This window comes from Acomys russatus, chromosome 11, assembly GCF_903995435.1.
Source record: "Acomys russatus chromosome 11, mAcoRus1.1, whole genome shotgun sequence".
NCBI lineage: Eukaryota > Metazoa > Chordata > Mammalia > Rodentia > Muridae > Acomys > Acomys russatus.
In genome coordinates this window covers 27422383-27494471 of record NC_067147.1, presented here as the reverse complement: position 1 = coordinate 27494471, position 72089 = coordinate 27422383, and the positions used below count along the sequence as shown (strand labels likewise).

The following is a 72089-nucleotide window of genomic DNA, read 5'->3' as shown; positions in this document are numbered from 1 at the left end:
AAGGTCACTCCAAATAAAGGCACTCTGCTAGGAATATATTTCTGTGTGGATGCTACATTTAATTATCTGCTATGATTTAACCTAATATAGCAAGATAGTAAGATGGAAGAATATGCTGCTGCTTATTCTTTAAAGTTAAAATTAAAATAATAGTAGCTTTATGGTGTGTACATACTTTAAATAGATTACCATGTCTATCTTAATCTTGGAGTCAGAAGAGTCACTAGTCTTGGTGTCTGTATTTAAAGTCTTGTAATTATTGAAAGGCATGGACACTGGATTGTGTGCTCTCTGTGGCGTCCACATTTCATGACTATGCCCAAGCATGGCGTGTCAGCCTCGGCACATGAAGATATCAACATGGTTTTAGAAACGTGGTACTTAGTATTGTGATAAGAGAGACACTGGAATATCTAAGAGGGAAAAGCCTGCCTGGTTCGAGTCCTTTAGAAACTTACCATAAAAGTCTAAGCCTTATCCAGTTGTGGTAATACATATGTACAGTCCCCACACATGGGGACCCAAGGCAGGGAAAACAGACATTTCAGACTAGTCTGGTTACACAGACATCCTACGTAACCCTGAGACTACAGACTAAGACCCTGTTCAAAAACAAAAATGAGCAAACATCGAGCTTTTAAGTACCCTGAACCTCTCTCTAACCTACTGACCAGTGGTTTGAGTATTTATTCAATACAGGTTTCCACAATCATCATACTGGCCTACACAGTCTACTCCATAGCCAAGCTATGCCAGCAGCACGCTCAGAATTGTGAGCTAACATATTTCTTTTCCATATAAACTTAACCCATCTCATGTATTTTGTCAAAGAAATCCTTTAATATTCTTTGTCTTTTCCTTACTGCATATATGTTTCAAATAACCCTCCTTTTTTTTCCTGAGGATTTTTTATTCAATGGGTATACATTTTCATTTAAATTGAAGAGTTGTGTGACAATATTTCTATGAAAATATGGACAAACATCTCTTTACATCCAGATAGCAAACCAACCAGAGATCAAAGTAAGAATATCATCCAAGTCAAACCAAGTGAACCAATGAGTTTCAGTGGGGTTATATACAGGAATATGCATGATGGGTTACTGACAGGAGACAGCTACATTCTCCAAAAGCCTACCCCAGCATGAATAACAGCTGAAAACTTGGAGCACACCGCACAACTTGCAGGCAACTCCACACATTAGATAATATCTCTTTCAAGCAATTCAAGATGGCTGAGCCTAATCCAGATAAGTCTGTTGGTCACCATCTCTTCCAAGTAGCCCAGTTGGTCTCTATCTCTTCCAAGTCACTCTGGTAGCCTCTGTCTTTTCCAAGCAGCTCACCTAATCTGAGGTTCTTCTCAGAGTCTCTTGTCTGAAAATGTCTCTTGGCAGTCTTACCACTTACACACTCTTGGAGTAGGAAGGGGCTAATAACACTGATCAGTTTCAGGTACTTCCTGAAGTTTGTGTGCTGCTTACTTCCTGAGCTTAATTATATAGCTTCTGCAATGGATGGAAAGTTTCACCTCCCGTTAGAACATCCCCCATTTGAACAGGCTTCCATCCAAAGTGAAGGTTATTTTTTCAGAGGAAATTGCTACATAATAGAAAATTCTACAGTGCTACACAACTTAATAGTATCATATTGTGTACTTCAAAACTGAAGGATCCCAGGTGTTCATCAACAGAACCAAGAAACATTTAGAGATGTTGGTGACTGTAGTGGTGGTTTAAGGATTCTTGGAGGTACACAAATCATAAACCTATGCCTATGAAAGAATTCAGTTCTTTGTGTATTTATAATAGCTCAATAAAGTAGTCTTTTAATAGATTAAAATTTTCTAGGACAATTAAATATTCCACCATTTCCTGGAAGAGTTTGGGTAGCTAGAGTCAAAAGGTGTTTTTCCAACATGCAAGACTCCTACCACTGCGTGGAATTCCAAGTCACTCATGTATTTTACGCTACGAGTTTCATCCCATGCTCACACAGATATCACATAGGTTGTACTATGTGAGCTTTCTCTTTTTAAAGTCACTGCTGTATTTTTTTCTTTCATCTAAACTCATTAAATATATGGGACATGCACTGGAATAATGCAAAAAACATCCAAAAGGAAACATTCTTATCCTCTTTCATTTTCTCAGCCACTGAGAAGAAAAGAAAGATTTTTTTAACTACATACTTTCATCTCATCTTCAAATTTTGTCTTCCCCTCCTATGAACACAGATATCTGATGGGGAAAAGTGGCTGACAGAGGCTCTAGCTCAGCCTCGGCTCCACACTTCTTCCCTGTGAAAATATTACTGAAAGACATGACTCATTACCACTGATGCCAGTGCTAAGACAGACCATCTTCTGACAATGCTGGGCAGGATTCTTTGTGCTGGAAGCATTCAGCATCTGTAGAGTAGAGGCCAGCAGTCAATGGAGGATACTGAGGGCCAAACTGAGAAACCAGGAGTGTACATCTTTGTAAGGTCCATTTCATTTTGATTAGTGTGTATAAGGTGTGTACTGGCTAGTTTTATGTCAACTTGATACAAGCTAGAGTCATCAGAGAGGAGGGAGCCTCAATTGAGGAAATACCTCTTCCATAAAATCCAGCTGTAGGCAAACCTGTAGGACATTTTTTTTTTTTTTTTTTTAACTAATGAGTTATGGGGAAGAGGCAAGCTCATTTTGAGTAATGCCAACCCTGGAATGGTGGTCTTGGATTTTAAAAGAAAGCAGGCTGAGTAAGCTATGGAAGGCAAGCCAGTAAACAACACTCCTTCATGGCTTTTGAATCAGTTCCTGCCTATAGGTCCCTGCCCTGCTCTAGTTCCTGTCCTGACTTCCTTTGATGATGAACTATGATGTGTAAATATAAGTGAAATAACCCACACACACGTCAACTTTCTTTAGTCATGATGTTTTATGATAGCAATAGTAGCCCTATCTAAGACATGGAGAGAGGGTATGTGCACATGTGTACAGGTGTCAGCAGAGGCCCAAAAAAGACAGTATGCCCATTGAGAGTACTGGGAACCAAACTCAGGTCATCTGGAAGGGTAATATATACTCTTAATTGTTGTGTCATCTCGTCATCTGGAAGGGTAATATATACTCTTAATTGTTGTGTCATCTCTCCAGACCCATTGATATGTAAAATAAGACTATAAAAATTAGACGAGAGATATCAGGTAAATATAAATTGACATTTCATCCCACCTCATTTGGGACAACAGTCATTAAGGAAACAAATGTTGATTAGGATGTGGGCCTAAGGGAACCATTCTGTGTTGCTGGTGGGAATGTGGGAATGTGGGAACGTAAACTAGTCTAGCCACTATGGAAATAAGAAAGCATGTTCCTCAAAAGACTAAAGGTATATGTAACATATCCCAGTGCCTCCTGCCAGTATTTGCTGAAAGGCTCTAAGTCAACATATCACAGAGGCACATGCTGATCAGTGTTTACCACAGCATTCACAACTATTAGGCTATGGCAGGCACCTAAGAGCCCAACTATGGAGGAGTGGGTAAAGAAAATACAGTACACATACACAATGGAGTTTTTCAGCCTTTAAGCCTTTATGTTATTTGCACAAGAGAGGGTACATCTACAGATAATCATATTCATTGAGTTAAATTTCAGGAAGACAGATATGGTTTTTTTCTAATGTTACTCTAGATTTTATATCTTTACATAAAACCAAGACTGTGTATTTGACACAGAAGTAGGAATGAAACTGTCTATGGTGATGAAGAGGACTGATTCTGGGAGGTCCGGAAGGAATACACTCAATTGGTAGTATATAGTTGTATAGCCATGTGCATGTATAAGACAGTACCACACACAATGGACATATGCAGTGCTGGGCAAGGAAGAGATGAAAGCAGGATGTACCTGTCAGATGTTGCTACATCATGAGAGGAGGATGGGGTAGAACAGAAGTGCCAACAATACCCTGCTGTTCACTCACAATGAGAAATAAACAATGGCAAAGGGAACCAAACTAAAACTGCATAGGTGACTCAGGTTTGGTGATGTATAACAGCAACACCGACAGGATGGACAGTGAACAAATTAGATTATTTCACCATATAATGTTTAACAATAATGCTTAAAGAGCACATCTGCAAAATTATAGAGTAAGTATGTTACTAAACTCCAAAACAACTAGGAACAAGGTGTTCTTTCTCTGGGAAGACATCGGAATTGTGCAAAGGCAAGACTGGACCAGTTAGTGTTTCCTTCAGACGTTCTATTTTGTTTTGTGTGTGTGTCAGTTCATGTACTGTCTAACGAGGCCCGAGAAGGCATTGGATTCCCTACATGTACAGCTGTTCGTGAGCCACTATGTGGGTGGTAAGAATTGAACCAGGGTCTTCTGGAAGAGCAGCCTGTGCTCTTAAACACTGAGCCACCTCCCCATCCTCCTCCATTTCATTTTAATATTTGGTTAAACAAATAGCTTAAGCTTTAAAGGGATTATTGTAGTGAATACTTTTCTTCACCTAGTGGTCTGAGGCAGGACAGTTACCAGAAGGTTACAGCAAGCCTCAGCAATGGTATGAAATTCTGCCTCAAAATTATTGTTATTGTTGTTGTTGTTGTTGTTGTTATTATTATTATTATTATTATTATTATTTATTAAATGCAAAACAAGGTCTTTTCCCCTATGGATGACTGAATATATACTTTTCCTATATTTTACTTTAATTACAACTAAAACTCATAAATATTATATATATAAAAGAAAAACAAGCAAAAACAAACAAATAGAAAACTTCTGGGAAGTAGAAAGAGCAGCTTGACTATACAACTTAGGACTTAGGATCATTCCTGTATGCAGGCTCCTGGTTGGTTTGTTTTTGTTTCATGTGTCATAGTCTTAGAGCTGAAGAAGAATCAATGGGGGAATCCCAATGAGTTCCAGTCAAAGAACCAACACAGGGTGCCATACCGAGACAAAAAGGTTACAGCTGTCATACTTAACCAAGCAACACAGAAAACACTGCATCCCATCCCAAGACTGCCCACCCACAGTGTCCATTCCCACCCCGGTAGCAAAACACCCCTTCTAGCTGACACACTCATACACACACACACACACACACACACACACACACACACACACACACGCACACGTCCGCGTACTTCTTACACATATACGCACGGACACACTGCCTATGCACTCTTGCACACATACGTGTGCACACACACATACATGCACAGGTTACACACACATACAGATACACACTGTTAACACACATGCACACAGATACACACTGCTTACACATACACACACACACACTGCCTATACACTCTCACACACATACATCTACATACACACACCCATTCATGCACAGGTTACACACCAATGCATACATGCAGATACACACTGCTTACACACACACACACCACTACTGCTGCTGCTGCTGCTGCTATTTCTCTTTTATGAATGCACCAGTACTGCATAAAGGTAACCAAGGACTGCATAAAACTATCAATTTTAAATCCTCCTACATTAAGTATAAATCAAGAGCAAGCCACTGTCAGAACACTAAGTACTACAGTGTGAAGAGGCTCATGAACTTAGCATGTCTTGTCTTTCATTGCTGATTCTGCTGGATTTGACTATTCTTATATTTTTTGTGTGTGTTTAGATCAGACTCCAGTTCACAGAAAATTACCTAGCAGAATTTAAAGGACTTTTCCCCTCTTCCCCTAACATCTTGATGTTTTTTCCTTTTTGAGTCTCTACAATAATAAATACCATGAACATTGTTTTACTAAAAATTAACACACAGAGAGAGAGACGCGCACACACAATAAGAAGTTGAAATTTTAAGCAAAATCTAATTACGAAGAAGAGGGGGTTGAGATCATTTCTGATCTTTCTTTTCATTTAAAGGGCCTCAACACACATTACCAATTCAAATTAATTTGATTTTCTTTTACACTCGTGTGCATGTGCGTGTGCATGTGTGTGCGTGTGTGTGTATGCGTGTGTGTACAGAGGCACACTTATGCAGTGGTATACCCGTGGAGGTCAGGGAACAACCTTTCTGGAATTGAATCTCTTCTCCCACTTTAGGTTCCAGAGATCAAATTCAGGTGGCCAGAGTCTTTACGCCCCTGAGCCAACTTGCTTTCCCAGAGTCTCACATTTTTAATGTACTAATTAAAAAAGGCAAACATAGTTTATAGTAGTTGGATGGCCCAAATCAATTCTCTTTGATATTACACTCTCTAACCTTTTACCTAGTGATCCAAAGATGCTGGTTCTTAAATTACTATAAATGTGTTTTTCTCCTTGTGGGTGGCTTGGCTAAGATAAGGTTATAGAAAGAGAGGCTGTCTTCTTGTGACCAGATTATGGGGAATTGTTATCACAATCAGATGGCCAAATCTCAGCTCACATTTAAAAACCAGCCTCAGGTGTAACGAATAGATGAAATTTCAGACAACTGCTTCAAATAAAATTACAATTGATACCGGAAAGCTATTTTCTTCAAGATACTGATAAGAAATAAAGGCTGGCTCCTAATGTTCTATACATCTCAGCATTCAAGAAAATAGGATTAAAAAGGCCAAGCATAGTCATTTTTAATTCAATACATGATGGGAGACATATGACAGGTGTGAGTTATAACATTCAGACTGTGGTTTCGTAACAGAGGTAAACAACCCATTAAAAATAGAGTGGCTCTCCTGGGCTCCTCCTCACACTGAGAGCAGCACTCCACTGCCCTGGGTGTTTGTTTGGTCTTGAACCAAGCACTACTATTAATAAGATCTCTCAAACCAAAATAAAATGTTCACCAAATAGAGCAGGTCCCCACCTACCATCTTCCTCCAGTGAACCCCTGCTTGTGTTTGCTTAGAATCCCTTCATATTTAAGGAAATCTGTTTTTGGTTCTGTGGCTTGAGTGTGAGGTATTTTTTTTCAGGAGTGGACAAATGAGTAAATAGAGGCATACTTCTTTTAAATAGAATGTCCACAAATAGCATTGAGCAACAACTTCTAGACTGACAATCTTGTGACCCAGATGATCTGCAAATTGCTGCTGCTGTTCGTTCTGTCTTTATCAGGCAAACCTCCCACATCACTCCCTCCTAGGTGTCCCTGACCCGCGGGTTCAGTTATTCGTGGAGTGGCAAGGAGGGTCGCGACCTGTGAATAAAGAATGGACGAAAGAAAGGCACAAGCCCAGGAAAACTTTGCTTATCGAGGGCCGTTTATTGTAAGGGGGTATCCAAATTTATAGTAAGCTTCTGAAAGGGCAGGGGGTGGGAAGGAATGCAGTGGAAGGTTACAAAATCTTCTGGGCCAGGCCCAAGGACAGCAGGTGTGGGGTGGGGCGATTATACAGAAGTTGCGATACACCGAATGTTCTCTTTCTCAAGGTCAGGCTGGATCTTTGTGGTTGCCAGGCAGAATAATTATCTCAAGTATGCAGACAGCTGTGGCTTTCAGCCAGCAGGGCCTCTCAGCCACTGGGGCAGGTCAGGCAAGGTCCTATGACTCCTGACACCTGGGAAGAAACCAGCCGTCATGGATGCTTCGTATGATGGAAGTATGTCCAAAGGCTTTGCTCAAGGGTACTTTTCAGGGAAGCTTTAACTGACCTCGTGGAAAGTCCTGATTCACTTCAGTAGTTCTGGACAGTTTTGTTTAAAGTCAAGAAAGTTAGTGAAGGACTGTTGCAATTGTTCAGTGCTTAAATACAATGGCTGCTCTTCTAGAGGACCTCAGGTCAATTCCCAGCACCTACCTGGTGGCTCACAACTGTCTGTGACCCCAATACTAGGTAGGAGTTCTGACATCTTCTTCTGGCTTCCAGGGACTCTACAAGCACATGGTGCACAAACATACATCTGCATATACCCATACACATAAAATAATAAACAAGCAAAAAAAATTTAAAAAGCAAGAATTACAAGTAGGAAAAGTAGTAAAATATGTTATTTGGATAAGGCTCCATTTCCAAAATGTTGGGACTATATGAATCCAGCTGCCATATACTCACTTCAGTCATGAAATCATGAGAATCTTAAACTTTATTATTAATAGTGTCAATGTGTGTGCATGAGCATGTGTGTGCCACATAGGTATGCATGTCCCACAGTGCATGCGTGGAATCAGAGCACAACTTTCAAGAGTCTGTTCTATCTTTCTATTGTAGACTCCAGGGATTGCACTCAGGCTATGAGGCTTGCATACCAAGTGCTTCTACCAGCTGGGCCGTCTGACGGCACCTTCAAGCTATTCTTTAAAAGACAGCTTTTATTTCCTTTCCAGCAATTATGAACAATACTTATGACAGAGCTGTTGCTAATAACGTGGAGAAATTAGACCATCTGAAGAGCAAAGACTGAAAAGCTGCACAAAGCAACAGGAAGTCTGGAGACAGCAATGGCAAAAGCAATGGCAAAAGCCAGTCCCCATCTTCAGCATCTTACACCTGTGATATTGTGACTGTAAGTGATCTTGAATTCCATCAGAAGCTACAGATGTGTGTAATTTCACTAAGAGGTAGCATAGCTAAGCTACAGCACCATGTCAGTCAGCTCTCAACCATGCAATCTCCATGGCTTCTGGCCCTTTCCAAGTTCTTGATAGCTGAAGTTTTCATATGCCTGACATGTTTCTGGGACTAGGGCATAAAATTTTAATATTTCTTCACAGTTAGGGTTTCCTGCAAAATTCCTACTGTGTTTTAAAGAACATACTTGAAATTCAAAAAGATTATTTGCCGGGTAGTGAAGGGCACCTTAATTTAACTGGAGGCCTCAAGTTCTAGAAGACTAGCCTGGAACTGCAGAGACACCTGAGATATTTGCTTTGTCTTTCTCTGCAGATACATACTCTATACAGGGTAAAGTCCCTTTCTTTGCCCCAGGAAAAATTTATTTTCTTTTTAAACTCTTCCTTTCTCAAAATATAAGGAAACACGTCTTTCCGAAAACAGTTGCAGATTCACTGTCTGTGGGATTTCTCGCCTGCAGGACTATCTTCCTCTCTTCCCAGTCCTACACATGTGTATACCTCATTTCATCACCATGGACCAGCGGTCAACCTTCCTAATGCCATGGCCATTTAATGCAGTTTCTCTACCTCATTTCATCACCGTGGACCAGTGGTCAACCTTCCTAATGCCATGGCCATTTAATGCAGTTTCTCTACCTCATTTCATCACCGTGGACCAGTGGTCAACCTTCCTAATGCCATGGCCATTTAATGCAGTTTCTCTACCTCATTTCATCACCGTGGACCAGTGGTCAACCTTCCTAATGCCATGACCATTTAATACAGTTTCTCATGTTGTAGTGACCTCAACCATCAAATTATTTTGTTAGAACTCCATAGCTACAGTTTGCTACTGTTAGGAATTGTAAATATCTGATGTGCAGGATATCTGATATGCGACCCCTGTGAAAGGGTCGTTTGACAGTCCCCTGTCCCCCTCACCCCCTGAACCCCACCAGGGGTCAAAGTCCACAGGTTGAGAACTACTGTCAAAGACAACAACTGATTGGAAGAGAAGAACAGCAATGAAGTTACCACTGTAGGCACTAACAAACCAGACCCTTTCCAGAAACTTCCTCTCCTCTTTCAGGATGCTGCAGACTAGACAACAGAGCTATCAAATGATTGATTTTTCACCATAGTATGCTTACTACAACTAATATTTTAAAATTTTTGTTATACCCACTCCAACTCCTCCCTCCTACCCCTCCCAGGCATCCCCAGTATGTTCCTCTCTCTTGTGTAGGTTTTGTGCAAGTAGCCACTGTTGCTGTGTCATGTTCAGAAGAAAGAATTTCACAGCTCTTACATTCTTTCTGACCCTTCTCCCAAAGCATTCCCTGAGCGTGGTGGTAAGGTATTAAAGTTGTCCCGTTTAAGATGAAGTATTCAATTGTCAGTTATTCTCAGCACTATAGTCATGTATAGTCTCTGTATTAACTGCTAGCCACCGCTTCTCTAGACAAAGTTGAGGAGAGAACTAGTCTACAGATATAAAAATAAACATTTAGAAAGCAGCTTGACAACATATCCATTTAGCAAAACAGCATTAGTCTCTCTCTCTCTCTCTCTCTGTCTCTCTCCCCCACCCCCCCCCCACTGCCCCCACCCCCCCAATTGGAGATCAGGATGTAGCTCTCAGCTGCTTCCCCATCACCTTGCCTGCCTATCATGATGCTAATGGAGTAAGCCTCTAAAACTGTAAGCAAGCCCACAATTAAAAGCTTTCTTTTAGAATAGTTGTTTTGGTCATGGTGTATCTTCACAGCAATAAAGTGGTAACTAAGACAGACTTTTATCACAGCAATGGAAAAGTAACTAATACATCTGCCAGTGAACTGCATAGCACTTTCTAGCATGATGAAAACTAGCCAGCAGAGAGGAAGTTTTCAGATCAACTACATACTGATTCCTCTCTGTCCTGCAGCTTATGTAGGTGGTTTCTTCAGCAGTGATATCTTAGCATCTAGGAAGTGCCCTTTCTTCAGGTGGGAGCACTGAGGCATAGAGACATGAAGTAACTTACCCAAAGCTACTCAATTAGTAAATAACAAAGGAAATATCTGCACAGGAGGATCAGACCTTAATGCCGTGCTCTATATCACACTATCTCTGACCAGTGACTTTTTCTCCTAATGTCTGCAATCCTCACAGAAGCTTTCCTGCAGCTATAAATCTCTAATTTACTCATCTCCAAGTACTGCCTCTTCACACTGAAAAAATTGTATAAACAAAATATCCTTGTATCTAGTTATCATGGGTTCTCAAATAAGTACACATATCCACACAAACGAAAAATACGTAATATTCAATAAATGTACTCATTTCTCAAAATCACTTTGCCCAGGCTAGTCCCTTGTAGGCCTTGAGTGTTCAAGTCCTGGTGGCAACAGATGAACTGAACCTGAGGGTTCCCTGCTTTGAGACAAAATTCTCTCTGATGTTTAAAACAGCTGTAAGTATTTTCACTGTAAAAGAATCTTTGTTTTCCCACTCAGCTCTGCTTGTGAAGAAATCTTAGTACATCTAGTCAGGGGACTGAGAGGAAACAGACAGGACAGGGACAGGGAGTAAAATAAAGTGTATGCCTACAGAAGAACAAACTCTGTAAAGAGAAACCAACAAAGGCTGCTCCTCAGTCTGAGAATAACTAGGCGCCATCATCCCCCTATGGTTAGAGAGGGTACTTGGAGCCCAGAAAGGAAAGTGCAAGTTCACACAGGAGACTGCCCCTCGGTGTTGATGACCTCCTTGAGAAGATTATGATCATTCCATGGGACCCAGAAAAAAACTAATCCTGAGGAATAAGTTCGAAAATGTCTTCCATTTTCATGAGCATGGCTCCTCAGACCCATGAAACCAGAGCAGGCAGAGGTGCCTGTGGTTTCTCCATAAAAGGCAGCCTCTGACCAAGCAAGAAGTCACAGTGGAGACGCAGAACCTGAGAAGTCTGTTGTAAACGTCTCATGGGCTTTCCCCCTTCCCAGTTAAACATGTCTATTGGCAAGGTCCCTTTTCAGCTCAGCTTAGGTAGCCATGTTGCTAAGACCACACGGGGGCAATTTCTCTGACATTTCTAAGAATGTTACAATCATCACAGCAAACTACCTGTTCCTCTGACTCTCTCAAACTTTCTGCTGCCTCTTCTGCAGAGGTACTTGAATCTTAGATGCAAGAGTTGTGTTAGGGATATCAGCTGGGATTGGTTTTTGTTTTCTAGAAAGATCACCATCTGTTGTAAAGATGAGGGGTGAGAACCACATTTGCCTGTGGGAATAAGGATAAATATTTAGGGTATAATTAGGGAGTATGCTGCTTACTAAGGTGGGGGTTGTAAGTTAGCCACCAAGATCCAGGACTTCACTAGCCTCAGGTAATTAGGTAGGTTTCCAGTTTCAGGCATGATTTTATTCTTCTTGAGTCCAATTAGAGAGCTGTTGGTTGCCAGCAACATACGTGTACTACTAAGGCATACTTAGTGTTATTGTGGTATGATGGTCATTGTGGTTCGTAGGCATCACAGCTGGGCAGGACTGTTGTTTGCTTCCTTCCTTTGGAAGCTTATATGTCACCTTCTGGTACCATAAATGCTAATCCTCAGTGACGAAGGTTTCCAGTCATTTGGAGATAGTCTCTGGAGACTGACTATTCATTGGCAAAAGAAACTTTTTTTTCTGAAAGAGAAGCTTCCTCATCTATAAGCTACATGCTTTAAGGAGCAAGATGTACTGAAGCCATGTTTACTCTGCTATCAACAACAGCAAAGTTATCATAGATGTGGAGTCATTTCTCTGTGCCCAAAAATCCCTAATCTACCAACTGAAGCCAGTCCAGGGGATGCTGGTTGTACTGGGAGAGATCATGTAAGATAGAGGTGACATTAGAGGAGCATGGGTCAAGGCCAAACAGCTTCACAGAGAGTGGGCCTGGGTTCCAGATAAGACCTGGTTGGCTAGAGCACTCTTTTTTTTTATTCAGAATTTTATTTTTTTTAATTTTTTATTAATTTATTCTTGTTACATCTCAATGGTTATCCCATCCCTTATATCCTCCCATTCTTCCCTCCCTCCCATTTTCCCCTTATTTCCCTCCCCTATGACTGTTCCTGAGGGGGACTTCCTCCCCCTTGATATGCTCATAGGGTATCAAGTCTCTTCTTGGTAACCTGCTATCCTTCCTCTGAGTGCCACCAGGTCTCCCCCTCCAGGCGACATGGTCAAATATTAAGGATAGAGAAAATTGGAGTTTACAGAGCTCCATTCCTGTCAGAGTTTACATTTGAAGACACTGCCTATGAAACTAGTAAACCTAGTTGCTCTTTATCCATCATTAGTATGTGTAACAAAGAAAGCTCGTGAACACTAATGATGTGACAGTGTATTACAGCAAAGTTCTTTGTACCCCACACACACACACAAAGTCTCTTGTCCAGAAAGAAGCTAGTGTGACTGTTTTAGATTTTGTTGTTTGTTTTTCTGGGTTTCCCTCCATCTACCTATAATTCCCAGTTGATTTCCCACTTTAGTTACAATAAAATCCAGAACTTAGAAACATGACAAAATACTTTCAGATTTTCCCACCTGGGCACCATAGCTAATTTGTTTATCATAAAATCTGTACAATAAGTCACATTCAGTATCTTCTTAAAATTCTTAAATTAAAGCAGATGTTTAATATATAATCACATAAAATAGCAAATACTACAGTGAATAACAAATGAAAATAATAAGTGTTTTGTGTTTTCCATTTAAATATGTGCATGTGTTTATAATTTAAAAACTTCTTATATTGAGCCTTTGTTCAAAACATTTTAGATTCTCTGTGACCTCCACCCTACTTCCTGATTTCACACTCACCCCTGTCCTTTGGCATGCTAAGCTCTAGCCAGCTGCTAACCTTGTGTCCTTGTACCCTGACAAGTGACATTTCCCACAGAAATAATACACACACACACAAAAAAAAAAAAAAAAAAAAAAAAAAATCTACCCTCAGACATCTAAGAAGGTGAAATGTCAATTTCTTCAGGTTCAAATGTCACATTGCCAGAAAGAATGCCCCTGGCCTTATAATACAGGAGACACCATTGTCACTCCCTTGGCTTTTACCCTAACTTTTTTTTTCTCCAAAGCATTTATCAAATGAAATGACACACATTTGTTTGTTGTTTTCTTACCCCACCATTAGACTGTGAATTCAATGAGAACTTATGCTTCATTTTACTTTCTGCTAGATGTACCTTGGTCCCAGCAGGCCAAGAACAATGCTTACCACTATGTGTTTGGGGTTGAAAACACTGCTGCAATGCATGAAATAGGAAATAGCGTGCTTAAGTAAGACTCTTAATAAATCCTGGAGTGGAGCCGCATTTAGAGCTGAGTGTTTCAAGGCCTCCCACTTGCTGTACTATGTCTGGATGTGGGTCTGTGCATTTGTTCCCATCCGCTGCAGGAGGAAGTTTCTCTAATGTTAGCTGAGCAAGGTACTAATCTATGAGTTTAGCAGAATATCATTATGGATCATTTTATCCTGCATTTTTTTCTCTTTTTAGACCAGTACTATTGGGTTTTACTCTAGGTCCCTGTGATACAGCTCCCCTTTAACTGCAAACACTCCTGCACGCACACAAGCCTCTCCTTCATGATTGCTGTCTGCACTCTGACTACTGATGGCATCAAAAGATGTTTCCAGCTAGGTGAAGCTTCAACCAGGTGGCTCGTTACACAGAGAAGAGTTCAGGGGGAGTTCATGTCTTGCCTTGACAAAGGTTTGAAGGGGTTCCTGAGGCAAGATTGTCCACCATTAAGTCCTACTTTAAAGGCCACTGTTGGCAAAGCCTCCCCTATAATCTACATGAGTCTTTAGATGTTTAAAATCCTGTGACTTAATAATTCTTACACTCATTCAGGCATGGTGGCTCACACCTGAAATTCTGTAGCTCTTGAGAAATAAAGGCTAAAGGGTCATGAGTTCAAGGTCATACTCCTTTGGCCACACAGTGGGTTCAAGACCAGGGTAGGATGTATGAGACCCCATCTCAGAAGAATTCCCCAGCTATATTAAGGTTTGTTATTGCACCAAACTCAATCTTAATTCCTAACATTTTTTTTTACTTTATAAATCTAGTTAAGTGTTTTAATTAAATGTACGCCAATTTTTAATATCATCCCAAATATAGCTATTTTATAGTATATGCAATTCATTTCAAATTTTAAAAGAGAAAAAGATGATTTTTTTTCCAAAGGCACTACCTCATGCTGGTTTATTAGCAAGGCAGTACATCAAAACCAATTGCTTTCAAAACAAATAAGTTGGACCTCTTCAATTACAAGTGTTCTGGCTCAGGTTTTCCATCCCACTTTCCCAGGACTAACTCTCCCAAGGCTCCATTTTCTTTTTAAAGAAAGAAAACAATGACTATCATTTCCCAAATAGCAAGGCTCAGGGATATCAGAGAGTAACAGAGAGGGCTGGCTCAGATGAGAAGATTCATCAATAATTGCAGAGCCTTAAAGCATAGAAAGACATTAGAGAATACAGTGATTTATTTATTTATGTTTATGGTAACTATTTATGTGTAAAATATTAGTGATCTATTTTTTGTCAATCACAGCTCTTAATACTGAAACAAAATGCTGAAGAGAGGCAACCTATTATTGTACAAGTAAAAGAATTATAAATGTATCAACTCATAAATCAGCTAATTATAAGTGATCTTATTAATGATTAATTATCCCATGCAAAAAAAATCAAATGTCATAGGTCTTAGGTAGTAAAGGAGCATCTGGAGATGTGAGTGGGTAGGGCCGAAGTTGACTGAGTAAACTGAGTCAAGTTGTCTGAGTACAGGGACTTTCTGAGTAGCAATGATTTGCTTGAGTGATGAAAAGAACCAACCCTGCAAAGGAAAACATCCCCCAGAAAGAAGAGCAAAGACTCTAACGTAGGAAGACACTTGTAGAGTTTGGGATAAAGAAAAGCCAGGATGGCCAGAAGAGATGGAGCCAGGAGAAGAGCTGAAGGTAGTGATGTCACAGAACTAGTAGGTTTCAGATGAAATATGTGTTAGGTTTAGAAGGATAGAGAGATTATTCTGATTTAAAAACTTGCTGTACAGTCATGAGGACTGGAGTTTGAATTACAGCATGTGTGTAACAAGTCATAAACCAGGTAAACACTTATTACTCCAGCTCCAAAAGATCTGACGCCCTCTTCTGATCTCCCCACATGCACAGTCACATACATGTGTGTCATGTACTCAAGCAGACACACAAACACACACACACAAATAATATATATTTTTTAAAAATAAAAATATATGTACTAGGTTAAAATAAGTATTGTTCATAATGTAAAAAAGAAAGTATATTGCTGAAATAATTCTTAGAAGACATTGTCTTTGGTGTTATAAAATAATAATAACAACAACAACAACAACAACAACAACAACAACAATAATAATAATAATAATAATAATAATCACTTGGTGGAACCAACATTGCTCCAATACTCAAACCACTGACACACAGCACGAGAGACAAATAAAGGAAGAGAGAAAAAAAAGTAGAAGCTACAGGCCAGAATCTCTCAAGCCTCTGAATGTGAAACTTCTTGATAAAATATCCACAAGGTAAGTCCAGCCGTACATCAAAAAGAACGTCAGAGAGAATGCAGTGGGATTAACCCAGAAATTCAAGAAACATTCAACACATGCAAATTAATATGTGTAGTACGTAAGTAAAATGAAGGATAAAGCCACATTTTTCTCAGTAGTTGCATTAAGATGCATCCAAGAAATATAACAAAGGTAAAACATGAGGAGGGTAGCTTCTTTTTTTTTTAATAAAAATTTAAATATTGTCTTTATTAAGTGGTGCTTATTATCAATATGCCCCTTAGATATGCCAATATTAGCAGCCTCAGACATAGACTTTGAGGCCGCCTCCCACATTTATTAAATCATCATTTTCCATTTACCAAAACCACAGCTGATTAGTATAGTACACAAATACAAAAGTAAAACTGAAAATCAATAGTAATGATTATTCTTGGCTTTATCATTAAGGCTTTTATATCAGTTTATGTCTATGCTGTTCACGCTGGACTTGAACTCACTATGTAGCGCATCCTGACCTAGTTTGCCCACCCCTTTTTCTGAACTCTGCAATTACAGAAGGTAGTTTCTTGTGGGCTGGAGGATTTTATGCTGTTAGTATGTCCATGGTACCCAACGCAGTCTACTCATTCAGTTCAATCCCCACCAAAATGTCAATGGCATTCTTTACACAACTAGAAAAGACCATCCTAACATTCCTTCTAAAATATTTTACTTAATATTCATACATGAGTAGGCGTTGATGAAAGCCGGTCCCTGTTAACTCCCTTCCAATTCTTTTCCCATCCCTCCCCCCATCGCTTGTGCCTCCAACTTCATGTGCTTTCTCTTTCTCTGCTTTTTTTTTCCCCTACCCATTTCTCCCCCTCCCTCTCTTTAATACCCACTGAGTCCACTTAGTGCTGCCTGTCTGAGCATGGATGTGGTACCATCTACTGGAATGTTGGCAGCCTCTGAGAGGCTGTATCCCTGAAGAAAACAGACTCTCCCTCCCCTACAAGCCATCAACTTCCCATAGCCCCTCTGAGCAGTGTGCCCTTCATGAGCCCCTCTCTGCTCCATCTGGGACTTTGGTGTTACTCACACAGTCACATCCACTGTGAGTGCATGTCTGTGACAGCCTTGTCATGCCCAGCAAATACTGTGTTGCTGCAAATATCTACTCGTTCTGACTCTTAGATTCTCTCTGTGCCCTCTTCCACATTGGTCCGTGAACCTTCAGGTGGAGTATTGTGCAGATGTCCCAGTAGTGGTCAGGAAATTAGAGATGATGCAGCAACGTTTCTATGGAGCTGTAAAAGACTCATTTTGTGCAAACCTGAGCACAAAAGCAATGTTAGAGATGTCACAGGACCCACAATCAAAACACACTGCAATCATAATAACAAAAGTACACGCACACACACACACACACACAAATAATATATATTTTAAAAATAAAAATATATGTATAATTTTTCTCTCCTAAATCTGACACACTGATGAATAGAACAGGATGGAAAACCAAGAAATAATACATATATTTATAGCCAATTAACTTTCATCAATGATATTAAATTTTAAGGGAAATGACAGCTTTTCAACAAATGCTTCTGTGTAAACTGGATAGCCAAAATGCAAAAACATCAAACTAGACCCATCTCTGACAAGTCTCACACACACACACACACACACACACACACGTACACACACACAAAATGCCTCTAATACCTAAATAGGAAACTATTAGGAGAGAACATATAAAAAACACTTCAAGATGTTGCCATGATCCTTGAATAAGACAACAAAAGCAATATTAGACAAGTAGGGTTTGTCTAGTGAGAAACTTTCACACAGCAAAGGAAACATCAGAGCAAAAAGACTGCACACCAGCAGAAAACATTCAGAAAAGATTCATCCAAAAAAGATGCTAATATTCCAACTACATAAGATATTCAAAAGAAAGTTGAAAATGGGCTGATCTGAATAGACATTTTCAAAAATGAAGATATTCAAATGACCAAAAGATCAGAAAATAAAATTCAAAACCAAAGTGTCATCTGACCCATAGGATACTGTTCTGCTTTGAGCATAATTTCGCAAAAGCTCCTGTGTTGAAGGTATGGCTTCATCAATTGGGAGCAACAGATCCAGGCAATTACAAACTGAAGCCATGAACCAAAATGATCCTTTCTCCCTTTAACCTGCTTAGCTTAAATATGGCATAGTAACAAGGTCTGGTTTACACAGATTGCTGTTGTTAAAATGATTTTTTTAAAAAAAATATTGGAGATGAAACAGAGCATGAGGAACACAAGTCAACTGGTAGTCAGATGTGCATCAAGGGTGACCTAGTAACCCCTCTGCTAGGTACAGTCACAAGCAATGTCTGGGAAGTTGCATCCTTATGTGTTTACTGTAGCACTAGTTACCAAGGTACAGAGTCAATAATGGTGTCCTATGGCAGGTGAATGAGTATGGAAAAATATGTGTGCACACAATGGGACATTAGTCAGCCTGGTTTGGGTGGTGGTGGTGGTGGTGGGTTGAGTTTTTTTGTTTGCTTGCTTGGTTGGGTTGGGTTGGGTTTTGTTTTGTTTTGTGGAGACATTAGCAAAATGAAAGACAATATTTAAAGAAATGTCAACCCCAGAAACTTTTGTACAGCACATCTTCTTTTATATGTGAAAACAAAAAAGTTGGTTTCATGGGAGAGGTAGAGTGTTGATGATGATTGGAAGCTGGAGATGATAGAGGAAGGTGAGCTAGAAGGAGGCTGCACACAGAAGATCAGAACAGTGTAAGGAATAGTTTCTGGTGCTGTATAGTGAAATGATCACAGATTGCCAAATTTTATTGTATTTTTCAAAATAACTAGGAGATAGATGTTGGAAATTTCCTAACACACACACACACACACACACACACACACACACAAAATAGGTGTTTGAGGACATATAAATGCCAATTGTAATAATTTTATCATTACACATTATACACATCAATGTGCACAATTGTGACATGTCAATTGTTTAAATTCCTCTTTCAGAAGAAGAAAATTACTCATCCTACATTCTGGGAATGCGGAAGATATCATTTTATCCTTACTAAAAGAAGAGGAAAGAAAAACAGCCAATTTGAGCTGGGTGTGTTGATACAGGCCTACAATCCCACCACTTGGAAGGCTGAGGAAGGAGACCTCCAAAGTAAGCTTGCTAGCTAGACAAGGCAAACAGGTGGAGTTTGGGCTCAGTGAGAGACCCTGCCTCAGAAAATAAAGTGGAGAGCAATCAAGGAAGGTTCCCGGTGTCAACTTTTGGCCTCCACATGTATCCCATGCACAAAGGTATTCATGGGCATGCAAACATTCACACATACATACACAGGACACACTCATACACATGTAAAAAATGTGGTGAGAGATAATGCAGAAAATTGCAAACAGAGGCTACAGTTTCAGTAGTAATAAGGCATAAAGCTGAGTTCATAATGGCACAACATATTGATGTGCTGATTAATGCACCAAAATGTAAGTGTTGTGAGAGTGCATGCAACAATGCATAAATATCAACACACACTAAGCAAAAGCTATTCAGCTACTCAACAATGCAGGGCTGAACCATAAAACAAAGTGTTTGTTTTTCATTCAGTGACTGTAGAATAGAGTGTAAAATGTGGAGCAGGAGGTTATTTTGTGTTTTGTTTATAGAGACTCTTTTCAATCCTGTTTCCAGGCACTGCCTAGACCTTTTTTATACTCTGCCAACATCAAGAAGGTATAGAAATTTTCTATTTAAAAATGTCTCTAAGTGGTTATTAAATACCACAATTTTAACTAATAGCAGTTAATTGGCTAATCTCATACAGACGTTTTTATCACCAAGAAAGACTGGTTTGTTTTTTTTGACAGTGCCTAAAGAGTTTCTAGCAAGTGTTTTTTGTTTGTTTGTTAGTTTGTTTGAGAGTGAGCTTGCTTTCCTTGTTTCCTTTTTCTTTCTTTCTTTTTTTTCTAGTAGTGAGAATTGAACCTAGGGTTTCATGTAAGCTTGTGTAGCACTGAGCTATATTGCCAGTCCTCTCTTTATAATTTATTTTGATACATGATCTTGTTATGATGCCCAGGCTGGTCCTGAACTCACTCTGCAATCCAAGAAGGCATTGACCTTGTAACTCTCCTTCCTTAATTTCCTGTGTAACTGTTGCTACAGGCCTAAGATACCAGACAGATTCTTGGCTATGGCACTGTGGTTTCCTTGCACTTGAGCCAGCAATGGTTCCTCACTCTAAAACAGCACCCCAGAACTACTCCTGTGTCTCTTTACTTTCTCTTCTTTCCTCCTTCTATGCTCTGGTTTTGACATTACAACAATTCACTTAGTATCTTTATTTCCTGCTCCTTTCTGCTGTGACACAGTACAATTCTCACAAAGACATGGATTTTTGTCCACTGTCCATCCTCTTAGAAAGCATCGAATGCACGGCATGGACCTGAGAAAAAGCTTGTTCAGTGAATGAACTGCCTTCTGATTTGAAAGTCATTATCCACTCTCCTGGTTCTGACCCAGTTCTAACACACTTTTGAGCTTCTCAATTAATGCTGAATCTTAAGGTGATGTGATAGGTTTTATTTGGCCCAAGAAAAACTCAAAATCCCGAAGAAAATAAAGCTCAGCAGGTTTCACTTTTCCACTTAAGAGCACCAAGCACACCACCTAATAAAGCAGCCTTTCTGTTATTACAAACAGTTGTGCACTGGAACATCTGCTGAACACGAAGGCTGGCTGTCTCCACCACCAACAAAGCCCTGGCTTCCTCACGTGGACCGTGAGCACTTGGAGGAGGTGCTCTGTTTGTGTTCTGGTTCTCAGCTGCGGGCTTGGGCTGAGCGCAGAACTTCAGTTGCCAAGTAAGCAGTGCCACTGTGTTTAGAATTTAAACACTAGCCTACAAAATTAGGGGATTTGGTTCTGCAACCTTACCTGGCTCAGTGTTCTTGAGATGTTCTGTGGTTTCTAAATGTCAGAAATGTGTACAAAATGATTATCTCAAATGCCTTCACAGAGATGAGAAGTTACAGCCAGTTAAATTTATAGTCTCTTTAAGTGCAATATTTATATTATTCTCCAGTTTATTTCCCTGTTCATTTGTATTAAAGGCCCTGAGATGCCAAACAACTCCTGGCATGTTTCAACATGTTTTTAGCCCACTTAGAAACTACAAACAATCATGTTAATTTTGTGTCAAATTCTTTTGTTTATTTATTTATACATTTAACCTTTGGGAAGTTTTCAAGGAACTCCCTCCTAGAGTCACATTACAGATGTTGATTCCAGTGTGTGACTGTTCCAGCTATATATAGTTCGGTGATGGCCTGTATCCATAAGGCAAGACAGGAAATCCAACTCGACTGTCCAGGAGAATTTAGATGACATTCTCTGAAAAAGACTTTAGCAAGGCACATGTCTTGGATTTTCACAGTTCATTAGAAAGAGCCTCTTTCATTAAAATATTACTTCAGATGGTTAAGTCGCATTTCAGAAAGACATTTTCCAATGTGAACAACAGTCTCTTCAAGTTGCTAGGCGCTTGGCAGACTCTCTGCAGAGAGGACACCGTGCCAATTAGATGAGCACCATCCCGCTGTTATTTCACAATGTCCTACTAAATAATTTTGCTGTGCTAAGAAAAAGAACATTTAAAAGGCTCACTGTGTACAAGGAGGAAGACTGGATGTCTTACATTCCTAAATCAGGGAATAAGCAATGTTGACTTTTTAAGAAACTAAAACTTAGTTTATATCTAAATCTTCCTGGCTTTCATGCTGATGGTTCCATGGAAGAGATGAAGCTTTACAAATCAACACAATGTGGCCTGTCCCTCATTACTATGTGGCTATTCCTTCCAGGGCAATATAACTTCATCTAGGAACTGCGACACATCTCTAAAGGTCAATAACTGATTAAATTTATTTTCAAAGAATAAAAATTTAAAATTAAAAAAATTTTTGAAAAATAATAAAAATAAAAATATCTGAAGCATGAGCCACATGGAACAACTTTCTAGGCTACTTCAACCCAAATATATTTATTAAAAGTTAGTGTTTTAGATAGGTTTCTACTGATGTGATAAAACACCATGACCAAAAGTAATTTGGAGAGGAAAGGTGCTTATTTGGCTTCTGTATCCTGGGTCATATACAGTTCATTGAGAGAAGCCAAGGCAGGCACTCAAGCAGGGCAGGAACCTGGGGACAGGAGCTGATGCAGAGACTGTGGAGGAGTACTGCTTACTGACTTGTTTAGCCTACAATCTTACACAGCCCAGGACCACCAGGCCAGGGGTAGCACCACCCACAATGGGCTGGGCCCTTCTACGTCAATCACTGATTATGAAAATGCCCTACAGGCTTGCCTATAGCAGGATCTTACAGAGACATTTTCTCAGCTGGGAGTCCCTCTTCCCAAATGACTGTAGCATGTGTTAAGTTGACAGGAAACTACCCAACTTGGTTGTCACATTTGAAATAGGAGTCTACTTACTAGACTCTATTACATGCAAGTAAAATTCTTATTTTTTACATTGGCTTGAACCCTATACCTATCTATGAACCGACAACTATGAAATTTTAGGTGGAAATCCTACAGGAGCAAAAGAGAATAGGCGAACCAACCTAAGAGAGAGAGAAAAAGAAAAACATAAAGACAAAGGAAAAAAGAAAAGGTAGCATCTGTTGTTACCATCTTAGAAATCCAAAATGGCAGCTGCTCAGAATTCCTAGGAAGCAACACTCCAAACTGACCCAGGAACACAAAGTCCCCAATGTCTGACCTATCCGTGCCTGAAAAGTTCAGTCTATAGGAAATGCTTGAAGAGGGGTTAGTAGCTAAAATACAGAAAGCCACAGGAACAAAACATTAACTCTGAGAAGAACAGAGAGGTAGGGGTGGGGGTAGGGGTGGGGATACAGCTGGTAACCATTCCTGACATAAACACACTACAGACTGAGCTGAAAGTGGCATCACCCTTTGCAAGGAATGTGAGGGCTGTAGGAGTGTATCAGGACAGCATGAAGAGAATGAAGTCTGCCTCACACTGATAATGCAAACTGAAAACTGCTTCTGTCATAAAACCTTATTGAGTGTGTCACCTGCACAGCAAGGCCAATAACAGAAGTGGCTGACAGAGTTGGCTGCTATCTTATGAATACAAGAACCAAATGCAAGGAGAATCGAAGGACATAGGCTATTATGTAAGTCTAGTCGCATTGCTTGAAATATATTCACAACTAAAATAAATTTACTTTTGTTTCACTTTTTGGTGTTGTTATTTTTGTTTAGACAAGTTCTTACTATGTAATCTTGGAGGGCCTAGAACTCACTATGTAGACCTCAGACTCACAGACATTTGCTTTCCACTGCCTCCCAAAAACTGAGATTAAATGTGTGTGCCACCACATTCAGAAAAAATAAATAAGGTGAGTAGGGGCTGGAAAAACATAGCTCAGTGGTTTAGAGCACTTGTTCCTCTTGCAGAGGGCCCAGGTTTGATTCCTAGTGTCCACCTGGCAGCTCACAACTATCTGTAACTCAGGTTCCAGAGGATCCAATATGCTTTTCTGGCCTCTGTGGGTACCAGATACACAAGTAGTATACAGAAATACATTCAGGCAAAATATCCATTCAAATAAAAAAAATTAAAGAATTAAACTCAAAATAATTTTGTTTTTTTAAAGGACAAATGGAAAAAGTAACATTTAAAATATTCACATGTATATAACACATTTGCTAAGACAGTCATAGATCAATATAATGGATAATTAAAATAGATTTTAAATTCTTTTTTTAAATTAATTTATTTATTAAGTATACAGTATATTAAGTATACACCAGAAGAGGGCACCAGATCTCATTACAGATGGTTGTGAGCCACCATGTGGTTGCTGGGAATTGAACTCAGGACCTCTGGAAGAGCAGACAGTGCGCTTAACCTCTGAACCATCTCTCCAGCTCACATTTAAAATTCTTAAGCTAAACTTGAATTCAAGGGATAAATCTATGGCTTGTGGTATGTTTATTTCCTGTTTTGTTAAGGATTTTTTGCATAAATGCTCAGGAGAACTATTGGAGTTTGGGGCTGTTGTTGTTGTTGTGTTGTTGTTGTTGTTGTGGTGTTTAGCTTCTAACGTCCAAATAAGTTCAAATATGTTTCCTCTTTGACTTTCTGGAAGTGGCCATTCTTCTCAGATCACATGTCTGGTAGCCTCACTGGGGAAGTTGTCCATGTTTTTATGGGGGTGGGAAGTGGGAATGCACTTTGCTGACTCTCACAGGTGTTAAACGTCTAGTCGAGTTGCCTGTCTCTTCTTGGGCAAACCTTTGTAGCTGGTGACTTCAAAAGCATTTAATAGCTCATCCTGCTTTTAAATTTATTGGAATAAAATTATACATAGCATTCTTTTAGTGTTGATGAGTATGTGTGAGACAGACAGACAGACAGACAGAGGAGAGAGAGGACCAGAGGTAAACATCAGAAGTCCCCTGCAGTCTTCAGTACTGTTCTATGTTATTTAGTTACTTGCTTGTTTTGAGACAGGGCATCTCACTGAACAGGGAGCTCACTGTTTCAGCTAGACTGGCTTGACAGTGAATCCCCAAGATCAAGCTGACTTTGCATCATCATCCCACTGCTGGAATTACAGCCACATACCACTGCTGCCTAGCTTTTCTGTGAGTACTGGAGATCCAAACTCTGGTCCTTGCACAGCAAGCATTTTACCTTCAGAGCCATCCCCTTAGTCCCTTTTTAAATCCATTTTTCAAACTGTGTGTTGAAGAGTTATCCCTTAGTTCATCACTAATATTACCATAACCTTTTCTTGCCTATCTCTGCCCTGTTCTGTCTAACCTCTAAGCTTACCAAATGTGTTGATCTTTGCAAAGAAGTAATGGCACAATCTGGGGATATATTTCCTGCTTTCTAGTTCATTGATTTCTTCTCTTATTTTTATCATTTCTTTCTGGATGCTTACTTTGGCCTCTTGTGTTCCAGTTTTTCAAATATTGAACCTTGAATAAATAATTTGAGTCCTCTCCTTTCCTCACATAAGCATTCGATGATGTGAATTTCCCATTGGTGATGGAGCTGTACCCATCTCATGTGTTATTTCTATTTCAATCGATGCAAAATATTTTATGATTTCAATTATGCTATCTTCTTTGATCCATGTTTAATTTAGAGTTTATAGTTTACTTTTCAAACATTTAGAGGTTTTCACACATCTTTGTTTTTATTTTTATTTATTAATTTTTCAACCAGAAAACTTACTTTATGTGAATTTTTGTTTCCATCTTGTTACTCTCACTGAAATCTGTTTTGAGGACTACATTATAATTTGTCTTGACTTCTATATTCAGGTGTCTTCAGTGGAGCTTGCTGTGACTAGGTCATGTTGCATTGTTATTATTGTTGCTGAGGCCCAACGCATGTCAGGTGAAAACCACTGAATTATGGCCCCAATCAAGTGGGTGAGTTACTTTTCTACTGTTATTGTGGTTTTATGTTGAATCCTTACTGGACATTCCACCTACCAGTTCATTAACAAGAAAGCAGGCTAAAGACCTGCATATTTCTGCTTTTGGTGTTTGCTTTGGGTATTTGGAAGCTTTGTTCTTAGGTACATATATATTCTGGGTTGTTAAGTTTTCTATATTAACGTAAGCCTTTGTAAATGCATGAAGTCTTTCTTTCTCCCTCATAATTGATCTCTCGGATGTTGACATAATTACATCAAAATTTTAAAGTGTCTGCATCACAACTGGTTTCTGTTATTACCAGCATGTGTCACCATATTTAATTCTCAACACAACTCTATGAACTAGGTCCTGTTATTAGCCCTAATTGCCATGGGAGAAAATGTAGCCTGCCTGGCGCTGGTTTCCAAAACCTTCATGCTACTTCCCAACATAATTTTAATATTTTTCAATGCTAATTTTTATCATTTATCACGTAAAGTAAATAAAATACCAAAAATAATGTGTATTTCTTTTGTTTACAACCAAATAAGACTTTACAAAAAGGTGCATGTGTGCGCAATGTGTGGGTGGCCTGTGCAAGCCACAGTGCATGTGCAGAGGTCAAAGGAAAACCTTGCATTCAACTTGTTGCCTTCCACCTTGTTTTTGAGACAAAGTCTTTTTATTAATTTTCTGCTTCATGGACCAAGCTAGCTGGCTTGAGGGCTTCTGTGGGTCTTTCTGTCTTCACAAGCCAGTAGTAACTCTAGAATTATAGGTGCCTGTACTGGGTGACTGACTTTTACATGGGTTCTGAAATTTTAAATTCAGATAGTCATACCCTCCTAGCAGGTGCTTTTTTGCAACTAGGCCATATCCATAGCCCAGGGCTTTAAAATGTTGCCTGAGAATTTTTAAAATATTGATTGAAATATTTTTAATTTCAATAATTTTTTTCTTAAGGAAAGGGAAGGGGGGAAAGGATGAAAAATCCCTTACCACTTCTCTATAGACACCTGTCTTGAGCCACCTGTATTTCTGTTGTCTGTCTGTTTCTATTTAGATATTGGCAGATAAGAAGCATTAAGCCACGATCTGAGCTGGAGGTTTTTACATGTTAAGGGTGTGAGCCACAACATCCCCAAGCCATAGCTTGAGAGGAGCTCAGGGATTAGCTTGTGTCTTAGAAGAGGGCAAGAGTGGGAACAGAGGCCTCTGAACATGCTCACTGGCCTGATTTAGTACAGCCTCCCATTCTGATTCAAGGTCCCTGCTGTGCGGGCTGTGGATTACCACCCCACATTGTCTCTGATCCTCAGAGATTAAAAACATGAGGCCTTGCCATAGCGCTGGCTAAGAAGCAAGGAGCTGGAACTGTTGAAACAGAGAGGGGGAAAAGTAACTACCCATTAGCTGTTGCTCCAGCTCTGAAGTGGGTAATGAAGTTACCCTGAGCCAAAACTTCTAACAGAAGCATATGGAGTTCCTAAATGTCTACCCACGTTATGATATAGCTGCTCTGCCTAAACACTGGAAAAGCAGCCTTCGATTCCAAAGCCTCCCTCCACAAGTTCATGCTGTCCTTACCTCGGCTTTCTCCTCCCTCAACCTGTCAGCCAGAATCCATGATATTACAAATGCCTAAAGGTTGGGCCTTTGAACCATCATCAAACCCCTACCCAGATCTAACCAAGGGACAGAACATTCTCCACAGTTAAGTGGAGACTGGGGACTGACTTTCACAGGATCTCTGGTGCCCCATATTTGGCCATGTCCCTTTGTTGGGGAGGCCCAGTGGCACTCGGAGGAAGGATAGCAGACTACCAAGAAGAGACTTGATACCCTAGCACCATATTCAGGAGGAGGAGGTCCCCCTTGGTCACAGTCATAGGGAAGGGGGATTGGGGTGAAAGTGGGAGGGAGGGAGGAATGGGAGGATGTATGGGATGGGATAGAAAATGAGATGTAATATGAATTATTTTATCTTTCAATAAAAATGTGTTAAAAAAAAAAAAAAGGTTGGGCCTTTGACCACACATGGCTGAAGACTTGGGTTGCCTGAGTTCATTGAGACCAAATTCATCACCTAATAGATGTATATCTGTTTTCTAAAGAAAAAAATATATAAGCTAGAAATTTAATAACTCAGGCTGTTTACTATCTAGACTTTCAAGAATTTTTCAGTCCCACTCAGACTGTAGTGATTCTTTCCATATGCCACAGGCCACCCACTAGTGTGGGAACCGTGTTCAATGTCATTGTACTGCAAAACCAAGCTAATGTTTCCATAGAGGCTAGAAAGATTTGGGGATTTGGTTTGGTTTAGTCTCTGTTGGATAATGTTAGGAGACTCTCTCTCTCTCTCTCTCTCTCTCTCTCTCTCTCTCTCTCTCTCTCTCTCTCTCTCAATACAAGGTCTTGTTATGTAGTCCAGGCTACCCTGAAATTCACTGTGTAGCCCTGGCTAGCCTATAACTCACAGTAATCCTCACACCTCAGCCTCCCGAGTGCTGGGACTGTAGGCATGAGCCACAGTGCTGTAGGCATAAGCCATGGTGCTGTAGGCATGAGCCATGGTGCTGTAGGCATGAGCTATGGTGCTACAGGCATGAGCTATGGTGCTGCAGGCATGAGCCATGGTGCTGTAGGCATGAGCTATGGTGATGCAGGCATGAGCTATGGTGCTGTAGGCATGAGCCATGGTGCTGTAGGCATGAGCCATGGTGCTGTAGGCATGAGCCATGGTGCTATAGGCATGAGCCATGGTGCTGTAGGCATGAGCTATGGTGCTGTAGGCATGAGCCACAGTGCTGTAGGCATGAGCCACAGTGCTGTAGGCATGAGCCATGGTGCTGTAGGCATGAGCCACAGTGCTGTAGGCATGAGCCATGGTGCTATAGGCATGAGCCATGGTGCTGTAGGCATGAGCCATGGTGCTGTAGGCATGAGCCACAGTGCTGTAGGCATGAGCCACAGTGCTGTAGGCATGAGCCACAGTGCTGTAGGCATGAGCCATGGTGCTATAGGCATGAGCCATGGTGCTGTAGGCATGAGCCATGGTGCTGTAGGCATGAGCCATGGTGCTGTAGGCATGAGCCATGGTGCTGTAGGCATGAGCCATGGTGCTGTAGGCATGAGCCATGGTGCTGTAGGCATGAGCCATGGTGCTGCGGGCATGAGCCATGGTGCTGTAGGCATGAGCCACAGTGCTGTAGGCATGAGCCACAGTGCTGTAGGCATGAGCCATGGTGCTATAGGCATGAGCCATGGTGCTGTAGGCATGAGCCATGGTGCTGTAGGCATGAGCCATGGTGCTATAGGCATGAGCCATGGTGCTGTGGGCATGAGCCATGGTGCTGTGGGCATGAGCCATGGTGCTGTAGGCATGAGCCATGGTGCTGTAGGCATGAGCCATGGTGCTGCAGGCATGAGCCATGGTGCTATAGGCATGAGCCATGGTGCTATAGGCATGAGCCATGGTGCTGCAGGCATGAGCCATGGTGCTGTAGGCATGAGCCATGGTGCTGCAGGCATGAGCCATGGTGCTGTAGGCATGAGCCATGGTGCTGTAGGCATGAGCTATGGTGCTGCAGGCATGAGCCATGGTGCTGTAGGCATGAGCCATGGTGCTGTAGGCATGAGCCATGGTGCTGTAGGCATGAGCCATGGTGCTGTAGGCATGAGCTATGGTGCTGCAGGCATGAGCCATGGTGCTGTAGGCATGAGCCATGGTGCTGTAGGCATGAGCTATGGTGCTGCAGGCATGAGCCATGGTGCTGTAGGCATGAGCCATGGTGCTGTAGGCATGAGCTATGGTGCTGCAGGCATGAGCCATGGTGCTGTAGGCATGAGCCATGGTGCTGTAGGCATGAGCCATGGTGCTGTAGGCATGAGCCAAGGTGCCCAGAATTGGCTTTAGGTTTTGAAACAAGATGTCTGTCTATAGCATAGAGGGACCTAGAACTAAGCCTCAGTCCTCATGTCTCTACATCCCCATGGAAGCTACAGTTTTATATTGTGAAACAAATATCTGTGCTATAGTTTTCTAGATGGTTTCACTCCCATTTCTATGTCTCTGACACATTTTATTGCAGAACAAGAAACAAGAAGGAACTCTGCTTAGCGTCTTAGAAGGAAGCTGAACTTCTGAACCTCAAGGTCTGTGTTGGGAACCAGCTGAAGCTTGAGACTTCAAGTCCCCTAGACATTCCTAGTCTCTGATTTGTCACCTGTGACAATAAAAGATGAGGTTAGGTGCTCACCAGGGACCTGTGGAACTCTGTGGAGAGTAAGAAAAGTCTTCAGTGAGAGAATGTGCCTTGGCAACATCAAGCCAGGTGTGTGTTTTCCGAAGTGTTAATGATTGATAGGCTGTGTGTGACACTGAAATCAGTTAAACATGACTCAAATATTGACACATCCTTCCCATGCAGTGTGTTTTCCACTATGGGACAGTATTGGGCAATGGGAAGTTTTTCAAATACTTTTACTGGAAGAGACTAATTAGGCTCACTTTCCTGCTGCTATTATCTACAGTTCGTACGAGGGCACTAAAGTCACATGAGTGCCTCTCTCTTATCCACTGTATAAAATAAGGCATCACGAATTGGTTAAACAAGTTGCTCTCAGGCTGCAGTGCTGATGATGCCCCTAGAACAGCAGCTTCACGTCGGAGGTGGTGTTAGAAATGATACACACCACTCCTCGAGGCTGATCTAAAATGGAAAGCAGAAACCATGGCTCACGTTCTACAGTCCAGCCACTGTCTTCTTTCAAGACTGAAAAATATCAAAGCACTTCAGCTCCCTCAAAAGATGAAAAGCCATACCTTTTCTGTCAGCAGGAATAACTGTTGGTTGTTTTTCCAGTGTTAATATAAAAAGCTTTGGAAAACACTCTAGCTGGCCAAATGTTTGGGAAATCACATTATAAGTTAGCAGACACAGTTCTAAGTTTTAAATTTTATGCTAGGGTTACAGCTTGTTCGTACAGGGTGAGTTCCATATATGTCTGCCCCCATCCCCTTTTTAGACAAGGTCTCATACAGTCCATTTTGACCTCTCACTGTGAGGATGACCTTGAACTCCTGCCTTCCTGCTTCTGCCCTCTGTCGTCACAGGCATGTGCCAACATGAGAGGCCACCTTGTTTTATAAAGTAGGCTTTTCCTTTCCTTATTTTGAAATAATTTGGGAAAGCTTTAGTAATTACCTAATTGTGCTGGAATTCAGGGATTTGATGGCCAAGCCCAAATTCCCTGAGTCCACACCCTTCATTGTGCAATAATCTTTGATCCTATCTCCTTCTGGGCCTTTTCCACATCTGAATCCTCTCTTTAATTCTGATTATAAATGGAAACTTTTCGTTCTTTACATTTCATTTAATCTTCCAACTGCTGAACTTCACCTTTTTATATTTAGCTTTGTTGTCTTCCTCGAGTATCACCCAAAAACATACCGTGGTTTTCTAGCTGGGAAAACAAAACAAAACGAAACACGCTTTCTTTAGCCCTTTGCCATTTGCCAATATTCCACATATGTTGCTCCTAAAATGATACACTGAGAAATTAAATAAAAATCTCTGTCTCCGTCAATTTAACACTTTAGAATCTTTACCTGCAATTGGTCGTCACACAACAGCCTTTACACTTCTCCATGCTAAATAGTGTCTGCCATGGCCTTGTTCTTTGACATTTGGAGGATTCTTCTACTCCATCCCCTTCTACTGTGTAAGTGGACACTGTCTTTCCCAGAACCCCAGCCACTGTCCCTGTTCGGTCCTGGTGAGCTGCTCCCATCGGAACCTGTGCTTCCAGAGAGGACCAAGTCACCCATTGACTGTAACCATCACAAGCACCAGGAGAATAAAAGGGACGGTGAGAATATAGGGAACTTGTGATGCCTCAAACCACAGTAGTGTGATAATAGTTATAATTCATTGCAAACTTTAGAAAGAACTAGGGGAGAGGAGTTTAAAGTTTCTCCATGCAAAGTACTGATGTTTAAGTTGGTAGGGATATTGATTACCCAGATTTGGTCATTATACCTTGTATGGATATCAAATTATCACACCATACCCCATAAACATATCCAATTATTTCATTCCAGTTAAAAAAACATTAAAATGTGACAAAATTGTCCCAAGTTGATTGAGAAGAACTCTTATTTAATATGAATGAGGAGTTATAATTCATAAAGTAATACATAAACACTTCATGTGCTACTGTGTCTGACTAGGTATCATCTTTGGGCATAATCTTTTTATTGTTCTATTAACTTTTTTGGAAGAGTATTAGAATGTTTTCAGTAGGTTTTGTGCACCTTGGAGATAGGCCTCTTGTGGTGCCTGTTGCTGATTATCTTGTTTAGGCTGATTAAGACAGGAAGATTTGCCCACTCTGGGTGTCTCCATTCCCTGCGCTAGGATCCTGGACTGTAGAAAATGGAAAAAGCGAGCATTCATCTCTCTGCTTCTTGAACGTGGATGACATGTGGGCGGCTGCGTCAGTGGCTGCGGCTGTGACATACCCACCGTGACGGACTGCACGCTTGAGCCATGGGCCATGGATGACATGTGGGGGGCTGCCTCAGCGGCTGCGGCTGTGACATACCCACCGTGATGGACTGCACACTTGAGCCATGGGCCATGGATGACATGTGGGGGGCTGCCTCAGTGGCTGCGGCTGTGACATACCCACCAAGATGGACTGCACACTTGAGCCATGGGCCATGGATGACATGTGGAGGGCTGCCTCAGCGGCTGCGGCTGTGACATACTCACCGTGATGGACTGCACGCTTGAGCCATGGGCCATCACAACCCCTTCTGTCCTTCTGTCCTTAACTTGCTTTGGTTAAAGTGCTTTATAACAGCAGGGGGGGAAGTAACTAGTAGAGTGCTCTTTATGCCACCTCACTCTATTTGCCTGATGCTCAGCCTTCCTCAGCCCTGGTAATAACTATTCTATTCTGTTCTGGAAACGTCACCCTTCTTAGCTCCTACATAGGAGTAAGAAAATGTACAGTGTTCGCTATTCTGTGTCTGCCTCATTTCATTTAACATCTTGTGCTCCGGTTCTACCCATATTGCTATGGTAGATTTATATTTGTATAAAATTAGCCATACTGATACAGTCTATGAAAAATGATAAATTATGTTAAACGTTTTGTGAAATTTATGTTTTTCTTTTTTGGGGGGGGGCAGAAATGAAAAGTCAGTACTTCATTTGTAAATTAATTATGTGACTTTCAAAAATCCTTGCCACCAGGGGTAGGGAGAGAGCTCAGAGGGGAAACAGGAGCCCCAGAACCTAAAAGGGCAGGCACAGCAGCATGTGCCTGTGATCCCTGCACTAGGGGAGCACAGAGTTGCATCCCAGGGGCTCACTTGCTAACCATGTAGACAACCGATAAACTCTGGGCTCAATAAGAGATGCTATCTCAAAACTAAAGTGGAACTGAGGAAGACACTGGGTGGACCTCTGGTGTCCACACAAACATCCACACATATGTACACACACACACATACTGTCCTGAATATGCTTTGCCAGAAATATAGATGAACATGTTTGTGTCTTTCTATAATATCAGAGAGCATTAACTGACAATCAATTCACAAGGTACAGCAACTTCAACAGCAGCACTTTGCCAAAAAATTCTTCCTACTCAGGTGAGCTGGCTAAGACAAATGCAGGTTCTTCCAGTCCGGCCTTAATTACTAATATTAATGCTATTATGTAACACATAGTAAATATATCTGTGCATGCACAAGTGGTGTGCAAAATGAACACAGCAGGGTTTGAGAGGTTTTCAAATCGGCATGAGAGGAGTTAAGAAGCATCTTTATTGATAAAGTAACAAACCCAGACCTGTAGAGGAGCACCAGGCATGGGAGAGTAGTACTGCCAAGCAAAGACATAGTCAGCTAGAAAGAAGAGAAGGCAGGACCTGATTGGAGTGGGAAATGGCTGACTCAGGTCCCAGTGGGCAAATGGATGAACAGACAGACAACAAGGCAAGCAGGCCACATCAACAGCAGGGAACCAAAGTGGCCTAGAGCCCGAGAAACAGTTGAGCACTCTGCCTGTCAGTCCTTGATGACATACCAACTATCAGACGACTGACGGGTGTGTGGTTTTGCCATGGCAGTGTTAGCAAACCCATTTCTTAAGGAGGTATAGTTGGGGGAACATGTCCTCTAAGTTCTTGGGCCTAGTTTCCCTTATACAATTTTAATATACCTTTATGCTCCCATACAAATTTATAATGGCCCTCTTTATAAGCCCAGGAAGAAGTTATTGATTAGTTTATGTTGCATGGGTGATGCCAGACATAGGATGCTGTTCACATGCCCATCCAAGAGTCCAGTCATCCTCTGCCCCAAAATGAAATCAATAGCTACTTATAAAATAGAGTCTGTCTGGGCAAGGCACAGTATGAAAAACCAGTTTTTATACAGTATGGAGTAACTTAGAGTGGGGCATAGCTTAACACACACACACACACACACACACACACACACACACACACACACACCCCTCTCAAAACTGGAAACATGCTTGCAAAACTAAAGCACAAATGACTAATAAAATCTGCTCTCCAGAGCCCCCAGGCTTGAGATCTGACTTCTGTTTTGGGATTTATATTCCAAACAAGCTGCTTCTTAAACATTAATCCGCCCTCCTCAGTATCGGGAGACTAGAATCTTGGTGACCACAAGACATGCCCAGACTTGTTCGAATTCTAGAGTAAACAGCTCTGGCCCTAAGGTCAGCTCTCTTGCACAAGAAGGCTAAGATGTACTCAAGGAAGCTCTAGCTTCTGAGGCAGAAAATCTGCATATATAATTTATGCAAATAGTATTAATAAATTCATGGATCTTTCCCTCCTCTATACAGTTGACTCTCTTTCCTTTAATATATCTCTCCTTGTTCTCCTCCTCCTTCCTTTTCTCTGTCTTTGCTACCCTCTCTCCCTCCTTTCCTCTTACCAGATCTTTTCAAATTCCCCACAGCTGCTCTGATACTCTGAGGCAGAGAATTCCCTGATGCTATCCCTTTGATTTAGAGTGCCTGCATACCTGTTTTGCCCAGTAAGCCGTAAGGTACTTAAAAACAGGAGTCTCATCTTACTCAGAGTGTGTGTCTGATGTCCAGAAAATAACCCCTGGGAAATCCCATGACTAATAACATTTACAGATACATAACCCCATGTTTTGTTTGTGTTTTCAAAGCCCTGTTGCCTAAGCAGTTTACCTCAAACTTCTCTACTCCACATCTCTACAATAAAGAGATGAGGCTGTGTCCTGATCTAAGTTACACCATAGTGTACAATAAAGCATTGTGGTTCATTTTTCTCATTGCCTAGGAGATCATTTTATTAGCAGCTTTTGACTCCATTTTGAGAAAAAAAAAAAAGGATTACTGTAGCCTCTGGATGGACCCAGACACCGTACCATCTGTCAAGCACCATTATTCTCCTGATGTAACTGCCATCTCCAAGGCTTACAACTCCTAGGTCTACTCCTGGAAGCTTCTAGCCTCCATACAGTCTAATCTAGTCCTGGAATGTTTTCAGCCTCTGAGACTTATTGTGTAATAAGCCCACCCTTACTTGTTCTTTCTGAGCTCTGGGCTGGCTGGTTTAACCCAGCTGTTCTGCATCGAACTGCTCTCCAAGATTACTGGTTCAAACTGGCTTCTCTCAGTTTCTCACTGAATTATTCTTCTTGGCCTCAAACTAAACTCTATCAATCTGTTCTAATCTTCTGCTCCTTATCCTCTGGCTTGTTCTGCCTCACTTGTATCTAGCTTATCCTCTTTTCAACCTCTCTCTGTAAAACCCTCCCCATAAAACTGTCTCTGAATTCCATGAACCACACTGCCTCTCAACTCACTGACTCGATCAAACTAAACAGAAATGACTTGAACTCAAAGATTGGCAAGCCTCTGTCTCCTGAGTGCTGGGATTAAAGGCATATACCACTATGCCTGGACCTAAGCTTTTCTTTACCTGAAACTTGCTCTATAACAGACTGGCCTTGAACTCAAGATATCTGCTTGCTTCTGTCTCCTGAGAGTAAAGGCATGTCTGTATTCCAGCCAGATCACACAGATCTAGAAGGTCTTCAGGTGTAATCTCTTGCCAGAGCAGCCATGTTCTGAATTAAAATTCTTCTAAGGCACCACCCATTTAGCCTGACAAATGACTCATTCCTGAAATCATAAAGGGAGACACACTATAAGTTTATTGGGGGTAATTGAAATTTCAGGGACACATGAGCATATTTAAATCATATGTGGGAAACTAGGCCCAAGAACTTGTGCTACATACCAACCCAAGGAAAGGGTATAACTCCTTCACTATACTAGTTAGGGTTGCTGTTGCTGTTGCTGTGATGAAACATCATGACCAAAATCAAGTTGGGGAGGAAAAAGTTTATTTGGCTTATACTTTCACAGTGTAGGCCATCTTAAGGAATTCAGGACAGGAAGTCAAACAGGGCTGGAATCTAGAGGTAGGAGATGATACAGAGGCCTTGGAGGGAGGGATGCTGCTTACTGACTTGCTTTCCATGGCTTTCTCCACCTACTTTCTTTTTTTCTTTTCCTTTTTTTTTTTTTGTTTTTGTTTTTGTTTTTGTTTTTGTTTGGTTGTTTGGTTGTTTGTTTTTGTTTTGTCTTGAGACAGGGTCTTTCTGTGTTAGCATTGGCTGTCCTGGACAAGCTGTGTAGACCAGGCTGGCCTCGAACTCACAGCAATCCGCCTGCCTCTGCCTCCAGAGTGCTGGGTTTAAAGGCATGTGCCACCACGCCCAGCCCACCTTTTTTTTTTTTTTTTTTTTTTTTTTAACAGTCCAGGCCCTTTATTTCCTTTTGCACGTTAGGCCATGATTCATAGGGAATGGGCTCCAGCAGCTCAGGCTCCTTCCCGTTAGCCCTCACAAAGTGTGCTTCTCTGGGTGGTGTAGGCTGGTGCTTCAGCTGGACCCAGGTGCCCTTCTCCTTGGCCTCCTTCTTCTTCCAGTCATTCTCCTTCACACACTTTAGGAAGATGTCCCTGCTCTCAGAGCACTTGATGTGCTCAATGCTCACATTGATGCTCTTGGTGAGAATCTTGCCCTTAACTTGCTTGTTCACAATGATGCCCACAGCGTGCTGGGTGACATTATAGTCTCTTCCGGTTTTGCTGTGGTAACACTTATGGGGCATTCCTTTTTGAACAGTACCCATTCCCTTGGTGTCTACAATATCACCCTTCTTGTAGATTCGCATGTATGTGGCCAAATGAACAACTCCATATTTCCTAAAAGGCCTAGAGAACACACAGAGGGCGCCCCTCCTCTTTCCCTTTGTGTTTGTCATTTTGGCGAGTTACTGCAAGATGGCTGCTGTGGCCAAAAGCCCTACTTTCTTATAGAACCTGGAACCACCATTCCAGGAATGGCATCACCTGCAATGGGCTGATTCCTCCCTCATTAATCACTAATTGAGAAAAATGCTGTACAGCCAGATCTAATGGCATTTTCTCAGTTGAGGTCCCCTCCTTTCAGATAAATGACTCTAGCTTTTGTCAAGTTGACATAAAACTAGCCCGCACACTCACATAGAACCCACAAAATGGACACCTAACTTCGTACCAGCCCATCATCTGATATCTAATATGCGCAGTCAAGGTGGTGAACTCCTAGACTTAACTCAGTGTCCCACTATTCGCACAGCCTACGCGACTGCCTGACCAGTCTGCCTGTTTACCTGTCTAGACCTGACTGGAAATTTCCTGTTCCTGACCCACTTCCTGCTCTGGATTTGGTTCAGCCTTTCACCTTACTGCTTAACTCTGCAAATTCTCATATATTAATCATTTATTTTTGTTCTTTTAATCTGGACCATAGTTCAACATGTCCAGGGAAATTATTGATGGTACAGAATACACATAAATAAATGTCTCACTTTGGTAAATATAGATTTATGTTTAGGTATGTCTTAGGAAAAAAACATAGACAGCTAACTAATCACCAATTTCATGATATTTTTCCAAAGGTGGGAATTGTAAAGGAAGTCCTTGAGGGTCTGAGTGTTTGGGGAACAGTTGTTGCATTGACTATTTTCTTTCTAGTAGCAGAGACACCGTGGTAGCAGAAGCCAACCTCCAAAACTAGACACCCAAGTTTAAATTACAAGTTTTCACTTCTAGTTATGTAATGGTTGCTGTTTTTTTTAAACCTCTCAGTATTTCTGTTCACCTGTCTTCTACATAGATATAACAGTCATGCTGCTACTTTGTAATTGTTGAGAAGATTAAATGTGCTTATATATTTTTAGCATCTGTCACAATGCCTGACATATATAATATGTTATATAAGTACATGATAATAACCCCACCATCATTGTTTGGAAGAATATTTTATAGTTAAAGAAGATCACAGGGGAGGTACCCCCTACCTTGTATCATGGAATCTAATTCCTTCATCTAATTCAATCTGTCATCTTGCATAAGGCTCCATAAACCTAGAATGCTCTTATTCCCAAGGACCAACCAAATTGTGATGAATTTTTATAAACATGCATGTACAATGCTCATCATCTTCTCTTTGATACAGAGCCTCACCTCCAACTCCAATTGACTATGACACAGATCAAGCGGGCCTCAAATTTGTGAACATCACCCCCTGCCTCCGCTTCCCACATACTGGGATTACAGGTGTATCCTGCCATGCCCAGCTAACATTTTCTCTTAGTACTAAAAATTATTCTTTTAAATTTACATTATTTGTTCACTCCTTAGACTTAAAATCTTGCAAAGGCTTAGACATCCCACGTGACAGCTGACTGCAAGACTCCTGACATATTCATGAAGCATGCTGCTGGCAAAAACAGCCATGCTTGCATTTAGTCAACCAAAGTAGGCACTGATATAGAGACCTTTAATTATGTAAATAGTAGAATGAAGGTACTAACATGTGAATTGAAAACTTGAAGGTTTCTGGGGGGCTTTGACAAAGTGTGTCAAATGTACTGTCTTTATAACTATCTTGTTGATGAGGAAAGTTTGTTTTAGAAATATCAAATATTTGGCCAACCAACACTGAGACAAAAATAATAGGCAAAACCAAAACTAAAAAGAAGTTCTTTTATCTTTATCTTTGGAGATAAGCAGATTTAGATTTGCTACATAATAACCTAACTGGAAAAGTGAGTAACGATGAGAACAAATCATTCAGGAGTTGAGATAATGGATTCATGGTTCACTTTCCTGTGTTAATTTTACACCATTTGGAAATTTTCAATAATTTTTGAAAGCTGGGTTGTTTTTTAAAGGAGATTTCCAGAACCAGAAGGTAGGATATGAATCTTAGCCGTGCTCCTTGACTGCTCCGTGTCACTGAGAAGACCAGAGCTCAATTTCCAGTATGTAAAATGGAAACAAAAGTAAATTGCATCTCCTTTACAAGCAAGTGAAAGAAAGAAGATGAGCTAGTCTGGTACATGTAAGTACAGCATGACCCTTTGACAGAGACACTATCCTGTTTGCCTTCTCTATAAAACAAGCTCATAAATATATATATATATATATATATATATATATATATATATATATATATATATATATATATTATATATGTGTGTGTGTGTGTATAATGTTGTTTCAGAGATAGATGCTACGTTTTATAAAATATACAAGTAATTTAGATATATTAGTGGAATTAATATCTCAAGATAGATGCAATATATAATGAACTGCTACTTTATGCAGAATGATCAAAGAAGTGGCCAAAATTACACATGGTTATCACTAAAAATTAATAACTTAAACTTTTAAAAACATATTTTACCTTTGTATATATGAGAGAATATATTTGTGTGTGTATATAAATACATAGATGTATTTGGGGGGGCTGGAATTGCACATCTGTTCGGTGACACAGAGGCCAGAAGAGAATGTCATAGCCCCTGGAGTTACAGGTGATTGTGAACCATCTGGTGCAAATGCTGAGAACCAAACTTGGCTTCTCTAAAAGAGAAGCAAGTGGTCTTAACCGCTGATCTCATTCTCCTGCCCCGTGAATTATATAAACTTTCATCCTGTGTTTGTCTACTTCCTATAACTATAACAAGACACCGAATATAATTGTGTTATAACTAAGAAAGGTTTATTTTGCCTCAGAGTTTCAGTGGTTTCAGTTTATGATCATTAACCTTGTTGCATTGGCCTTTGGCAAAGCAGAAAGTTTCTCAGCTGAAAATGGCCAAAAAGCAAAGAAAAGAGAAAAAAAGAGTGAAAGTCTCAATATGCTCTTCTGGGCGTGATCTAACATCCTAAAGGTTCCTTCTACACGTTCGATGTAAAGGCCCTTTGTAGATATACCAGACCCAAACTTTAGCAATGTTTATTCAACCAAAAGTAACTAACATTTAAAGGTTCCTAAAGGGGCCAGTAAGGTAGCTCAAAGGGAAAAAGGGCTTGCTGCCAAGCCTGAAAAGTAGGTTCAGTCCCCAGACACACATGATGAAAGGAGAGAGATGACTCCCACAAGTTGTTTTCTAATATCCTCATGTTTACTGTGACATAAATAAATAAGTGTATTTTAAATAAAGCTTTAGTTGTCTCACTACATTTTACACATTGGACTAATCTGTACTTTTGTAGTGCCCCGGCCTGCGGGGTTCAACTAAAACTCAGGAGGAAGGTCACCTGTTGAAAAAGCAAGACACAAAGAAGGAGAGCAAGTCTGATTGATCAAACTCTCAAACTTTATTAGTCAGGCAGCAGCTTTTATAAGTCAAAAGGCAGGGAAGCATATTGCTATAGCAACCCAGCTGCAGGCTTTTCTCAAAACATAGGAAATTCCAGGCAGAGTCATAATGTCCTGCCACAAAGGGTATCTGGCTCCATCTTTGTCTAGTCTATCTGGCTCCATCTTTGTCTAGTCTAACTGCTAAACTATAACAGAGTTGCCCCATCTCTATCTGTCTTTAGTCTAACTGCTGACCCACAACAGGGTCAGCTAGTTTCTGGTGAAAGGCAAGCTCTAGGAAAAACAGAAACTTAAAGGTGCAGGCTCTGACAAGATGGCTGAACATTGGCCATATGGCCTATTGTCCCCAACATTGTAGTCTCACAGAGCTCACATCTATGTGGTGAAAATGCTGCATAGTGGTATTCTGCCACTGCATTCCTACTCTTCATTTCTCTTTCGGTGACATTGTACCATCTTGGAACTGCCCATGGCAAGAGTATTTACACCAGGAACTTCAGCAAATGCAATAAACCATAACCTAGTTTATTGTTAAATGATTAATATCCTTAAAAATGATGAATAAATGTACCACAGTTTCTTTATCCATTCTTCTACTGAGGGGCATGTAGGCTGTTTCCATGTTCTGGCTATTATGAATAAGGCAGCTATGAACATGGTTGAGCATATGTCCCTGTTGTGTGGTAGTGCATCTTCTGGGTATATTCCAAGGAGTGGGTCTTGAGGAAGCCCTATTCCAATTTTTTCTGAGAAAGTGCCAGATAGATTTCCAAAGTGGTTGTACTAGTTTGCATTCCCACCAGCAATGAAGGAGTGCTCCTCTTTCTCCACATCCTCACCAGCATGTGGTGAGAAGCCTGGGAGAATGAGGAAATAGAAGGATCCAGAGGGTCCTGGAAAACTACAGGCGGGTCTGGGCCCTGGGGTCCTCCTCAAACTATGGCACCAGCCAAGGAAAATATAGGCAGTAAACTTCGAACCCTTACCCAGACTAGCCGATGGACAGGACATTCTCCACCATTAAGTGGAGAAGGAGATCTGACTTTCACACAAACTCTGGTGCCCCATATTTGACCATGTCCCTTGGATGGAGACGCCTGGTGGCACTCAGAGGAAGGATAATAGGTCACCAAGAAGAGACTCGATACCCTATGAGTATATACAGGGGGAGGAGGTCCCCCTCAGTCACAGACATAGGGGAGAAGAATAGGGGGCAAGTGGGAGGGAGGGAGGAATGGGAGGAGACAAGGGACGGGTTAACAACTGAGTTGTAATATGAATAAATTAATAATTAAAAAAAGGGGGAAAATGATGAATAAAATGTCAACAATTTAGGTTAAATTTAAGATTTTGTTATAATATACATTCAAGTATATTTACATTTTTGGAGAGAAACCGTTGTTGTTGTGCCAGATACCTCAGGGTAAGTTTCTCTAATAAGGACATCTTGATCAATAAAGTCATAGAGATCCAGGCACAGTGGTGCATGCCTATAATCCCAGCACTCAGGGAGGCAGAGGTTTGAGGTAAGCCTGGTCTACAGAGTGAGTTCTAGGACAGCCAAGGCTAAAGAGAAATCATGTCTTGAAAAAAAAACCCATAGAGACTTGATGAGCCTTGCTGATATCCTGGAGGGGAATATATTCTGTTAAAAGTAGAAGAAACAGGAAACACAAGCCACTATGTCTGGAAGAGAGCAAGTCAAAGAAGAATCCACAAGGTCAAAGGAGTAAACAAATTTGGACTGTATTGTCCTCATGAGCCATAATAAGGACTGATGCTTAATGTGAGGGAAATGTTGAGCAGAGGGGTAGCCTGATCTGACTTGTCTTTTTGTGGAGTGTTCTGGCTTCTGTGGAGAATAGTCCACAGGAGGAAACATGGAACTAGAAGGATTACTTGATAGACAGTAACCAAAGGATAAGTGAGAGTGGTATCCACTCCTATGGCAAGAAGAGATTTTGTTTTGTTTTGTTTTGTAATTTATACAGAGTACATCTCAATTGTTATCCCCTCACTTGTATCTTCCCTTTCCTCCCTCCCTCCCACTTTCATCCTATTCTCCTCCCCTAGGTCTGTGACAGAAGGGGACCTCCTCCCCCACCATATGATTACAGCCTATCAGGTTTCATCCTGCTTACTAAGCTACACTGAGTTGGAGAAGACCAAGGTTCTGTTTACCAAAATTGGGAAGGTCAGAAAAGAGGAGACATAACTTGGACTTTGCGTTGCCTTTCAGCTATGCTAAATATGAGATGCCTATTAAACATCTAAACAATCATGGGTAAAGAGATTGAAAAGAAAGTTCACGGTTGCTAGATGATGGATGGATGGATGAATATACAGCAGATAGATAGATAGATAGATAGATAGATAGATAGATAAGAGATAAAGAGATTCCAGTATATTCACATACAACACACAACACACACACACACACACACACACACACACACACACACCCCACAGCTAATATATAAAGCTGAGATCAAACAAGAATTGAGCTGACATAAGAAAAAAATTAATGTATGAGGGCTGAGCCCTGCAGCACTCCAACATTAAAGAGTCTAAGAAACGAGAAAGACCATTACCAGACTGGAAAGTTGTACCTGAAATAAGAGAACCTGTAACTATAAAACATTCCTCTAGGTCGTTATTTATTCCTTTGTATCCTACTTCTTTCCAACAAAGGCTTTGAAGCAGTAAACAATAAAAACAAATAATAACCTAATAAAGTTGAAATAGAAAGAAGTGAGTCACAAAAGACAGATCAAAACGCAGGAATTATGAGAACATTGTAAATGTGTTGGATTAGTGTAGACTTCACATTTGGTTCTTTGTTTCCTAAAGCTCACAGCAAAAAGAAAACATAACCCACATCTTAGTTTGCAGAACTGCAGTGATAAAATATCATCTACTTGCTCATTAGGACAACAGAAATGTGTTGTTTTAGAGTTTGCAAGGCTGAAAATCAAGGATCAAGGTGTCCTGAGTTTGGGTTCTCCTGAGGCCACCCTCAGCCGACAGATGATCACTCTCCCTGTGTCCTCAGATGACCTTGTCTCTGTACACATATACCTGATTTCTTCTCTTATTTCTGGCCTCCCCTGAAGTAGGGCCCCATCCTTATGATCTCTTTTATATTTAATTACTCTTTAAAGGTTCTGTCTAAATTCACCTTAGAAGTTACTGATTCCAGCTGGGCGTGGTGGTGCACGCCTTTAATCCCAGCACTCAGGAGGCAGATCGCTGTGAGTTCGAGGCCAGCCTGGTCTACAAATTGAGTCCAGGACACCTAAGGCTACACAGAGAGACCCTGTCTCGAAAAAAAAAAGAAAAGAAAAAAAAGACAGAAAAAGCCAAAGAAGTTACTGATTCCAAATGTGTACTTGCGGGAATATTATTCAGTGTGTAACAGTTAGTGGCACAAGTTTTACTATTAAAAAATATTCTAAAGCATATTCTCAAGTGGGCTCATTATTAGAAATGTCACATCAGCCTTTTTTTAATGGGGGCTATTATCTTCACCAGTATTGTTAGTGTAAAGACGAGTCTAGAGAGAATGTTCCTGAGCTGGTCATAAAGGGTAGAGCTAGGAAAACCTTGGCTTCTGCCTTCAGTAGCCCAAATGTGTTCTGTAAGAAAGAAAGACTGTCATTTCTCTGTGTTGATGACATTCTAAGGCTTTGGTGATGAGCATCAAATGAAAAGTTCTAAATGATGGTTCTTACTAAGAACCAGGTCAGCCTGAGGGAAGCAAGCTAGATCACATTGGAAATGAAAGTAAAGATCCAGTGTCCAGAATAAAGCTCATGGAACCTGGCTACCAGTACTCAAAATGTCGTGAGCCACGAGATACTTTTCTCTAACTACTGAAAATATGATTCTTTGTTGCAGTGTTAAGCCTCATGCATGGTAGGCAAGCACTCTACAACTGAGACTCATACCCAGCCAAGACTCAGTGATGCTCTCTGGGAGATGCACAGCAAACATTTTTATTGTAAGCTAAAAAAAATAAATAAATACCTGTGTAAAGCTCTAAAAGCATTCATTTAGCCAGTTTACTGGACATATCTACTAAGATCTATGTCCTCGTTCTGATAAGCAATAAATTGTGAACCTTAAAGGGTTTATTTCATGGGAGGGGAGCAGACAGGAGTGTCACCATGAACTACACTCGCATTGTGGGCACACCCACTGAACAAGATGAACACAGAGAGCATGCCTTGGAGATGCTGGGAACGAGCTCACCATAGATGGCACAGTACCCACTTGAGCATTCCTAAAACAGCTTAGTCGAATAAAAATTACACTCCCTCTACCACCAGTTTTCAACTGAACTACCTCATCAAAATCCCAAGCTGAAGCTCTAAGCCCCAATGTGTCAATTCTTAAAAAATGAGACCTGAGGGAAGTAATTAGGCTTAGTTAAATTCACGAGAGCAAAGGCCTTCGTGGTGAGATTGGCGCCCTTACACAGGAGAATAACAGCAAAGGTATGTTCCTTTGCTGCCATGTGAAGACAAAGAAAGGAAATGGCTGTGTGCTCACTGGGAAGAGAACCCTCACCAGAATCAGCACTCCAATTGTACCCAGGATTGCATTCTGCTTCTCCATCTCCAACTCTAACTTGGGTGACAACTTCCGATTTTCAGGCTTCTTCCTTGTCTCTACAGCCACAGTCTCAGCCACCTTTCTGATATATGTCCTTGCATTTTGAATCTTTATGCTCCTTTGAAGATTTAGATGGTGCACACGCATGTCAATTCTGGTGGTCCATGAATAAGTCTTATTTTAGTTCTCCTGTCCAAAGCATTTCCATCCAAACCTTGACCCCTTTAACCTGCTCTAGACTGAAACAGGCTTGGGTTTGTGTTAGTTGAGAGTTTGTGTGAAAGCAGAGGTGAGACATGGGATTCAGAAAATGTTATCCGACCTCAAAAGTCCTCAACATATAACAGACTGTGGTTTCATGATGTTTAGCAGGCTTCAGTTCCTGGTGTGAGGTGAGGCAGGCAAAGCCACCTTCATGTTCCAACAGACTCTGTTGTGAGCTCCTGAGAGGATGCAGATCCCAATAAAGAATTAAATTGTAGAGTTACATCTAATTCACTTTTTCAAGAGAAGTCTTTTCTGCTCCCAATAAATTATGTGCAATTCCAAGTTAGTGCTTAAAGATTTGGAATTTTCTGCCCATTAGAAGGTAGTGGAGGGGGGAGGGTAGAATTGAGCCAAATTTTGTCATATCAAAGTTGGAATTTGAATAAGAATCTTCTGACTCCTAAATATTAGCACCCTTGTCAGTTTTGTAAGCAAATGTGTAAGTTATGTAGAACTGTCCTGACTGGCCCATCTAAAAAACAACTTCTGAACCTAATGCTCAGGAAACATTGCAGAAGATGGGGTAGAAAGACTGCAAGAGCCAGGAATAAGGGAGTTTGCTGTGGGACTATATCTCCTAGTAATGTCAAAAAGAAACTGCACCCACAAAGTTTCACCAATGTGACTGTTAGAAGGGCCCTGCCGTTTGAGGTTGCAGTTCCCCCACTCCACATAGCCATTCAGGGCTTGGTGTTAGGTGCAGAACTCCCTCTCCTCAGCAGCACCTCTGGATCTCTGTCTGGCTCCATCTGGAGAGAGTCTTTAGATATAGATGCCCCTAACCATATTTGATATATGGCCCTTGACACAGCTCCCTGCTAGCTCTTCCCTCCCTGTTGTTATAGGACAGTTAGGTGCTGTGTTCCCCCTCATATGATAGAATCTTAAAAGTTCCTGATTTCAACCAAGTTTGTAAACCTGTTCTGGAAGACCCACCCACCCACTCCCAAAGAGCTATATAGCCTTTGTTCTCCATGAGTAAGGTTAAACTAGCTCCTGAAGTGGTTCCCAGAGTGTTTAATCTCCATCGTGGTTATGTACTTCCAGGCTCTGTCTCTCATCTTCTGCTCCTCCTCCCTTGGTGGGCTGGTGGCCAACAGCCCCCCAAGAAAGAGGAGAACCATACATGACTGTCCAAATGTGAAGTGAACAAGGATAATAGCAAGAGACATGCCAAAGTGGACAAAGAAAGTCCAGGGGCCTCAATAGAGAACCGAAGAATATTCAGAGTGGAAGAAATAGTCTTCCCAGGACAGGGCACACCAGTTGTTTGTCCCATACCAAATGGCCAGCCTGAAAACATATATACAAGTAACATTACACAGACTGATTAGGCTATATTTAAGAAGATATCTGTGTGTGTGTGTGTGTGTATAGACACACACACACACACACACACACACTTACACATATGTAGTAACAACTAAGGAATACTAGAAAACTAGACTAGAAAAGAAGACTAGAAGGGCCTAGAGGGAAAAACTGGGGGTAGGAAAATGATATAATAATATTGTGATCTCAAAAACACATATTTTTAATTTAAAAAATAATTAAAAACAGAAAAATCTTAAAAGTTGTGTCTCTGCTATGGGTATCTATTTGTGTTTTATTATTATTGTGTGAGAGTATATTACATGTTTTTGTGAGAGTTGAGTAACAGGTCAGAAGCACATTTCTAACATTTCAACTACTAGTAGTTGAACACCCCCAACAAGAATGGAAGATCAGAAATGTTTTAAGCAGAACAGACTTCAATAACAAATTGGGGTTTTTATGGTAAGTTAAAATTAATTAAATGAAACTAGTTTTAAAACAAATAACAGGATTTTGACACACACAAGGTTTGATGCCAGCAGGTCATGCTCAGAACAGACTGCCCCAGAACAAACCAAGAGCAGAGGCTGCTGAAATCTGCGGAATGTTGTAATCAAAGCAGCCTTTCCCAGGAAGGGGGAAAGGGCAGTGAGTGGGTAGCAAAGTTCAAGTAGGTAGAATGCCAGCCCTTTCCATCTGACATAACTCAGATCAAGTGCAGAGTGCAGATAAAGGAATATTATGTAACTTCTGTACTGTTAGATGTGATGAAGACATGAAACAGAAGCTTAAGGAGATTCTTCACTAAGCAACAAAACCATTAACAGTCCACCTTGATGTCATAGTGCTACCCATAATTACACTTGTTTATTGCAAGGCTTCAGATGGGCCTCTCCACAGCTTCTTCATGCAAAGCCTGCTGTGACGGGCTTGTTAGAAGACAATGATCAAAGCCAGACAAAATCTGAGGTGTAACAAAGAGCCACATATTTAGTGTTGACACAGCCATTCTAGTCCACTTACCACGTGAGATGCTAAGAATCTATTTGGGAAACTGGTAAAGCACCTCACATGGCTGTAGACTCTACTGGACTAGTGTTGAAGAAACCTGGCTGGCAGCGCACGGGTGGGCTGTGAGAACCGCATACCTGCACACTGGCGATATGGCTGCCTGTTCTCGCTGCATGGTTATCTCAAGAGGGAAAGCCCAGAATGTAAACACTCCAAGAAAACTGGAAGGAGTGTTGAGGCTTCTGACTGCCCCCGAAAAGGCTCTGGGTGCCCCTGGTGCTAAACTTTATTCATGGAAACTACTGATCAAAACCAGGCCAGCTTCAGTGGAAGAGAAAATGGATGCCCAGTGTCTCTGCAAAGGCTGTCAGAGAACTTCTCAGCTGACTGCATCACAGACAAAACCTTCCATGAGCCTTGTCAATCCTGAATAATCACCTTCCTTACATTACTGGTCCTCACAGACACTCTGAGATATGTATCCCTTACTCTGAAGACTTTTAAGTGAATCTTTCCTACCAGCCAGTCAAGCCTAGGGGTATGACAAAACATCTTTTATTTGTTTTTGGTTTTATTTGCATATGCCCTATATGCATGCCACTTTAACAGTTAGAAGAGAATTTCTCACCCACAGTTTGTAATAGGACCACTATTTGTTTGTTTGTTCATTTGTTAAACTTTAGTATATAGAATGTCAGTTAATCTTTCATGAAGAATACAAAGCAATGTTCCCTGAACTTGAAAATCAGGACAGGCAGCAGGCTCCCTCAATACATGGTGTGCTAGTGCTGTTGGTTTTATGTTACTGTTCCTGGCTGATCTCAAATTGCCTCTGTTTAGTAGAAACTCGTTGTCAAATTCTTCCTTTGTTCTTGTTTTAAAAGGTGTTTCTGATCTCTTATACTTTGCAGAGATGTTCTTGTTTTCTCCCAAAATGATCAAATTGCTGCATTTTCTTTTCTCGTGGCTAATAAGGCATTATCCCAAATCAGATGCTTTGTTAGAGAAGTTTAAGGTTAACACGGAAATGGAGGGTTTCTTTGAAATACACCTTAATGATTTTTGTTCTACTCTATAAAGCCTAAGAAATGCTTTGACCCTGTAGTAACTAGGTCTGTCTTTTTGTCCCTTTGTGTTTGTGGGAGTGGGGTGCTGATCTCTGCAGAACCACTCAGTGGCTGCTTCTTTGGTCCTTCCTCTGTAACACTACCATACTTTCTTCCTCCCTGTGCCCCTTCTCCGTTTTTCTCCCTCCTCTTCTTCCTCTTCCTCCCTGTGCCCCTTCTCCGTTTTTCTCCCTCCTCTTCTTCCTCTTCCTCCTACTTCTCGTATTCTTTACCCCTCTTTTCTATTCTGTATAATTGACCTGGACTGAAAGTAAAGAAAAGAGAAAGAGGGAAAACTAAACCTGAAGCTTTGTGTATCCTTTACAAGGCCTCATGGAACTGAGCCTATGGACATTAGAAGTTAGTTGTCATTTAAATTAAACTAAATGGACTGTTTGGAATGGAAAGAGAAATTTAAAAAGCTAGTAATCAAGGCTGGAGAGATGGCTTAACAGTTGAGAGCACTGTCTGCTCTTTCAGAGGTCCTGAGTTCAATTCCCAGCAACCACATGGTGGTTCACAACCATCTATACTGGGATCTCATGCCCTCTGTGTACATGAATACAGAGCACTCATATACATAAAATAAGTGAATCTTTTTTTTAAAGCTAGTAATCAATTAAGCTAAAAAGAGGCTTCTAATACATGATAAGTAATGGGCAAATCCAGTGATAGAGTGCCTGGTGACTGCCAGAGACTTGGAAACACACAGCGGGGAGTGTTAATTGTCCATGGTTTCTTTGGGGAATGATGAAACTAGGATAGTGTTTTCTCTATCATACTTAATTAGGATGCTTATCTGTTCTTCTTCTAATGATAAGTTTCCAATGTCAATCCTAATCAGGTGAATTTGACTATCATAGTGGGATTGTGAGATGCTGTCCCACCAGCACCATGTCTCCCAGTAACCATATAGGCAATCACTCATCTCTACACCGCCTCAGGATAAGCAGGTTTTAACTTCAGTCCTCAAATGAAGCTACAAAGGTTAACTAAAACTTTGAATGAACAATTAACACTTAGCTTTTCAAAAGCATCATCTGTCTTTTGATTAGCTTTACCTTTCATGAGCTTATTCCCCAGCTTATAGCATTTGTAAAAGCATAGCAGCTGTGCTGCAGCGCTTCTAGACTCCTACAAAATAGTACTGACATGAACAAGCCTTCCAGTAGCACTCAAAAGCACTAAAAACTTCATTTTCCCAAAATTAATAGCAACTATGTCCTTGTGCCTCTCAGGACTGACTGGAGTCTACTTCTGACCAACCACTATTATCTTAGGGTTTCTAATGCTGTGAAAAGACACCATGATCACAATTACTCCTATAAAGGACAACATTTAACTGGGGACTGGCTTATAGTTCCAAGATTTAGTCCATTGTCATCATGGCAGGAAGCATGGTAGCATACAGGCAGACATGGTGCTGGAGAAGGCTGAGAGTTCTATATCAGGACCCAAAGGAAGGAAGGAAGAGAAGTCTTCAGGGCAACCCAGGCTTCACGTTCATAGCTTCACACAATGGCCTCTCTAGACCTCCAGGCAGATACACCCATGACACATGCCTGGCCTCATCGGCTTCCCATAGTCACAGGTGGGGATAAGCCCATTCTTGTTTCCTTGACTCTAAATCCAAAACCATGTAGCCAAAGCTTCCAAGTTCTGCTGCTTGCAGGAGCTGAAACTCGGTCCACTACTTCAATTACATGTTCATTAGCTTTCTGTTTCCTTCGTTGCCTAAAGGCTGTTCTGAAACACCCTGGAGAGCAGGCTGGCCTTGAAGTAAAAGATCTGCCAGCCTCTGGGATTATAAAGGTGTGCACCACTGTGCCGAGCCCTAAGCTTTTCTTTAATTCCTTTTTATTTTCTTTGATACCTTTTTACATGTTGGAAGCTTAGCTGGGTGGGATCTTGCTCTGCTGTCACCCCTCTCTTTATTCCATTTAGCACCTGGCTTCTCTTTAATCTGTTTACATTTCCTCCAACTGTACATTTTCTATGTTTCCTTGCTCAGCTTGCTATTTTTCATTATAGACCAACCTAAGACTGGCCACTGATAGCCATGCAACATAGTCATGATAGGTTGTTTTGAAATGTCGTCTGCTAAAGCTGTTAACCCATAAGTCTTCAATTTAGCCCTCAGGTGGATTATTTTGGACACTGGCAGCAGACATTTTCTTCACCAAAATATCACAAGGACAGTCCCTAGGTCCCAAACGGATATTCTTCTCCCCTGAAACCTCTTGTGCCAGGCCTCCACAGCTCAAATCACGTTCAGCACCACTGTCGTCCATGCTTCCACTATTATGGCCCATTAAATTCTGCATAAAGCATTCAGCTGCTTTTCTAATCCAAAGTCCCAAAGTCCACATTCCTCCAAACAAAAGCATGGACCAGCCTATCACAATACCCACTCCCTGGTACCAACTTCTGTCTTAGTTAGGGTTTCTATTGCTCTGAAGACACATCACCTGCTCTAACAAAGGAAAACACTTAATGGTGGGCAGCCCAACAGTTTCATAGACTTAGTCCATTGTCATCATGGTGGGAAGCATGCTGGCACACAGGCAGAGACGGTGATAGAGAAGAATCTGGAAGTTCTACATCTAAATCCAACGGAAGGAAGGAGAGAGGGTGTCACCGGGCCTGGCTTGAGCATCTGAAACCTCAAAATCTGCCACCATTGACACAATCCCTCCAACAAGGTCACACCTCCTAAAAGTGTCACTCCATATAAGTGTATGGTAGTCTTTCTCATTCAAACCGCCACAACTGTTTTCAAAGTATAGATGCAGGATTATGTTACCAAAATAAAAAAATAAATAAAAAGTAAGTGCTCTTAGGCAGAGGAAAGGAGGTTACAGATGCCTAGAAGATGGACCAGCAGTGCTCAGAATTATTCATGTTGCCATTCCTGCCTCAACAGACATTCAGTTTCCCCTCATCCACAGGGCATTGGTCCCAGAACACCTACTTTTTTCAGACATCAAAATCTGTGGATGTTCAAATCTCAAATGTCTTATGGAAAATGATGCGGTCTGTACATAACCTATATAATATTCTCTTGTGTACCTTAAATTTCCTCTGTAACTATAATTATAATTATTAAAAATATAAGGCAAAATTAATACAAATGCTATATAAATAGTTTTTATACCATATATGCAAGTCATATTCTGAGGCAAAGATGCAATTGTTCTCATACATTTAACCCTTAATTGGTTGACTAGATGGAAGTAGACTCCAAGGACATAAAGGGCTAGATGTACAGCTACTAAGGTGGAAAAGGCAAGAGGTGTGATAACAAGTTCTTTGCTCCCCTAAGCCGTAGAATATCAGAGATGAATGGCATCCTCATGGGTTGATTTAGTTTATAGACTGTAGCAGGCATGTCCATCCTTTCACATACTATGTTGTCATGTACAAAGTTCATCCTCAAGAATCATGTCGCCTCCACCAGAGCTAGATGGTAAGAGCCTGTTGCTGAAGACACCACACACTTTACATGCAGGACACAGAGGAACTAAGTAGGAACTGACCTAGAAGCTTCTTCTGTGCTAGCATGACTGCTATGGGAAAACAATGCTTTCTCATTGGTGGCGGGGCCTGCTCCACAGGACAGTGGTCATGTCTGATACTATGAATCTGGTAAAAAAAAAAAAAAAAAAAAAAAAAACCTAAGGCTGTAGAGGTCACAGGCCCTAGCAGAGAACCTGCTACTGTTGTTTTGCTAAATAGTCATGATGTCAAACTGCCTTCTAAACATTTATGTTTATAGCCATGGAATAGTTAGTTTCCCACTAAGCCTTGCTCAGAAAAGTCTGTTTTGACAGTGGGCAGCAGTTAATGCAGAGACCAATAGCTGGTCAAGGTGCTGAAAATAAATACTTTGACTGTGGGCTGTTCATTCCTAAATGAGACATCCAGATGAGCCCTTGCAAGGGCCAAAAACGTCAAGAAAGAGTAGGCAAAAAAGAGCCAGAGAATGGGGTAGGGAGCACTGTGAGATACTGCCTTTTGGGCATGACACAGTCAATGTCCTTATGCATTCACAGTAGTTGTGGTTATCTGCTCCAGACCTGTACAAAAGGGTCCATCAACATTACACCACCGCTCCCTGGAAGCTAGTGGTTGCTAAGGGAGGAAGACTCTTTTTCTTCCAGGGTCTAGCCACTGGCAACTTCCTCATGTTCCAGTAAATAATGTTATTCACACAATCCCAATTTTTTTTATATTTTCATTTTTTTATTAATTTATTCTTGTTACATTTCAATGGTCACCCCATCCCTTATAATCTCCCATTCTTCCCTCCCTCCCATTTTCCCCTTACTCCCCTCCCCTATGACTGTGCCTGAGGGGGACTTCCTCCCCCTTTATATGCTCATAGGGTATCAAGTCTCTTCTTGGTAATCTGCTATTCTTCCTCTGAGTGCCACCAGGTCTCCCCCTCCAGGGGACATGGTCAAATATGAGGCACCAGAGTCCGTGTGAAAGTCATACCTGACTCTCCACTCAACTGTGGAGAATGTCCTGTCCGTTGGCTAGATCTGGGTAGGGGTTTGAAGTTTACGGCCTGTATTGTCCATGGCTCGTGCCATAGTTTGAGCGGGACCCCTGGGCCCAAATCTGCCCATCATAATGTTCTTCTAGTAGGTTTCTAGGACCCTCTGGATCCTTGTACTTTGCTATTCTCCCATGCTTCTCTCATCTAGAGTCCCAATAGGATGTCCTCCCCTCTGTCCCAGTTTCCTGGTAAGTGAAGACTTTTGTGGGACATGCCCCTTGGGCTAGTATGCAGATATAAGTGAATATATACCATTTGATTCTTTCTGCTTCTGGGTTAACTCACTCATTATGATCATTTCTAGCTCAATCCATTTATCCACAAATTTTGGGAATTCCTTGTTTTTAATAGCTAAGTAGTATTCCATAGTGTAAATGTACCACAGTTTCTTTATCCATTCTTCTACTGAGGGACACTTAGACTGTTTCCATGATCTGGTTATTATGAATAAGGCCGCTATGAACATGGTTGAGCAAATTCTCTTGTTGTGTGGTAGAGCATCTTCTGGGTATATTCCAAGGAGTGGAATAGCTGGGTCTTGAGGAAACCCTATTCCCAGTTTTCTGAGATAGCACCAGATAGATTTCCAAAGTGGCTGTACTAGTTTGCATTCCCACCAGCAATGAAGGAGTGTTCCTCTCTCTCCACATCCTCGCCATCATGTGGTGTCGCTTGAGTTTTTGATCTTAGCCATTCTGATGGGTGTAAGATGGAATCTCAGAGTTGTTTTGATTTGCATTTCCCTGATGACTAACGAGGACGAGCATTTATTTAAGTGTTTCTCAGCCATTTGATGTTCCTCTGTTGAGAATTCTCTGTTTAGTTCCAAGCCCCATTTCTCAATTGGGTTATTTGGTTTGGTGGTGTTTAATTTCTTGAGTTCTGTATATATTTTGGATATTAGACCTTTGTCAGATGTAGGGTTGGTGAAGATCTTTTCCCAGTCTGTATGCTGTCGCTTTCTTCTCTTGACAGTGTCTCCTGCCTTACAGAAGCTTCTCAGCCTCATGAGGTCCCATTTATTAATTGTCACACAACCCCAATTAAACTCAGTGGATTAAGTAAAGAGCATAAGAATACAAAGGGGACTTTTTCAATGAAGAAATGCTTCAAGGAGAGTGGAAGAGTGAACAAAGGGTAATAAGACCAAAATATATTATATGCATGCATGAAACCAACAATGAATATTTTAAAAAACCATACACACACACACCTCACTGTTTTAAGTTTACCACTTTGTGTTGGGCTGTAAACATAGTTATCTCTTCGTGCAACCTAAAGGCCACAGGTTAGCAACATGTCTAGATCATCCACTTTCTCACAAGCCAGTCATTCATTATCAGTTACTTATTGAGTACCTACTGTGTGTCAGGTACCTCTGTAGTTACTGAAGATGCAGAAGGGTGCAAAACTGTATCCTTGTGAAAGTCACAGTTTAGTGAGACATTTTCCTTAACATTATGACTTCCACACTCTATTTGAAACATCCTTAGGTAATATAGAAATGGCCTCTCCTTAGCTATGAAATCTGTATCTTTTACCAACTGCTAAGATCAGTAATTATAATTCCAGAATTATAAACTATAATGATTCAATCAGAACCTTTGGGTTCATTATCCTTTCCCTTCAAGATAATCGTTTCCTTACTAAAGTATGCAATTCATACACTGTGTCTTAGCGTTTGTCTGCAAAAGTTAGCTCTTCAAATGCAAACAGCCTTCTCATCTAAAAGTACTGCTCTGTACCTCACACCTGGATACAGATGTGGCTGAAAGAAAACCAATAATGGTCTGAAAAAAATCAGAATATACAACATGGGGTCTTTTAGTCATCAAAGTCAGGCTGCGTCATATTTTTTCCATACACTTTCACTGCTGTGACCTAGAAAGAGAGAAGGGAAACTTAACCTTAGCGTTTATTTCCCTTGGTAGAGTAGTAGCTGTCTTCTTAACTTCTTTCAAGGCACTTCACTTCTTTTTGTTACTTTGTGGAGTGTGATGAAAGAAATATTGCTTACTCTCACTCACAAGCATCCATGATCTCCTGTAGCCAGGACATACTTGGAGCCCTGATACGTCTTGCTGACAAAGCCAAGACAAAGCTGTTTCCTTTTCCTGTTAGAACCATGGATGTCAAAATGTAACCATGTGAAAAGGGTAAGATGGCTGAGATCAGAAGAGAGAAGAGGTGAGGTTGGTGAGTGCTGGCTGAGGCAGCAGCAGCTTTTAAAACCTTCCTCTTTCAGGCTGAGCAGCACCCTGACAATTCATCCATGGGGAAATCCACCGGCTTAAAGCCCTAGGAATCCTGAGCTGGCTTCTTAGAGTTGTATTTGAACTCAGATCCAAACCACTTCCATTTCTGTCTCCTTTTTTGACTGCCTCCTACCTCCAAGTTTAACTTCTCACAAGGAAGAGTCTGTAGGTTTGGCATATCTGGAACAGGCTCTTTGTAGCTGAGCCAATCTGTGAGGGTTCTGACAGTCTGGTGGCCTGTCTCCAGCATGTACTGCTGAAAATCTTTCTTTCAAGTGCTATCCGGAGAGTGTGTGTCCGCATCCAAATACCCTAAGCCAATTCAAACTCTGCTTGAAGCTACCTCTACAAAGAGCTCTTCTGAAACTGTTTGTAAAATGGCTGTCCACTTTCCTGTGCCCCAGATGTAATTCTTCTTCTTTCCCCTTCCCCTGTTTCCATTCAATATGCTAAATAATGGGTTTACCTAAATGTTTTAACTCCACAAACAGCAATACATACTAAAAGTGAACAGCACATGGCTCTGAAGTTTTAATTCAGATTTCTATCTCCCCAATATCTAGACCATGGAAAAATCCTCAGCAGATGACAGACAACCAAAAGGTACTTATTAAATAAATAGATGTAGGCTATGTGTTAGTAGGACCATTCATTGGGGTGAAACATCTATTGAAATAAGCTAGTAACTCTGTTTTCCAAGGCTACGAGCTCCTAGGTAATATCCAAAATGACTTGTTAAAAAACAATGATCTTAATGTAAGTTGGCAGCATCTAAGGTATGGCCCACTACCTATACTCTAATATATGTGGACTCTGCCCCTGCCAAGTCCACTTTTTAGGGCTGCTGAAGAAATTACCATAGACCAGGTGATTTATATGGCAGAAGTTTTCTCACCGTTCTACAGCCATGATGCCTATTCTTTTAACACATTCTTTGACCAAGAGAGTAAAAGAATCAGCCCACAGGCCAACCTCTGTGAAATATGACCTTTGGTCCAGACTCTTTTTTTTTTTTTTTGGTTTTTCGAGACAGGGTCTCTCTGTGTAGCCTTGGCCATCCTGGACTCACTTTGTAGACCAGGCTGGCCTCGAACTCACAGCGATTCGCCTGCCTCTGCCTCCCGAGTGCTGGGATTAAAGGCGTGCGCCACCACGCCCGGCTCAGACTCTTTTTTTTATAGATTAACATGATGCCTTTTATTCTTTGGTCGCCACAGTGTTTCACAGCCCCCAGACCTTTTATCCACTTCTTGCAATAGAGAAGTGACAAAGGAAGTTCTTTATGCATTCTTTTCTGCATTTATCTGTAAGCCCCTCATAATAAAATGCCACTGGGTGGTTACATTGCATAAGGAAATGGTTGTAAGGTTAGAAGTTCATGATCAATGTCTGGTCTCTCTTGCGGTCTCTCTATTTGCTATGTGCATGGCTGTCATGTCACTGTATCTTTATGTAGTCTTTCCTCTGTGTGCCACTGTTCTACTTTCCTTTCCTTATAACAACACCAATCATAATTGGGTTAGGGACACTCTGAATGCCTCATTTCAACTGAATTATCACTTTAGAGAACAATCTCAGTGATCTAAGTAGGTGTTAAGATTATTTTATGATCTACTCATCTCAACTCCACTATGACTATAACTCAACTATGAACACTGCAGACACTTCAAATGCAAGAGTATAGCAGATAGTTAAAACAACAGAATATCCCAGATTCATAAATCCCAAAGCACCGGGCCTCTACATCAAGAGGACATGGTCAAATATGGGGCACCACAGTTCATGTGAAAGTCAGTCCCCACTCTTCACTCGTATGTGGAGAATGTCTTGTCCATTGGCTAGATCTGGGTAGGGGTTCAATGTTTACTGCACATATTGTCCTTGGTTGGTGCCATAGTTTGAGCACAACCCCTGGTCCCAGATCCGCTCATGATAATGTTCTTCTTGTAGGTTTCTAGGACCCTCTGGATCCTTCTATTTCCCCATTCTCCCATGCTTCTCTCACCTAGAGTCCCAATAGGATGTCTTCCCCTCTGTCCCAGTTTCCTGGTAAGTGAAGACTTTCGTGGGACATGCCCATTGGGCTAGTGTCCAGTTATAAATGAGTATATACCATTTGACTCTTTCTGCTTCTGGGTTAACTCACTCATTATGATCAAATCTAGCTCAATCCATTTGTCCACAAATTCCTTGTTTTTAATAGCTGAGTAGTATTCCATAGTGTAAATGTACCACAGTTTCTTTATCCATTCTTCTACTGAGGGACCCTTAGGCTGTTTCCATGTTCTTGCTATTATGAATAAGGCCATTATGAACATGGTTGAGCATGTGTCCTTGTTGTGTGGTGGAGCATCTTTTGCATATATTCCAAGGAGTGGAATAGCTGAGTCTTGAGGAAGCCATATTCCCAGTTTTCTGAGATAGTACCAGACAGATTTCCAAAGTGGTTGTACTAGTTTGCATTCCCACCAGCAATGAAGGAATGTTCCTCTTTCTCCACATCCTCGCCAGCATGTGGTGTCACTTGAAATTCTGACCTTAGCCATTCTGATGGGTGTAAGATGGAATCTCAGAGTTGTTTTGATTTGCATTTCTCTAATGACTAAAGACGTTGAGCATTTCTTTAAGTGTTTCTCAGCCATTCAATATTCCTTTGTTGGGAATTATCTGTTTAGTTCTGAGCCCCATTTCTCAATTAGGTTATTTGGTTTGGTGGTAAAAACAACTTTCAGAACAAAATTAATGAGGAAAGGTAAATATGGTTATCTTACACTGATTAAAAGGACTGACAGTCAAAAGGATACTATGCTCTTAGTATATATGCCCTGAACACATGTATACTCATTTTTGTTTGTTTGTTTTTTCAAGACAAGATTTTTCTGTGTAGCCTTGGTTGTCCTGGATTCACTTTGTAGATAAGGCTGGCCTCAAACTCACAGAGATCTGCCTCCTGAGTGCTGGGATTAAAGGTGTGTGCCACCACACCCAGCTTATACTCAATTTATAAAACAAATATCAATAGAAGTAAAGATACATAGTGATCCCAAAACAATAGTAATGGATGACCCTGTCACCCTACTCTCATCAATTGATATGATATCCTGACAAAATATAGAGAAATGTGTTAGTTAAACGACGCCATAGATGAAATTGACTTAACAGCTACAGAACATTTCAACCAAACACAGAAAAATACATATTTTTCTCAGAAGCCTGTAGAATTTTCTCTTTAAAAGATGGTCCATTAGAACACAAAGCAAGTCTCAATAGAAATAGTTTTATGGAGCTGGAGAGACGGCTCAGAGGTTTAGAGCACTGGCTACTCTTCCAGAGGTCCTGAGTTCAATTCCCAGTAACCACATAGTGGCTCACAACCATCTATAATGAGATCTGGTGCTCTCTTTAGGCCTGCAGGCTCACACGCAGGCAGAGTACTGTATAAATAATAAATAAATGTTTAAAAAAAAAAGAAATAGTTTTATAACTTTCATTTGATCACAATGGAATGAGTAAAAACCAAATAGACTCATGAAGATTAACCACACTATTGAATTATGAATGGATCCTTGAAAATATGAGGAAGAAAATAAAAATATTCAAAAATAAGTGAAAAGAACAAAACATTAAAAAAAAAAGCAACTATTCGACACAATGAAAGTGATTCTGAGACAGATGTACAAGACACTAGGACCTCAAATAAATAACAATTATAAACAGTAGAGCACTGAAAGAAGAAAGTGATGCCTCGCTAGAGCATTAAGACAAAAAAAGGAAATAAAACAGATGCAAATAAGAAAACATCCGAATATCATTATTTACAGAGTATATGCGTCTATATTTAACTGACCCTACAGACTCCACACTCTTTGAACTAATAAATATTTTCAAGAAAATGGCAGCATACAACATTTACATAGAAAAACCAGTAGCCTTCCTATTTACCAAAGACAAACATACTGAAGGAAAAATCAGGAAAGCAATCCCATTCACAAAGACCTAAAAACAGTTGAAGGGTAAACCTAGACCAGGAAGTCGGAGCCCTCTGTACTACAAACTTGCAAACACTGAAAAAGGAAACTGAGGAAATCACTAAAAGATGGAAAGACCTGCACAGCCATAGTCAGAAAACATAGTCATTGGCACAGAAACAGACAAAGTGATCAATGGGATAAACGAAAAAAAAAAAGACCCAAATAAAAGCCCACACAACTAAAGCAACCTGATCTTTACAAAGATGCAGAAAGTCATGGTGGAGAAAACAAGTAGAATTGTAAACAAATGGTGCTGAGGACGTTGATACCTATGTGTAGCCGAATGAAACTAAATCCCTCCTACACCTAGCATAAAAAGAAACACCAAAAGGATCAAGGACGTCAACATAAAGCATAAAACTTCTAGAGAAAAAAGGAGGACATACGTTAATGTGTGTGTGTATGTGTGTGTGTGTGTGTGCGTGTGAAGACCTTCTGAATATTTCCAATTGCTTAAGAAATAAGGTCACTAACACATAATGAGAGCCCACGAAAATAAAAGTACAGGCCGGGCATGGTGGCGCACGCCTTTATTCCCAGCACTCCGGAGACAGATGCAGGTAGATTGCTGTGAATTCGAGGCCATTCTGGTCTACAAAGTGAGTCCAGGACAGTCAAGGCTACACAGAGAGACCCTGTCTCAAAAGACCCCAAAAAAAAAAAAAGTATGTGTACACCAAGGGAAATTATCACCTGAATGAAGTGTCACACAACCAACTAAGGTCCAGTATTAACAATAAAACAAATGTCAAGAATAATCCACAAACCCATGTTAGTATGAATTAGTGTATTTTACCAGAAAACTGATACATAAAAGCCTATTAGATAAACAACTAGAGAGCTTTATAGGAATGCTTGGTCTTCTGAATAGTGTTCAGGTTTGCACTGGCTTCAAACTGGCATTGCATGCTTGTAAGGTACATACTAAAACGATGATTTACTATTCAAGCCATTATAGTGAAGAATATTTCTAAAACCTAGAACCCATAATGTATAATCTCTGGACCAACTAATATTGTGGGGGAAATAGCCAGGACCTTAGCAAGTAAAATCTCAGTGCTGAGGAGCTGACTTGCAAGCTAATACTACTGAATGGGGTCACATCCAATAGCCCATATGCATCTCCAGTCACACCTACATATTGCAAAGGAAAGACACTGATTAATTTTGTGCCTCTCACTTCCTTATAGTTTCCTTTAAAGAAGACAGTTGATCTTTGTTATTTTCTAATTTAAAGCATGAGATGCTCCAACAAAGCCAAAACTCTCTGGGTTTCCTTTCAAAAGCTAATTTAGCCTAGCATCCCAGACTCACTGAATAAGTCCCTGGAGGGCAGGACACAGCACCTACTTCTCCCAAGTTCCCAGGTGGTTCTTGTGTGCTACGAAATCCGGACATTCCTTTTAGAAGCTGACAAGTACTCTGCAATCAAAATATTTATTTTACTGGATGCATGGGGAGAATGGGGTTATCATTAAGTAGCAGGAAGATAAGTACTAGTAATAATGTTTTCAAAATACACCTAGACATTCATCCAAACATCATAATGCCCATAAGGCTATAGACTCGCCTATAAAAATTAAAACCACAGATCCTAGTGGGAGCTCGTCTTCCACGTGAGGTTCTCTTTGTCAGCGTTTTTCAGGGATGAATATCCTACAAGCAACCAAACAGATCCTGAACACCAGCTACCATGGCACCTGCCAAGTCAGTGAGCTTGCCAACTTTCCACAGATTCAATCAGGAAGGAGACAATGAGGGTACATGCATCAGGACAGTTTATTCCACATGTCACAGTTGACCACGAGAGCACCATGCCATGCTCACACAATGCCTGTAGCAGAGAAGCAGATGGAGCCAAGGTAAGACCAGCACACCAAGAGAGTCCAGGCTACAGCTGATTAGCAGCTAAAGACCCCCAAGCTTAGAAAAGCCTCCCTCCTTTAAAAGAACTACTAGTAAACCTCTCCTTTCACCCCTATAGAACATCGCCTTTATTGCCCTAATTGGAAAGCCTGTCTGCCTCTGACTCAGAGAGAGATAGTATCTTTATAACGTTGGACTACCTCCAATTAGGGAAGGGAAGGGAATTTATTGACTTAGAGGGGAAGTAAATTTGCTCCCTGCCCTACAGCAGCTTTGTAAGTGCCCTTAAACAAAGCTGCCAATCTTCTCTGTTCAAAATCATAACAAGAATAAATTAATTTTTAAAAATGTAAAAAAAAAAAGAATATGTGAAATATGGTGACCTCATTAAAAAAAATCATCGAGGAAAGCAAGAGTACATTTTAATACATTTTGCTTTGCTGCCTCAAAAGTTAACTTGGGTATTAGAGGACTCAAACTTCTCTTCTTTCGTGAACTACAAAGAACAGACCTTTTCATTTGTTGCTTTTCAGCAACATGAACAGAGACTTCAAGCTTTGCTGGTGATGGATCATTTCCCAAGCAAACTTTTGCAAGGATCCCGAGAAATATAAAAACAGATGTAAGGAGAACTATTCTTTAAGGAGATAACTGTGGTTCCACTATAAGCTGAACTTCACAATAGGCTATTCCCCATGACATTCCAAGCTAGATTCAGACCCAGGCTTGTCACCTGAAGCATCCCCAAAACCCCCCAAAATAGTTAAAACTATGGTTGTATTGAAAGAATAGTTGCTGAGTTACAGCCAGTCACTAGGCAGCAGATTAGCAGGTTGTCAAGCACTAAGAAAAGGGGCACATAGATAATTCAAAACAGTTCTGACATCAGTTGGGACACAGGAAATTGTGGTGGCTTTAATTAGACACTCATTGGTGACGCAAGTAGTTTGGTGGCCATTAACAAGAAACATGTCCAAAGGTGACCTTAAAAATAGTTGTCATCTCTATGCCTATTCACTTACTGGTTTACTTGAGTGTTTTATTCAGCAAGATATGATACCAGCAGGGTGTGGTGGGGCGCACTGTAATCCTAGGACTAGAGCAACAAAAATGGAAAAAGCATGAGTTTGAGGACACCCTAAGCAGCATAGCAGACCCAGTGGTAGGTATAGATATATAGGTAGATGACTGATGGATGGATGGGTGATAGATGATAGAGAGATAGATAGATAGATAGTAGGTAGATAGATAGATAAAGAGAGAGAGAGAGAGAGAGAGAGAGAGAGAGAGAGAGAGAGAGAGAGATGATATATAGATAGAAGCTACTAAATATCAGACATCTTGTTACTATGTAAATGTTAAGATGTGACCCAAATAGAGCTCTGGCATGTGGCACATGCATGTAATCTTAGCACATAGGACACAAGGCAGGAGTAGCTCAAGGTTATCCTCTTCTACATAGAAAATCCAAAGCCAGCTTAGGCTAGATGAGACCCTATCTCAAAAATAACAGGATTTGATGCTAATGAGAGAACTGGGGAAAACAGAAGCAAATATTACAACAGATAAAATTATGTAATGTCCCGGAAGCCCATGAGCTTTGGCCACACCTCCCCACTCTGTCCTGCCTAGGTGTATAGGCATTTATTCAGCCAATCAGGGATGCAATGTTAAACAGCAATATTTGGGGTACGTGACAGTCTGCTCATAAATAGTAAACAATTCTCAACAGAGGAATATCGAATGGCCAAGAAACACTTAAAAGAAGTACTCAACATCCCTAGTCATCAGTGAAATGCAAATCAGACCAATTTTGATATTCCATTGTACACCTACCAGAATGGCTAAGATCAGAAATTCAAGTAACAGCACATGCTGGGGAGGATGTGGAGAAAGGGGAACACTCCTCCATTGCTGGTGGGAATGCAAACTTGTACAACCACTTTGGAAATCAATCTGGCTCTTTCTCAGGAAATTGGGAATAGTTCTACCTCAAGGCCCAGACATACCACTCCTGGGCATACCCAAAAGATGCTCCACCATACAACAAGGACATTTGCTCAACTATGTTCATAGCAGCTTTATTCATAATAGCCAGAATCTAGAAACAATCTAGGTATCCCTCAACCAAAGAATGGATAAAGAAACTGTGGTACATTTACACAGTGGAATACTACTCAGCTATTAAAAACAGGGAAATCTTGAAATTCTCAGGCAAATGGATGAATCTAGAAATGATCATCCTGAGTGAGATAACCCAGACCCAAAAATACACACATAGTATATACTCACTTAGTGGATATTAGCCAAATAATACAAGACAACCACACTACAATACACAGACCTAGAGAAGCTAAATAACAAGGACCCTAGGGAGGATGCTTAATGCTTATTCAAAGGGACAAGTAGAATTGACACTGGAAGCAGTTGAAGAGAAGGAACAGGAAGGGAGCCTACCATAGAAGTCCTCTGAAAGACTCCACCCAGCAGGAGATCCAAGCAGCCAAACTCCAGAGTGGAGCACAGGGAGTCTTATGGAAGAGTTGTGGAAGAATATAGAGAGTCCTGGAGGAGTCAGGAGCGACACAAGAAGACCAATGGAGCCAACAATTTTGGCCAGAGGAGGTGAGTGCTGCAGAGATTGATGCAGGAAGCAAGGACCATGCAGGGTTTGGACCTAGACCCCCTGCTCAGATGTAGTAGATAGGCAGTACCGTCTCTTTGTGGGTCCCACAATATGGGGAGTAGGGACTACTTCTGACATGGACTCTGGATCCCCACCCCACCCCCAGGTTTTTTACTTCACTCTGGTGGGCAGCCTTGCCAGGCCACAGAGGAGGAGGATACAGGCAGTCCAGATGAGACTTGATAGGCTGAGGTCAGATGTTAGGGGAGGAGGGCTCCCCTTTCTGAGGACTAGGGGAGGGAGGGAGAGGATATGAGGGAGGGACAGTGGGATGGGAGGCTACAAGGGAGGGGGCTACAGTTGGGATGTAAAGTGAACAAATTAAAATTTTTAAATTTAAAAAAAAATAATCTTGGGGGGTGGCGGGCAGAGGAGAAGCAAGTAACAAATACAAAGCACCAGACCATGCCCAGACAATTCCGGGTTTTCTCACTTGCAGGAGGACTTAGCTCATATGAAGCTAGGAGAATCTAACTGAAGGATATATTTAGTAGGCATTATCATTTGTAGCAAAAGGTTTATATTCTCCACATCAAACTTCAAGACACTTATTTCTCTTAGAAGCAATTACTCTCTGCACAGGTTACTTATTATGAGTTTATCTTGTCAGAAAAACAGCCGGATATTATTAATACAGAAAAGTCTCCCTGATGTGCTGACTTGGCTCACTTTCATTATTTGTTTTTAGCATTATAGCAGTAGATAAGAACTTTTAAAGCCAAATGCTGTGGTGAGAATTCTGGAATTTTGCTTTCTTTAAAAACACCTAAATATCATAAGAATATGTTTTGTTTTAATCCCAGGTGTGAGGAAAGGGGGCTGCTCCAGTCTGTTCATAACAACTAACTATGATTTGCCTTGTGTACTGGCAAAGGTGTGGTTCTTGCCAGCTATAGATAGTTTCTGCAATTGTGTGACATTTGGAATTCTGGGAACTTTTCAGAGGGTATATAAATCCTAGCGGCCCTAGAGGCAAGATGGATGGTTGTAACAAAGATAAACTAATTGAAAATTTTTAATTGCTGGGATCTGGAGAGATGGCTCAATGATGTGTTTGCCACACAAGTGTGAGGACCAGGGTTCAAATCCCCAGTACCATAGAAAAGCCAAACTGGGTTGGTAGTATGCCTATAATGCCAGAATTTGAAAGGTAAAGATAGGGAATGCCCAGGCACACCAGCTAGCTAGACTAGAAAAACTGGAAAGCACCAGGTAAAGCAGAAAACCCAGGAAACAAAGTGGAAAGTGATGGCGAAAGACATCTGACATCAAATGCTGACTTACACACACAAGCACATGTATAAATATATACACAACCAGACTTCATGTATATTATATACATGCAAATGCACATACAAACATCATGCAAACACACATAAACATGCAAAATAATAAAATTCAGGTGTTGAATCTTGACAATTTGACATGTTTAATATTGATACAAAACTTTTTGCTAAGTCATTTAAAAATAATTTTGGACAAGCAAGTATAGTAGATAGCAGAATTGGTATTAACTAAAGATCACTAAAATAATATTGATGTAATACTAAACGTTCTTAATGTGTTTTATTATTTTAAGTGTGTGTGTGTGTGTGTGTGTGTGTGTGTGTTCATATGAGTAGATGGTCCTACAGAGGCCAGAAGTGTCAGATCCCCTGCAGCTAGAGTTACAGGTAATTGTGAACTGCCCAACATGGGTGCTAAGAACTATATTCAGATTATATGCTAGACCAACATACAATTTTTTTTTGAGACAGGGTTTCTCTGTGACCCTGACTGTCCTGGAACTCACTCTGTAGACCAGGCTGGTCTTGAACCCAAAGATCTGCCTGCCTCTGACTCCCAAGAGCTTGGATCAAAGGCATGCACCACGCTCAGCCAGCCTCTCTTGTATATGCACCTTTAACATCTGATCTATCTTTCCAACCCATAACACTGTTATTTTTTAAATATAATATTAGTGAGCAGGAAAGATGGTTCAGTGTGTAGAGCGCTTGCTTTGAAAACAAGAGAAATGGCGTTTGATCCCCAGGCATCCTAATTACATTCTGTGAAACCCATAGATCAGTGCCTTGCTCACCCACCATCAGAAGCATCATCTCCTGAAGCAGATGGGAACTGACACAGAGCCAGAGATGGTGGAAGACCCTAAAGAAACAGTGCCTTCCAGACACAACAGAACTGATGCACACATGAACTCACAAGGACCATGGAAGCACCTACCAGTCCTACGTAGGCTCAAACCGGACAAGATCCCAACACTGAGAAGGAAGCTATCTACAACTGATACCTGCTTGCAATGGAAAACTTACTTCTCTTCAGCGGGGTCTCACTGAATAGATTAACCACACTTCAGGGTAGGCCCTGTACCCAGTGGTTCACCAATGCAAAGTGAACTCAGTGGTGTATTTACAGATTTTTTTTGTCTTATATTGCTTTGGGGAGCATTTTTTGACTTGCTGGTCTTTTTCTTGTTTGTTTGTTTGTTTGTTTGTTTGTTGTGTGTCTGTATGTGTTTCTTGTTGTTTGAAGGTTTTTGGTTTGGGTTTTGTTGTTGTTTTGTTTGTTTGTTTGGTTTTGGGTTTTTTGACACAGGGTTTCTGTAGTGGATGTAAACATGTTTTTGTTTTGATCCCAAGTGTGGGATGTGAAACAGACTTGTGTGAGGGTGTGTGGTATTTTTTCTGCGGAAAACAGACTTGTGAGAAAACAGGTGATGTTTGTCTACTGAAAGAGGAAGAGGAACCACCTCTTGGTGGGGCATGGTATTTGCCAACTGAGAACCAACCTAGGATGGACTCTGAGAAGATAGATAGATAGATAGATAGATAGATAGATAGATAGATAGATAGATAGATAGATAGACAGACAGACAGACAGACAGACAGACAGACAGACAGACATGCCCAAAACAAGAGACAGGGTTTTTTGGTCTTGCATGTTCACCACTCCACTTCAAGATGCTCCTAGGGAGAACCACTCCAGCGAAGGCTTCAAGGCTCAGGGCTCTGGCTCCTGCTCTGGGTTCCAGTGGCTGCAGTTACAGTCATCTTTGCTGAATTGCTGGTTTACTGTTTAACTGGTTTATTGCAAGCCTGCTGACTATGCCAATGGAATCACTCCAAGGAACTGAGTATAAAAAAGGGCTATCTCACAGGCTACCAAGAAGAGACTTGATACCCTATGAGCATATAAAGGGGGAGGAAGTCCCCCTCAGGCACAGTCATAGGGGAGGGGAGTGAAGGGGAAAATGGGAGGGAGGGAAGAATGGGAGGATACAAGGGATGGGATAACCATTGAGATGTAATATGAATAAATTAGTAAAAATTTTTTTTAAAAAGGGGGCTATCTCTTCTGTTCCTATTAACCTCTTTTCTCTCCCATCTAGGGTAGGCAGGTTGGAAAGGAGGTGTGAGCATTAAATGATCCCAAATAAAGTACGTTTAACAAAGTTCAAAGCCTAGAGGTCTCTCTGTGTAGCCTTGGCTGTCCTGGACTCACAGGCTGGCTTCGAACTCACAAGCGATCTACCTGCCCCTGCCTCCCAGAGTGCTGAGATTACAAGCATGCACCACCACATCAGGCTTGCTTATCTCGTGTTTAAGAGAGAGAGAGCAGGTGTGAAGTTCGGTGAGTAGGCAAATGGGGAGAACTGAGGAAGACCTGGGGGGAGGAAAAAGTGTGATCAAAATATACTGTGTGAAAATGTTTTTCACACAAACAAACAAAAGTCAAGCATTGTGCCACATTTTTGGGGAACTGGAGCTGGGCAGGTCTCTGCAGTGCTATTGGCCAGCTGAACCTAACGTACTTGGTGAACTGCAGAACAATGAACGACTCCCATCTCAATAAAAAAGTGAATGACATCCAAGGCATGACACCTAAAGTTGTCTTCTGACCTATGCGTGCGTGCATGCGAGTGCGTGTACACACACACACACACACACACACACACACACATGAAACTTGCTTATACATCTACACATAAAAACATCATTATTATGTTAACATTGTTATTTTAGAATAAATTACAATTTTGATGAAACAATTACAAAATTGACTGACAAATGAATATTTTTGCTCTATAAAATTAATTTTTCAAGTAACATATCAACAGTAAATTCTGCTAAAGATATGGATATCATGTTTATTCAGTTTAAGATTCTGCTATAATTATATCTAAGTAGCCTAGAACAAAATCTACCTTTAAGGCCAAGCATGGTGGCACATCCTGTCATCCTAGCACTTGGGGAGGCAGAGGTAGACAGATCACTGTGAGTTCGAGGCCAGCCTGATCTACAAAGTAAGTCCAGGACAGCCAGAGCTACACAGAGAAACCCTGTCTCAAAAAACAAACAAACAAACAATTCAATTTAAACTCTGCTTTAAAGTACTTTTTTAAAAAAAATACTGGATTGACCTTTTAGCTCTTTCTTCAGGCCAAAAACAAAATGAAGCATTATTGAATGTGTGTGAGTGAATGCTGGACCTCTCAGGCACCATATGCTGATGTGGACCCAGAGTGTACGTCCACATATGTCTTATTGACACTCTGTTTCAACTACAAATTAGTGTGCTGTGGCTTATCATCTCCACTGCGTTTTCCCTCTTCCCTCTAACTCATATTTCTCCAGCCAGGCATGTTCAAACTTCCTCTAATACCCGTCTGGTAAATGTGGGCATGTTCTGAACTCTCCCAAAGCAGGACTCACCCGTTGAGTACAGAGGCTAATAAGTTCAAGCAGCTCACAGTAAACGCGGTGCCAGCCAACCCCTCCTCCCAGCAGCTGTTAGATGAGCCTGGGTTACCTTTAATTTATTAGCCAAGGACAAGTTAATTGCATTGTTTCCACAAACTGGAACATGTTGTTCATGGTAACTACACGCTGATTCCTTTGAAACCTACAGTAATTACACAGTGACGGTGCATCTCCCAGCAATTGCACGAGCAGCTGATGCATGTTTAAAGCTGTGTGTGACCTAAGCATCGAGGCAAATACTTCTGGCAGGCTTTATGTTCTGTTCTTACTCTGTTTCTTAAGACATTTCTTGTGTAAGGCTAGGGACTTTGCACACAACTCCGGCCCAGCCAGAAGAGACGGCAGTGGCAGCCTTGACATTTAAAGCAGCCACACAAAGAAGGTAGCAGGCCTTCTCCAGGCACAGAACAGTATGTCCTCATGGAAAAAAAAAAGTGTCAGTGGTTGCCAAGTAAATACACACCTATATAAAGTTCAGCAAACACACAGATATAATGGCTTGTGTTTTCTGTATAAACACAACTTAAGCCACACTTCAGGCTAAGGGCTTCTGAGAAATTATTGCACTGTTTGGGTATTTAGAACTTCGTGGGTTTCAGGGTTTGGTCTCATAAAGCCAAGAAAGAAGTGTCATTTTTTTCCCTGAAGTATTAATTTGGCTTTGAACTTCACATATTCTGGAATACTCTGCTTTGGGTTATGCTCATGGAAATAAGCACGCTTGCTGGTCTTTCTTGACATTTCCCCAGTGTCTTGCCATCTTCTCCACTTCTCAAGCCCCTTCATGAATCTTTCTAGTCTGATAAGGAAATTGATATATTCGTTATCTCATTTTTCCCTGGATGTCTGTTTTGGCTAGTCACTTCAGCAGAAATAAATGTCAGAAAATCAAGGTCGCAAAGACACTTGTGGATTTAAAATGAAATGGGAAGGTAATTTGGTTACAGAACTTCTCACATGTCAGAAAATGTAAAAGCGTAGACTGCGACGAGCACAGATTTCTTACCCAATTTTACAAAATACATTCAGAAGTCTGCTTAAGTTCATAACCTCAAATATGCCTTTTCTTCCCTTTTCTCCAAATTCTTCAGTTTGGATGGGAAAAAATATCCCTTATTCAACCTGGCTGTTTGAAGTTAGCACCTCTGCAGCAGGATCCAGGGCTTTAGCCTAACAATTTTGTTTCAGCATTTAATCTAAGTGTGAAAGCATATAGGTCATCATGGGACACACAAGATCTTGTGCATTTCTTATTGAGGAAAGCAACTCCTGTCCTGAAAAGGAAGCTTCCTCTCCTGACCGTGCCCACATAGCTGTGGGGCTGTCAGCCACATCTTCTGCCCTCTGTGTCTGTGAAGCAATCTGGCTTGTTGGCCTAACATGCCTGAGCCCCATGAATAATTGCTGCTCCAGATTCAAGTTCATTCCTTTGATGCCTCATTTCCAAGTAGCCCCTGGGAATGACTTCTCAAGTTTTATAATGTACAACTTTATAGAATGAAAATTGCCTCTCAGAGATAGATTTAATTTGCAAATAGAAATGAGTCTCTATACCTTTCTTGGACCAAGAAGAGAGCAGGAATCTGTAAGTCCACCATGCAGGGTAGACAGAATACTTATGTTCTGTCTATGTCTATGTATACATGTAGAGACACCTGCAATGAGGAACAACCGACGAAACATGTCTAGCACACTTGCCTCTGTCACTTTGTGGCTTACATTTCTAATTGCAATTATATGATCACATTTTAAAGGCTGTGAGGATTGGCACCCTACCAATTACTGAATGGCCTATGATCCAATTTCTCAAGTGACATAGCATTTAGAAAATTTAAAAATCACTCTGCTCACTTTTAAAGAAAAAAACTTCATAAATAAAAATTGTTGTTTTGCTTTCTCCCTTTTGGCTTTTAATATTTTGCAGATTTAAGAGTTTTTAAATTTAATTATTTTTTAATTCTTTAATAAAAAATATATGCACATAGCCCTGTTCATTTCCATTGTTATAATTATAGGTTACATTTATTGAGTACTTACAATGATATGACTTTGATCTAATGGGTTACACAGATTCAATCTCACATTCATGAAAAATATTAATTTTATCTCTATTTTATTTCTATTTATAGCTCAGAGAAGCTGAGCAGCTGCCTCAATATCCCACTTAGAAATTATCAGAGATTCTCTCTACCTAAAGTTAATATTATATATATATATATATCCCTGTTCTCAGAGAACCTAATGACAAGCTCAGTCCAGGAGGCTGGAGAGATGACTCAGTCTGTAAAATCCTTGCCTCATAAGCACAAGGATCTGAGTTTAATCCCCAACAGCCACGGAAAGGAAAAATACTTCATAAAAAAACAAAATAAACAAAGCCCACTAGGGAGACAGAGAGGGAAGGATCCTTGAAAGTTGCTGGCAAGCCAAGCCCAACTGAATTAGGATGCTCCATGTTAAGTGAAAGGTCTTATCTCAAAAACTATGGCAGTGGGAGGCTGTGGATGTATTTCCTTTGTGGCCTATCATTTTGGCCATGGAAGAGAAGGATTATTTGATTCCTCCATCTGAATCTCATTGTTGATAGAAAAGACTTCCTCTTCATCCTTCAGAATAATGACTCATCTGAAGTATGATCAGAACTTTTGAAGACCATGACATATTAGGAGCTGGAGATGGTTCATTTGTGATCGTCTAGGAGAATGGAGTTCGACTTCCAGCACCCCCATCAGGTGGCTCACAGCTGCCTCTAACTCCAGCTCCAAGGGATCCAATGCCTTTCTCTGCCACTTCAAGGATACTCAAACTCACATGCATATACCCAGATCCACAGACACATACATATGAACAAAATTTAAAATAAATATTTTTGAAATGTGCTACATCAAGGGTTTTTCCAACCCAAACAAAACTTACGAATACGATTGAATCTTCAAAAGGAGAAAGAAATGAACCTGAAACGTGGAGTCTGTTAGATGTCACATGACTAAACTCACTATCCAGTTTCTGGAAGGGGTCAAGTCAGATCAAGCTCCACGGCCTTGAAGTGTCATCCCCCTGTATCTAACAGTACGCCCTTCACCAAAAAAACTGTTGTGCTTTTTAAATAATAAGTTAGACAAAACTGGCTAGGAGGGGTGGCTGGTGACTCCGGCCAGCTCCCATGACCCTCCCCATGCCCTCCTCCCAAGGATTAACAGTGGACAAGCCTCACTGTGATGATCCGTGCTG

At 40.9% G+C, this 72089-nt stretch overlaps 1 protein-coding gene across 1 annotated transcript; it reads right to left on the bottom strand.

The window, feature by feature from the left end:
- Positions 1–35837: 35837 nt before the first annotated feature.
- LOC127195327 (60S ribosomal protein L21-like) lies at positions 35838–36992 on the bottom strand. Its single transcript, XM_051152682.1, has 2 exons — positions 36510–36992; positions 35838–35843 (listed from the first exon to the last, which is right to left on the bottom strand). Exons 1-2 carry the CDS (start codon positions 36990–36992, stop codon positions 35838–35840), a joined length of 489 nt encoding a protein of 162 aa, XP_051008639.1.
- Between the last annotated feature and the right edge of the window lie 35097 nt (positions 36993–72089).

Excerpts from the sequence above, each read along its gene's own strand:
- LOC127195327 (XM_051152682.1), bottom strand. The coding sequence starts at position 36,992 with ATGACAAACACAAAGGGAAAGAGGAGGGGCGCCCTCTGTGTGTTCTCT.